Source organism: Corythoichthys intestinalis, chromosome 17 (genome assembly GCF_030265065.1).
Source record: "Corythoichthys intestinalis isolate RoL2023-P3 chromosome 17, ASM3026506v1, whole genome shotgun sequence".
Lineage (NCBI taxonomy): Eukaryota > Metazoa > Chordata > Actinopteri > Syngnathiformes > Syngnathidae > Corythoichthys > Corythoichthys intestinalis.
In genome coordinates this window covers 43,235,682-43,307,770 of record NC_080411.1, presented here as the reverse complement: position 1 = coordinate 43,307,770, position 72,089 = coordinate 43,235,682, and the positions used below count along the sequence as shown (strand labels likewise).

General features: G+C 41.9%; 3 protein-coding genes across 3 annotated transcripts; 2 read left to right on the top strand and 1 right to left on the bottom strand.

Moving 5' to 3' along the window:
- The first annotated feature begins 34,965 nt into the window (after positions 1-34,965).
- Positions 34,966-36,757, top strand: LOC130905535 (uncharacterized). The gene is made up of 3 exons (XM_057819051.1): positions 34,966-35,282; positions 35,564-35,773; positions 35,953-36,757. Exons 1-3 carry the CDS (start codon positions 35,029-35,031, stop codon positions 36,110-36,112), a joined length of 624 nt encoding a protein of 207 aa, XP_057675034.1. The 5' UTR covers positions 34,966-35,028; the 3' UTR covers positions 36,113-36,757.
- On the bottom strand, positions 36,478-39,640 carry LOC130905529 (uncharacterized). Its single transcript, XM_057819044.1, has 7 exons — positions 39,572-39,640; positions 38,171-38,916; positions 37,904-38,078; positions 37,577-37,834; positions 37,309-37,480; positions 36,998-37,146; positions 36,478-36,767 (listed from the first exon to the last, which is right to left on the bottom strand). Exons 2-6 carry the CDS (start codon positions 38,888-38,890, stop codon positions 37,086-37,088), a joined length of 1,386 nt encoding a protein of 461 aa, XP_057675027.1. The 5' UTR covers positions 38,891-38,916; positions 39,572-39,640; the 3' UTR covers positions 36,478-36,767; positions 36,998-37,085.
- A 2,762-nt stretch (positions 39,641-42,402) lies between these two features.
- LOC130905530 (GTPase IMAP family member 8-like) lies at positions 42,403-57,965 on the top strand. Its single transcript, XM_057819045.1, has 5 exons — positions 42,403-42,460; positions 56,286-56,823; positions 56,914-57,008; positions 57,094-57,189; positions 57,251-57,965. Exons 1-5 carry the CDS (start codon positions 42,439-42,441, stop codon positions 57,877-57,879), a joined length of 1,380 nt encoding a protein of 459 aa, XP_057675028.1. The 5' UTR covers positions 42,403-42,438; the 3' UTR covers positions 57,880-57,965.
- Positions 57,966-72,089: the final 14,124 nt, after the last annotated feature.

Sequence of the window (72,089 nt, the reverse complement as noted above, 5' to 3'; positions counted from 1 at the left end):
AGAGGTGGATGCCTCGGATTCAGGAGTGGGGGCGGTTCTGTCACAGCGTTCCCCAGTCGACCAGAGGGTTCACCCCTGTGCCCTCTTCTCACGTCGCCTCAATCCTGCCGAACGAAACTATGACATTGGGAACAGAGAGCTGCTAGCCATAGTTTTGGCACTACAGGTATGGAGGCACTGGCTGGAAGGGACGTCGTTGCCCTTCGAGATATTCACGGACCACAAGAACCTGGCGTACATCAGGGCAGCCCAACGCCTGAACTCACGTCAAGCCCGCTGGGCCCTGTTTCTCACCCGTTTCAACTTCACCATCACGTACCGCCCTGGGTCTCGCAATACTAAGCCGAATGCCTTGTCCAGGGTCTTCAGTCCAGTCCACTACGAATCCGTTCCGGAACCCATTGTGCCTGCGGTCCGTGTGGTGGGCGCTCTTCAATGGGAGGCAGAAAGGAAAGTCACAGACTCGTTGCAAGATGGGGTCATACCAGTCGGGTGCCCCAAGGACAGACTGTTTGTGACTCAAGACCTCAGGTCGGAGGTACTACAATGGGGACACGCCTCCAGAGTGGCCTGTCACCCAGGGGTCTCTCGGACACAGTTCCTGATCTCCCAGAAGTTTTGGTGGCCTGGGATGAACATGGACATCCGAGCGTTTGTTCTCGCCTGCTCTCTCTGTGCCCACAGCAAGGCGTCCCATCGTGCTCCCTCCGGCCTCCTTGGTCCCACATCGCCTTGGATTTCGTCTCTGGGCTCCCTGTGTTTCGGGGAAAGACGGTGGTGCTGACAGTTGTTGACCGGTTCTCGAAGATGGCCCACTTCATTCCTCTTCCCAAGCTGCCTTCTTCACTACAGACTGCGAACTTACACGTGAATCACATGTTCAGAATCCATGGCATTCCCACTGACTTGGTATCCGACAGGGGCCCTCAGTTCGTGTCACGAGTGTGGAAGGCCTTCTGCAAAGCAATTGGGGCTACTACAAGCCTGTTGTCAGGATACCATCCTCAAACTAACGGCCAGACTGAGCGGGCAAACCAAGACCTCACCGCTGCTCTTCGGTGCGTCTGCCACCAGCACCCGTCCTCCTGGTCCACCCATATCCCTTGGGTGGAGTACGCGCACAACACGCTCGTCAGCACTGCCACAGGTATGTCGCCTTTCAAGACCGCATACGGCTACCCTGTGTTCCCTACCCAGGAGTCAAGCGTCTCCATACCCTCGGTGCAGCACCACCTGCGACGAGCCCATAGGGTCTGGCGGGATGCCCGTGCAGCGCTTTCAAGAACGGCAGAGCGCAACCAGCAGTTGGCGGATCGTCACCGACGACCAGCCCCCCAATATCAGCCGGGCCAGGAGGTCTGGCTTTCAACCAAGGACTTGAACATTGCTGGGGTCTCAAAGAAGCTGGGTCCCCGCTTCATCGGACCGTATAAGGTTGATAAGGTTGTCAGTCCGGTGGCTGTGAGACTCGCGCTGCCTCCATCCCTCAGGGTCCATCCCGTTTTCCACGTCTCCCTGCTGAAGCCGGTCTCCTCCAGCCCGCTTTGCCCTCCGGAACCACCACCTCCGCGTCTGCTCGATGGTGACCCTGTTTACACTGTGAGGTCAATTTTAGACTCCAGGAGGAGGGGCAGGGGTGTTCAATATCTGGTCGATTGGGAGGGCTACGGTCCTGAAGAACGCCAATGGGTTCCCCGCTCCTGGATCCCTCGGTCATCTGTGATTTTCACACGCGCTGTCCCGGGAAGCCAGGTGGGTCGCCAGGGGGCTCCCTTTGAGGGGGGGGTACTGTGACGTTCTGCTGCTGGTTAGATTGTTTTGTTACAGAGCTCATTGTGGGGGGCGTTCCTGACGTCGGACCTGCACTCAATGCTGGCTCATCAACACAGCATTTAAGCACGGCTGATCCCGAAGAAAGCTGCCGAGATATTGCTTGCTGATCGCCATTGCATTCTCGCACTATAGCCTCGCTACTCTCGCGTATTCCCTGCCTAGGATTTTGTTTGTTGTGCTGCCCTTCGGTGAATCTCTACCTTGTGCAGGTATTTGAGTATTTGTATTTTACCGGCTATCTGCCTATTGTCTCAGTTACCCTCGAGTTAGCATTATTGAGCCCCGTCGACCTACTGTCACGGACCCTTTTTGTTTTTCTGCCTTTCCGCAATCGCGTGTTGTTTTTCGTTACCGCTTAATAAACCCTTGTATTACTGAGCCCCGTCGACCTACTTTCACGGACCCTTTTTGTTTGTTCTACCTTTCCGCAATCGCATGTTGTTTTTTCGTTTATTATTAATAAACCCTTGAACGCCATCCTCACTTGTTGTCTGCTGATAGGTCCAACCTTATTTCCGTATTCGCGGACGTAACAGTAAATGAGGCAAAATATTAAGGATTTCCTGATTATAAAACCGATTCTAAAACACTGTGAACACCGAGGGGGCAACGCGCTACATAAAGTACATAGTTGCCTATTCAGCTGCACTAGCCCTACTCAAAAATACCATTTTTATTCTCGTAATAATAATTCCACAAATATTCTCTTAGTAATAGTTCGACTTTTTTCCCTCGTGCTATTACTACGCGAATAAAAGTCGTTCTTATCATGTAGAGCTAATGTTTCTTAATAAGCAGCTACTTTCTTTACGTTGCTCATTGCCGCCTCTGTTAAAATCCAGAGTCCAACTCACACAAATCGGGTACAAGGACAACCTGTATATATCGTTTCATCGTTAATCAAAAATATTTGCATATTGTAGCTGTACAAGGGGGAAACAGAACAGTGCTGTTCTTGTTTAATTTGGGAGTATGCATTTCTTGTCATGCTTCTGGATTTGTGTTCGCACGCAGGTGCATTTCCCCATGGCATTCCAATTGTTCCTGGGCTTTGTTCATTTATTTTTTGACAGCGTGACTTTTCTTTGGCAATGACAAAAGTGAAACTTCGTGATCAGGTCAAGGAGTACATTTCAGTTCCTAAAATTACTGTAAAACTTTATAGTTGTATTTTTTTTGCCCATCTATCACATGTGAAACCGGAAACCAAGTTAATACATTTTAATCTGCTGGTTTCATAAAATGTTTGCTTTGTAATTTTTCAAAGTGAACCCAGATGCATACCAGAACACATAGATCAAATAAGGTTAAGTTTGGTAATTAAAAAAAAAAAAAATCAAATATGAGAAAACGTGTTCATTATTATCAATACATTTACTGTATATAAAGTTATGTTTTTTCCCCAAAGTATTTAACTTTATTGCATGCCATTGCTGGCAATAGATGTCATGTTAATCTAAAGCAGAGAGATTGGCAGTGAATGCTCATGTTTCAGTGCCATTGACGGTGCTAGATATCCAGTGAGTTACATACTGTAAGTGCCATGTAAGGGTTAAAAAACAAACAAGTACATTATAATTGGAGCATGAAAGGGTTAAATAAAGCTACTGCGCAAGTCCGAATGTAATCATTATATCAGATCACAGGACTCAATCGGGTTAACAATTTCAATTCAGTTTTACCTGTATAGCCCTATATCACAACAGATTTGTCTCAAAGGGCTTTACAGAGTCATTTTAATACACAGTCAAATAAAGTAGATGAATAAAATGAGTCCATATCCTGAGCATCCCCCATCGGTAGACCCTCCATGGCCCCAAGGAAAAAACTCCAAAAACCCTTGGGGAAAAAAGAGAAACCTTGGGGAGAACCACAATCAGGAGAGATCCACTCCCAGGACAGACAGGCTATAGATCCACCAGGACTGATGATAGGTAGTTGCAGAAATAGTTCCAGTTTGTAGAGATGCCATGGAGTAACGGAGCAAGAAGAGGTCCATCTTGCCAGGTGAGATGGGGGGGGGGGGGGGGGTCAGTGAGGACGTCCATCCGGCCAGGGGTCAGGATAGTCAGGCGGCTGCGGCTGAAAAAGTAGTCCCTCCCCAGAGGGGAGGGCGGAAAGGGGACATCGGGTGACTAGTGATTAAAAGACTATTCAACTAAATAATAGAATTAGTAAAGAGAAATAAAGTAAAGACAAGTGGTAAGTAGAGTGAAAAACAGAGGACAGGACTCAGTGGCGGTACCTCCCCCGGCATTATAGCTTCTAGTGCAGCTTAGACTGAACTGTGAGTCCAGTCTGTTTTCAACAAGCCTGACCGTAAACTTTGTCAAATAGGAACGTTTTAGTCTAATCCTAAATTTACAGACTGTGTCGGCCTCTTTAATATTAGCTGGAAGCTGATTCCATAAGACAGGAGCTTGGTAACTAAAGGCTCCAGCTCCTAGCGTACTTTTAGAGACCCTGGGAACTACCAGCATTCTGAGAACAAAGTGTTCTATTGGAGTGATATGGAACCAGACCATCTGTGAGATAACATGGCCTCAAACAATGAATGGTCTTAAATGTATGAAGGAGGATTTTAAATTTACTTCTGAACTCGACTGGAAGCTAGTGAAGGGCTTGGAGCACAGGAGTGATGTGCTCTCTTCAATTAGTTTCTGTAAAAAGTCTTGCTGCTGCATTCTGGACTAGCTGATGATCTTTTAAGGAACTTTTAGGACAAGCTGCGAGTAAGGAATTACAGTAATCCAATCTAGATGTAATGAACGTGTGAATTAATTTTTCTGCACAGTTTTTCGACAGAATTTTTCTAATTTTGGCTATGTTGCGTAGGTGAAAAAAGGCTGTTCTGCAGGTTTGTTTAATACAGTGCTTCTCAATTATTTTCTGTTACGCCCCCCCCCCCCAAGGAAGACATAAATGTTTCGCGCCCCCCCAAACTCTGCCGCCACTGTAAATAGTATTATTTGTCCATAATATTACTATTATAAGTACGCCTCTGCCTCACATTGTCATTTTTTTCTATGACAGAAAATAACAGAGATCAACTTATAAAGAATAACTTGCATTGTTTTGTTTGTAACAGAAAAGACTGAACGCGCATCAATTTGCCTGAATTGAAAAAAAAAAAAAAAAAAAGTCACATCCAAACTGTAAAAATACACTCAAGGTACTTTTTTAACATTTGATACTGAAAAATAAAATCAGTAAATAATAACAAATTCAAATTGATTAGAAACATTAACTCATGAGGACAATATGCCAAAAAACTTGACCGAAAAAACAAAACTGAATCGAGGGGGGGGGTCTTTGGACAGTTTTTATTTTTCGCTGCTTGCAGTATCACCTCTAGTTTGCAATAGTGTGGGGTTATTTTCCACTGAGCATGCTAACAGTGCTCACTGGTTTACTTATATAACACTGACAAAGCGGGACGATTATTGGCAATATTCGGCACATTTTCGCTGAAAAACAACCAAGCGGCTTATCAATAAGATTGGGGTCTAATGTCTTTTTAAGTGACGTCTTAATTGATTTGGCTTCCGGCTGTCCGCTATAATCATTTTTAGACACAGTAAACAGTGGGCTTTCCTCACCTACCACTGTATTAAATGTCAAAGCCAAAAGGCAAACAGCCCGAAAAAAGCGCGTTCTCGGCGGCCGAGGGAGAACCGTAGGTGACGGCGGTCGTCGTGACGATCCCAAGCCGAAAATGGTACGTCTCGGGCGGACACGTGAGAACCGGAGAAGACAGTGGGTCGCTGCGTGTGTTCGGGCGGAAAACGGCTTTCGAAAACGGCGCACAGCTTGTCATTACCCGGGTAATGACACTGCTCTTCATATCTCTCGTCTGTGTGCTCTTGCTTACTTCAAAAATACTGCGCGCACTTTGAAAATGAGAGCGCCACTGCCACCCACTGAGTGGATGCGCAAGTACACTTTATTCTAGTATGGTATGTTCATGGTTGTCTATGTTTGGTTGAGAGTATAGTTCTCTGTAGTAATTTTGAAAGCATAGTTTGATTTTCTTTTGTTCAAATTCTATTTGGTTACTTAAAGGGTTTCTAATTTTGTATATCGTCCCCTCTGCTTGTTGTTTCCGTAATTTATAAGAAAGAAATTTCAAAGACCTTCCACCAGCTTCGTAATGTTGCTGTTTTGCAAATCTAATTTTCTTTTGTACATTCGCAGTGTTAATATCATCTATTTCCTTTTTCAAGTTTTGTATTTCAATCTTTGTTTCAGTTTTCAATGATCCAAAATGCTCTTGTTGGAGTTTTAACAATTTTTCCTCTAAGGCTGCTAATTTGTAGTTTTATTTTTCTTCTGGTAAGTAGATAGTGCTATAATTTTGCCTCTTATAACTGCTTTAAGTGCATCCCATAAGGTACCAGGTGAGAGCTCATCATTATCATTAAATTCAAGGAATTCTTTAATTTATTCCATTAATTTATCTTTGCAATTTGAGCAATTCAAGATGTTATTGTTCATTCTCCAGAGAGTAAATCTTTTCTCACTTTTATGACAGACAATAACAGACACTGGGTAATGGTCTGAAATTGTGGAGGTTCCAATTTCACAACTTTTCACTAGTGTTAAATCTTTTTTAAACATACAAATATAGTCTAATCGGGAGTATACTTTATGAGGGTGGGAGAAGTGGGTATATTCCATTTTTCGTGGGTTATTCTCTCTCCATACGTCTAATACACCTATCTCCTGCATGAGGAGTGCCATCTTCCTTATAATCATTTTATGGTCACGTTTGCCATTTGAAGTGTCAAGTGAAGTGTTTAACACAATGTTAAAATCTCCATCACATATTAATGTACCTTGACTTTTTCTCATTTTTAACTCTAGAGTATATTTGTAGAAAGTCCAATCACTGCGGGGATGGATGTACACATTGAATAATGTTATCAGGTTACCTTCAACTTTCCCAATTATCATTACATATCTGCCTTCTCTATCTTTATACTCTGATATATGTTCATAATTTAAAGCCCCAGATATCAGGGTCGAAACACCTCTCCTTCGTCCTGACCTATGTGAGGAGTAAAAAATATGTCTAAAACCCATTTTGTTCAGCTTTAAATGTTCCTCGTCTGCAGTGTTGTTAATCTTACTGAAAAAAAGTAATTAATTATAGTTACAAATTACTTCTCCCAAAAAGTAATTGCGTTAGTAACTCAATTACCTGAATGTAAGAGTAATTAGTTACTTGGCAAAGTAATTGGTGATAATTACTTCTTTTTTTTTCCCTCAAAAAAAAAAAAAAAACATTGGCCACACTATGTGAAGTTTTTTGTGGAGGTTTTTGGTACAATTGGCCCGAGCCCAATTCTTTACCCTAATTCACCCTTTACCCTGAATCAACTGTTAAAAGTTGTTAAAATTGCTCCCATTATTGCATTAGTTCCCTTCTCTCTACTTTAAAACCGTTTCATTATTTAAAGATAGATTCAAGTCAAGATTTTGCCGATTTAGACGTATTTTAGATAAAAAGTTACTTAGGTTCGCTAGGAAGGTTCTCTACAACAGAGCGCTCCTAAAAAGCCTACTGCTTTAAGATGGCGGCTGTCTACTAACGCATTTAGTGCCATGTCTGTCATTTTGCATCTAGTTATATCTATATACAGTACATGTGTTATCTACCATGTCTACCATATCTACCATAACATGCGGGCGTAGTTTGTCGGCTATCGGCTACAACATGTATTATTGGAGCTACCTAGCATCGCGTTTGCTCGGCGTCACAACTTTCTTCCCTCCTCCCCGCTCCTGCTCTGCTCTGTCTCGGTGAGTCCGTCTCCCTCAGACTTTTCGACCAATATAGTAACGCATAGTAACGCATGCCTTTCCGTCCTCAGTAACGGTAACGGCGTTGCCAAGATGAGAAAAGTAATTAATTAGATTACCCACTACTGAAAAAAATAACGCCGTTAGTAACGCCGTTATATTGTAACGCCGTTATTAACAACACTGCTCGTCTGTCAGGTGTGTTTCTTGTATAAAAGCTATTTCCGCTTTATCTTTTTTCAGTTTAGATAGTGTTTTCCACCTTTTTACTGGACTATGTAAACCATTGATATTAATAGAGACATGTTTCAGATGTTTGGCATACATATTTTCACGTATACAATAACGCTTATAGGTTCCCTGCTCCTCAAAATCGACAACAAACTCGGAACACACGACAAAATTAACATTCGAAAATAACAAAAAATGAAACAGACATACCATATCAAGGGTGACTTCCAAACGGGTGAGTATTGATACACCGTTAAGTTGGGGGGGGAGTCCCTCTCTTTCAAGGGGGGCCCCTGCGGTCCGTATTCACTTGTCAGAGCCAGTCCGACTGTAGTGGCATGTGCAAAAGGGGAAAAACGAGCGGAACATCCCAGGTGGGGAAATATAAAAAATTACTCAAACAACAGAAGGAAAAACTTGTTTAGCCATTCTCGGTTCAGCACATGCTGGTGCCTCGGAAGGTGTGGGGGTGGGTTAGATTACATCGGTGCGCCGAAATTCCTTCAGCCTCTCTTTGGTCCCCGGCTCCGTCGTGGCGCGGTGCACCTACTTTCTCCCACGCAGATTGTGTCATCCTTTTTGTAGAGGAGGTCGATGGTCCCGCGTTGATCACTCCTCTTTTTTTCAGATCAGTGATGGCCTCCCGAGGATCTCCGTAGGTCACATGACCAGTGTCGAGGTGAACGCGAAGCCGCGCCGGGTGAAGAGTCTGGAAGTGTGTGTTCTTTTCCTTCAGAGCTTTTCTTACTGGCGTGAAGGCCTTTCTCTTCGCCAGTATGTCGGCAGTAAAGTCCTGTTCAAAGAAGATGCGCCTTCCTTTATAGCGGATATCGTTTTTGTTCCATGCGGACCAGAGCACAAGCTCTTTCATCCTGAACTCCAGAAAGCAAAGTACCACCGATCTCGGGTTGGCCTCCTGTGATGGTTTTGGGCCAAGTGAACGGTGGCATCGCTGTAGCCCCAATGGCATGTCCGGGAGATCAAGTTCGGTCTTAATGAAACAGTCGATTAATTCCATGATGTCATCGCCTTCCGAACCTTCCATCATGCCATGAATTCGAATATTATTCCTCCTCATACGTGCCTCCAAATCGTTGACCCGGTCCTGAAACCGCTCTTGTTGCTCCAGAGTGTGGGTGAGTGCTTCTCTCAACTCCCCGCCGAGGGCCTCCATTTCCGAAACTCAGTTCGGCGTCCTCAATCCTGTTACTCACGTCTTTCAGGTCAGTGTTAAGAGTACAGAGTTTCTCGTTGATCTCTTCTCTGAAGTCGGCGAGATCTTACGTAATTTTTCCGGTGGCTTCATTGATGTTTTCCGACATCGGCGCGAATCTCTTTGATTTCGGCAATTATGCTAATCTTCATAGCCTCCATGCTTGCCGTCTGGGTTAGCTCGGTAGCTTCTGCAGCGTGTTCGTCGCCCTCACATGAGGATAAAACATCCTCTTCAGCGTTCGCATGAGGTCTTCCTCTTCTCTTCTTCATTATTTCCCCCTTAGAACTGTATTAAACACTTAAATCAACCTTCGCGGTGTTTCTTTTTAAGGGGGGATTAGACCACCTGGGAGCTGCTGTTTTATGCTGCCGCTCGCTTGTCCGCCATACCGGAAGTTTTGGATTTCAAAAGGTTTAACAGATTATAAATCATTTACCCACGAGGGGACACTTGAATCATTTGAAGATTTAAAACAATGATGACTTTTTCAGGTATTTACAGGTCAGGCACTACATAAATCAAAACATTAAAAAAAAAATTTGCTAAAGGTTTTTTACAAACATTTATAACTCTAACGAAATCACCTCACCCAACAAGAATACTTTCTAAATTATACAACAGTGTACTGGTGAGTAAAGTGGGGAGCACACACAATGTGAAGGAGAAATGGGAAAAAGAAGGGAGGATTATAATTACAGAAGAAGAATGGACTGATACATGTAAAACACAATGGATTACGACTAGGTCAAACAGCTGGCATGAATTTTGTTGGAAGAACACAATGAGGTTTTTTGTTACACCGGTCCAGAAAAACTATCAAGGAAGGGGAGATGCATGTTGGAGATGTAGAAGCAGAAGAGCAAACCATTTCCATATATTCTGGGAATGTGTTGTTATACAAAAATACTGGTTGGACATTCAATATCATCTACAAAAGATTTTTAATTTTGACATCCCCATGTCCTTTGTTACCATGTACTTATGTAAAATAAATGTGCAACAAATTAGCTGTAATGAAAAGAAACTCATCCACATTCTATTGGCTGCAAGCAAAAAAGCATTGACAAGAAAGTGGCTTAAACCTGAACGACCAACAACAGAGGACTGGATTGTCGTAGTTCGAGAGGTTTTCATTATGGAGAGGATCTCCTACGCACTAAAATTACAACTGGACATGTTTTACTTGATGTGGACAAAATGGACAGAATATGTTAAGCCTGTAAGAAATGATTTTGGTTAATACAGTGGGGAGAACAAGTATTTGATACACTGTCAATGGCTTTTCCCATTGGCAATGTATCAAATACTTGTTCTCCCCACTGCATATGCTTATACATAACAATTTCTTTCATGTAAAAAATATGGCGAAGTAATAGGTTCCCTGCTCCTCGGCTTTTGTTTGTACTTTATTATTTATTTTTGTAAAACTTTGTTTTGTTTAAAAAAAAAACAATTTTTTTAAAAAAGCAGAACTAAAAAAAAAAAAAAAAGTTTTCGTCTGGTGTGTTGAAAGAACAAATGGTTTTTCGATAAAAAAACAATGAATGTGAAAAAAAAAAAGCTGCACTCAGGTCCAACAGAACCAGGATCGAGACTAATCCATCGTCAGCAGCTAGTAACAAGTCATTGGTTACTTTGACTAATGCAGTTTCAGTGCTATGATTAGCTCGAAAGCCAGACTGGAAATGTTCAAATAAACTATTGTCCCCCATCCTTGAGTCATCACCTTATCGTGGTGGAGGAGTTTGCGTGTCCCAATGATCCTATGTTGTCTGGGAGCTTTAAGCCCCTGGGAGGGTCACCCATGGCAAAGAGGTACTAGGTGGCTCACAAGACCCCTTATGATTAAAAATATTACAGGATTCAAGTTTCCCTTGCCCGGGCGCGGGTTACCGGGGCCCCCCTCTGGAGCCAGGCCTGGGGGTGGGGCTCGAAGGCGAGCGTCTGGTGGCCTGGCCTTTTCCCATGGGGGCCGGCCGGGCACATCCCGAAAAGGTAACGTGGGTCCGCCTTCCCATGGGCTCACCACCTGTGGGAAGGGCCAAAGGGTCTGGTGCGTAGCGATTTGGGCGGCAGCCAAAGACGGGGGCCTTGGCGGGGCTACTGGCTACAGAACCTAACTTTTGGAACATGGAATGTCACGTCTCTGGTGGAGAAGGAGCCCTAGCTGGTGTGTGAGGCAGAGAAGTTCCAACTAAATATAGTTGGACTCTCCTCCACACACAGTTCGGGTTCTGGTGCCAGTCCTCTCAAGAGGGGTTGGACCCTCTTCCACTCTGGAGTTGCCCACAGTGAGAGGCGCCGAGCAGGTGTGGGCATACTTATTGCCCCCCGGCTTGGTGCCTGTACGCTGGTGTTCACCCCAGTAGACGTGAGGGTAGCCTCCCTCCGCCTTCGGGTGGGGGGACGGGTCCTGACTGTTGTTTGTGCTTATGCACCAAACAGCAGTTCAGAGTACCCACCCTTTTTGGAGGCTGTGCTGGAGAGCGCCCCCTCTGGGGGGACTCCCTCGTTCTGCTGGGGGACTTCAACGCTCGTGTGGGTAATGACAGTGAGACCTGGAGGGGCATGATTGGGAGGAACGGCCCCCCCGATCAGAACCCGAGTGGTGTTCTGTTATTGGACTTCTGTGGTCGCCACGGATTGTCCATAACGAACACTATGTTCAAACATAAGGGTGTTGGCACCAGGACACCCTAGGCCGCAGTTCGATGACTGACTTTGTAATCATGTCATCGGACTTGCGGCCGCATGTTTTGGACACTCGGGTGAAGAGAGGGGCGGAGCTGTCAACTGATCATCACCTGGTGGTGTGTTGGCTCCGATGGCGGGGGAAGATGCTGGTTAGACCTGGCAGGCCCAAACGTATTGAGAGGGTCTGCTGGGAACGTCTGGCAGAATCCCCTGTCAGAAAGAGCTTCAACACTCACCTCCGGCAGAACTTCTCCCTTGTCCTGGGGGAGGTGGGGATATTGAGTCCTAGTGGACCATGTTCCGCACCTCCATTGTTGAGGCGGCCGATCGGAGCTGTGGCCGTAAGGTGGTTGGTGCCTGTCGTGGCGGCAATCCCCGCCGTCAAGCTGAAGAAGGAGGCCTATCGGGCCTTTTTGGCCTGTGGGACTCCGGAGGCAGCTGACAGGTACTGGCTGACCAAGTGGACTGCAGCTACGGCAGTCGCCAAGGCAAAAACTTGGACATGGGAGGAGTTTGGCGAGGCTATGGAAAACGACTTCCGGATCGCTTCGAGGAAATTCTGGTCCACCATCCAGCGTCTGCGGGGAGGAAAGCAGTGCACCATTAACGCTGTATATAGTGAAGATGGGGTACTGCTGAACTCGACTCGGGACGTCATGAGTCGGTGGGGAGAATACGTCGAAGACCTCCTCAATTCCACCGACACGCCTTCCTTTGAGGAAGCAGGGTCTGGGGACTACGAGGTGGGCTCTCCGATCTCTGGGGTTGAAGTCACTGAGGTGGTTGGAAAGCTCCTCGGTGGCAAGGCCCCAGGGGTCGATGAGATCCGCCCAGAGTTCCTAAAGGCTCTGGATGTTTTGGGGCTGTCATGGCTGACATGCCTCTACAACATTGCGTGGACATCGGACAGTGCCTCTGGATTGGCAGACCAGGGTGGTGTTCCCCCTTTTTAAGAAGGGGGACCGGAGAGTGTGTTCAAATTATAGAGGGATCACACTCCTCAGCCTCCCCGGTAAAGTCTATTCGGGGGTGCTGGCGAGGAGGGTCCATCAGGAAGTCGAATCTCTGATTCAGGAGGTGCAGTGTGGTTTTCGTCCCGGCCATGAAACAGTGGACACCCTTGGCAGGATCTTCGAGGGGGCATGGGAGTTCGCTCAACCAGTCTACATGTGTTTTGTGGATTTGGAGAAGGCGTTTGACCGTGCGCCTAGGGGAGTCCTGTGGAGGGTGCTCCGGGAGTACGGGGTACCGAGCCCCTTGGTAAGGGCTATTTGGTCCCGGTACGACCGGTGTCAGAGTTTGGGCCGCCTTGCCGGCAGTAAATCGAATTCAATTCCAGTGAGGATTGGACTCCGCCAAGACTGCCCTTTGTCACCGATTCTGTTCATAATTTTTATGGACAGAATTTCTAGGCGCAGCCGAAGCGTTGAGGGTGTCCGGTTTGGTGGCCTCAGCATTGCATCTCTGCTTTTTGCAGATGATGTGGTGCTGTTGGCTTCATCAAGCCGTGACCTCCAACTCTCACTGGGGCGATTCACAGCCAAGTGTGAAGCGGTTGGGATGAAGATCAGCATCTCCAAATCCGAGACCATGGTCCTCAGCGGGAAAAGGGTGGCATGCCCTCTCCGGGTCGGGGATGAGATTCTGCCCCAAGTGGAAGAGTTCAAGTATCTTGGGGTTTTGCTCACGAGTGAGGGCAAGAGGGATCAGGAGATTGACAGGCGGATCGGTGCAGCGTCTGCAGTGATGCGGACTCTGCACCGGTCGGTTGTGGTGAAGAAGGAGCTGAGCCAAAAGGCGAAGCTCTCGATTTACCGGTCGATCTACGTTCCTGCCCTCACCTATGGTCACGAGCTGTGGGTTGTGACCGAAAGAACAAGATCCCGGATACAAGCGGCCGAAATGAGTTTCCTCCGCATGGTGTCCGAGCTCTCCCTTAGAGATAGGGTGAGAAGCCTGGTCATCCGGGAGGGGCTCGGTGTCGAGCTGCTACTACTCCGCGTTGAGAGGAGCCAGTTGAGGTGGCTCGGGCATCTGGTTCGGATGCCTCCTGGACGCCTCCCTGGAGAGGTGTTCCGGGCCGGCGGGAGGCCCCGGGGACGACCCAGGACACGCTGGAGAGACTATGTCGCTCGGCTGGCCTGGGAACGCCTTGGAATCCCACCGGAGGAGCTGGCTGAAGTGGCTGGGGAGAGGGAAGTCTGGGCTTCCCTGCTAAAGCTGCTAGCACTGCGACCCGACCCCGGACTAAGCGGAAGATAATGGATGGATGTATGGAAACTATTGTCCTGTAGGTGCTGACATTGTTGTTTAACTACCACTCTTTCAAGGACTTTGGAGGGGAAGGGTAAATTAAAGATAGGTCTGTAATTAGCCAAAATATCAGGATCTAGAGTAGGTTTTTTCAACAGAGGTTTAATAACTGCATATTTAAAGGACTGTGCCATGTGGCCAGTAACTAATGAAGTATTTATTATATTTAGGATAATATCAATAGTTAGAGGCAGGGTCTCTTTAAAAAGTTGTGTTGGGATTGGGTCTATGAGGCACGTTGATGATTTGGATGACATAATGATTGCGGTTACATCGATTAGGTCTACAGTGGCAAAGTTATTTAATATTCTATTATATATTATAGTATATATATATATATATATATATATATATATATATATATACTATAATATATTATTTTATATTATTCAATTTCTTTTAAAGTTCAGTCTAGCGTCAATTCTCAGATAAGCATCAAAACTCACAGAAATCGTCAGTTAAGATAAAGATGAGGTAAAATGATGTAATCTGAACCGATGCAGAGTACAGCGAAAGGAGAGAGTAATGTTGTAGAGGCACAGGCTAAGATCATAATCGTAAGATATCATTTTCTCAACATGGCGTTAAAAAAAAAAGACACAAAAACAAACAAAACATCAGTTAATGAAGCCCGGTGTACAATAGAACATTGTTCAGCCATATTTGCCCATGAATTTAAAAGGTGAGAGGGGCACCTGTAACAGTACAATGAGATATGCACTATGTCATCATCAATTATCACAAATGTTTTTGTACACAAATTTACATATTGTAGCTGTACAAAGGGGAAACAGAACAGTGTTGTTCTTGTTTAATTTGGGACTATACATTTCTTCTTGTGTTTCCGAATTTGTGTTCGCACGCAGGTGCATTTACCCGTAGGCATTCCAATTGTTCCTGGGCTTTGTTTTTTTTTTTTTTTTTGTCAGCGTGACTTCTTTCTTTGGCAATGACAAAAGTGAAACTTCGTGATCAGGTCAAGGAGTACATTTCAGTTAGTAAAATTACTGTAAAACTTTTCAGTTATATTTTTTTTGCCCATCAATCACACGTGAAACCGGACAACCAAGTTAATATTTTTTAATCTGCTTGTTTCATAAAATGTTTGCTCTGTAATTCTTTAAAGTGGACCCCGATGCATACCAGAACACATAGATCAGATAAGGTTAAGTTTGGTCATTTAAAAAAAAAAAAAAAAATCTGAGAAAACGTGTTCATTATTATCAATAAATTTACTGTTTATAAAGTTATGTTTTTTTCCCCCAAAGTATTTAACTTTGCATGCCATTGCCGGCGATAGATGTCCAGTTAATTTAAAGCAGGAAGATTGGCTGTGAATGCTCATGTTTCAATTCCATTGACGGTGCTAGACATCCAATGAGTTATATACTGTAAGTGTAAGGGTTAAAGGGTATTACAACACCTGGGGAAATGCTGATATTCCATCATTTATCCATAAACGCATGCCTTTTGGATTCCTATCATGCCACTTCGAGTAATTACACACATCGCAACACCAAGAAAATGATAGAAATTTGGATCGATTGTGAAGCTAAAAGGACCCGCCCCCGAGATCCCGCAAATCTAGCATATTGTGTGCGTGACGTCACTACAAGGAAACAACCGGCTCAGTGCTTAGTACTGAATGGCGGCGATGATGGCGGACAATTTTGTTTCTAGTTGCAGCTACGAATCCGACGTAACGAACATTCTTCTAATGGTGACGAGGAGAGTTATGAACCTTTCTTTGGTGTTTTGGGTTATCAATTTGAGCCCAAACGAAAGCCAATGCAGCCTAATGAAAGGATTATTGAGGGGAGCAATCACACTGATGCAACATATCGTGTGGGAAACACCGAATGGTTTGTTTTGCATTTCTTTTTGTGAAGCTGATACACCGTGACCGCAAAATAATGCATAGAATAATTTGCATTTATTGTGCTATCATAGGTTTTCGCGCTGCCAACAGACACAAATATGAATGGGATTAGAGAATTTGTTCTATATATTTTACGAGCGATAATTTATCCATGTGTCCAGTCCTATATCCAATGCGTGATATTTTTTTTATTATAAAAGAGTACTCACTCTGGCCATTTCGAGCTTGGTTGCTCCGCTCCTTTGGTTAGCCTGGGGTGGTCTCATCAGAGCCAGTCATCGTCCTCTTTATTGATATCTCGGGACATTTAGGTGGCTGCGCGTATATGGTAGGCACCGCATCTGCTTTCATCAGCAATTTCTTAGCAAGGCCTGATTTCATTTGTCGATAGTTTGAATAGCTTTCAAGTGTAAAATGTGCACCACACAAAGCCGTGGCGGAGGCTGGGTCTGCAAAATTAGCCCTCTTAGCACGGACGAACTATACTCATTGTCTGCGTAGTCCAGCTCTTTTTCTCGCGTTCGGGAACTCATGGTTACTACATTGCAACAAATGGCTATTTGTACACCACATAGTATACAGGTTTGAACCATTTTAGCGATTTTTTGAGAAAACACGAACGCAACTCTCTCGTCAATAAACAACAATGGCACCTGCCTCGACCTTTTGTTTCCTTGTCGTGACGTCTTCGCCCCATTCGGTTGTTTCCGGAATACTTTCGGTAATGTTCGTAATTTTCTATCTATTTTCGATAATTGCTCATGAATGTGATTTATTTTTTTGTTAACTTTATTAATATTTGTTATCTTGCCACATAACGGTTCTATTGATATCTCACAGCCCCTTAGTATTATAATACCCTTTAAAAAACAAACAAATAACATAATCTGAGCATGAAAGGGTTAAATAAAGTTACTGCGCAAGTCCGAATGCAATCATTATATCAGATCAGAGGACTGAGGGGCCGTTTACATGGTGACCCTCCCAGAATACGAAAAATTTAAAATTTTGCATTTACATGGTTCCGTCTCCATTCGAACAATGTCGCAATTCCACATGAAAATGATGTAGTATTCATGCCAGGCCCTAGGGGGCAGTGCAGATTTACAAGGCGACAGCGAATGATGCACTTGACCCCACCAAGCTCCTCAGCCCGGAAAAAACATGCCCGCTACCTCTAAGCAATGGCAGTGTTTTTTTTTTTTTGCTCCAAAAGGCACAAAAAAATAGAAACATTCAACATATTTAAATTTAAAAATATTATTGAAATAGTAAATTAAAGCTGACGTTCCGCCATTTGCTGTTATTAATGTTTAACAGCACCGCTGCGAGTGTGCAAGTCACCCCTGTGCGAGTGCTACGTCATCGAAGCGAAGGCGGTTTCCATTCGTATGAATGCGCGGCGACCCCCGTAATCGAATTCTTCCACCTTGGAGGCAGGATTCAGAATTTTTCGTCTTCGCCTTCCGTCTTCGCCAACACCATATGCACGCGAGGCCATTCCACTACTCAGTCATTGCGTCTTCGTCTCGCAGAGTCGCCATGTAAACTGCCCCTAAATCAAGTTAACACTTTCTTTTAAAGGGCAGTCTACGGTCAATTCTCAAATAAGTATCAAAACTCCCAGAAATCGTCAGTTAAGATAAGGGTCAGGTCGTAATCTGATCCGATGCAGAGGACTGCGAAAGGAGCGAGTAATGTTTCAGAGGCACAAGCTAAGATCATAATCGTAAGATATCATTTTCCCAACATGGCATTGAAAAAAAAGACACAAAAACAAACAAAACATCAGTTAATAAAGGCCGGTGCACAACAGAACATTGTTCTGCCATAATTGCCCATGACTTTAAAAGGTGAGAGGGGCACATTTAACAGTACAATAAGATATGAACTATGTCATCATCAATTATCACTAGAACTACCAAGGAGGCATATATTGTTCTAAATCACTTTCAAAACCATAGAAGGATCATTTGATCCTAATCAGCATATCTTTTATGAGGACTATGGTCCTCATTAGTCATTCCAATTCCCACTCGCAAAACCACAGGGTTGGATTGCTCCAAGGAAGAGTCCAGGAAGACCCCACTTCTGACCCAGAGACATAAAAAAGCCAGGCTGGAGTTTGCCAAAACTTACCTGAGAAAGCCAAAAACGTTTTGGAAGAATGTTCTCTGGTCAGATGAGACAATAGTATAGTTTTTTGGGGAAGCAGCAACATAGAGTTTACAGGGAATATAACGAGGCCTTCAAAGAAAAGAACATGGTCCCCACAGTCAAACATGGCGGGGGTTCCATGATGTTTTGGGGTTGCTTTGCTGCCCCTGGCACTGGACTGCTTGACCGTGTGCATGGCATGATGAACTCTGAAGACTACCAACAAATTTTGCAGCATAATGCAGGGCCCAGTGTGAGAAAGGTGGGTCTCCCTCAGAAGTCATGGTTCTTCCAGCAGGACAATGACCCAAAACACACTTCAAACGCACTAGAAAATGGTTTGAGAGAAAGCACTGGAGGCTTCTAAAGTGGCCAGCATTGAGTCCAGACCTGAATCCCATAGAACAGTGTTTTTCAGCCTTTTTTTGACTCACGGCACGTTTTTACATTGGAAAAAAATCTCGCGGCACACCACAAGCCAAAATGTTCCCAAATTATTTTCTGTACAGTATATTTAATTATAAAAATAATTTCTCAGTATGTGTACTTACTCAGTGTGAAATTTGAGTCTGTTCAGATGAACACAAAGTCAATATCCTTATTCTTCAACAGATCTCAGTCTTTCTCTGTTTTTATTTTTGTTTTATAGCAGTTAGGCTTGAAAAAGCTCAATATTATCAGACAGGGGGACTTGAGCAATGTCTTTAACCACATCAGGGTCGAGCATCTCGCAGACAATGTCTTTGCAAGCAGGTAGTATTAGTCTCTGTCATGTCACGGTGTGGGACTTTTTGGATTTAGCGGCAAGGTAACTAACTGGCCTTGAGTGCTTTCTCATTTACCTTCTTAGTTTTTATCAAAAAAGTTGCCTGTTTCTCTGTGTTTTCACAAAGGCGAACAAAATAGTCCATCAAGTAGTTTTGAAGTGATGAGTGTTAAGTTTGGAGATGACGTTTAGGAAAGCTGCTCGTGTCGCGTTCAAGAACTGCTCAGATTTCTAGCCGTCAGCCATTTAGCTGTCCTTGAAAATGTGTTGGAATAAAACACAGGGGGAGGATTGACGGTCGTCACATACGGTTAAAATAGAAAGGACACTTTCGAGTATATCGACACATGACGACTCTAACCAAATAATGTGCAGTAGATGTGCTGGAGTCCACATTGTCGCGAACAGCAAGGTCGTTGATGGCGAGAAATCCGAGCAGTTTTTAAACGCGACATGAGCAATACTGCGCTTATCTGCACACGACCGAGAACTTTCTACCTACTCCTCCCTACCTTCCTACTGCAACTCCGCCCGACAACATAGGAAAAAAATATTATAATAGTCCCGAATGGGGAAATGGAAAGGAGAGGAGTCGGTGATGACTTTCCCACTTTTTTTGTGGCAACAATGGAAAATAATAAACAAAATAACAGCAGCATCCGCAACATGCGACCGCTAACCTCGCTCTCACGCCGTTCTCCCTCCCTCCTTGCTTGCTTCCCGCTACGTCACCACTCTGCAGTCTGATGGCCCCTTCAAGGGTCCGCACAGTTACGGACATTGCAATATATATATATATATATATATATATATATATATATATATATATATATATATATATATATATATATATATATACATATATATATATATATATATAGGACATTAGATAATTTCTCGCGGCACACCTGACGATCTCTCATTAGTGTGCCGTGGCACACCGGTTAAAAAACACTGCCATGGAACACCTGTGGAGAAGTGTTGGCAGTTTGGAGAAGGCACCCTTCAAATCTCAGAGACCTGGAGCAGTTGGCCAAAGAAGAATGGTCTAAAATTCTAGCAGAGTATTGTAAGAAACTCACTGATGGATACCGGAAGCGGTTATTCACAGTTATTTTGTGTAAAGGTTGTGCAACCAAGTATTAGGCTGAGCGTGCCAATACTTTTTTCTGGCCCATTTTTTGAGTTTCGTGTAAAATGATTATGATTTGATTTATTTTTTTCATTCTCTTTTGTGGTTTTTCATTGCAAGCAAAATAAATGATGATTTTACTACCAAAGCATTTGTAATTGCAGTCGGTTTCTGGGAGAAATTGAGTATTATCTGACAGAATTGCAGGGGTGCTAATACTTTTGGCCAGCACTGTTGGTGTTTTAGGTTGGTGTTTTAGGCTGTTGCTGAAGCAATGCTTCTTTCTGCGCCTTATTTGCGCCCACATGAGAGTGAGCCAATTCTTTTGCAAGACTCACCACGGAGTGGTCTATTGTTGGACAAAGCCAAGGAAGCCCTGGATTTGCAAATATTCACGATGCTAATTGCAGCTATCCGGAGTGAAACTCCCACTTCACGCCAAGGCAGCGACGACAGAGGAGTGTGTAGGGGAAGGGGGCCTGCTTAATTGCTTGTTTGAGTGGTCTATTGTTTGACAAAGCCCAGTAGTCAGTTTGGTATCAGGACCATTTTAAAGCCATTCTGGTATTTCTACATGGCACAAAAAAACTGGTAGTTCCAGTGTCATAAAGTCTTGAAAAGCAGCATGCCATTCCGCTTTCATCATAATCATCAGACACAATCAGGCTTCACATGCAACGAAAGATGAAACTTGTTCAAAATGCTTTCAGTTTTTACGTTGCTTTTTCCAGTCATATGATTGCATCATTTGAATTCAAAAGGGATAAAGAAATGTTTTGCCTTTGAATGGATTCTTTTCAGTAACATTTGCTCTGTGGTTGTTTGCAGTTGATAATGTAGGCTATTGCTTTGTTTTGTTTGTGAAATTAACCAATGTTTTTTAAACTCATTATGATACATTTATTTTTTTTTATCTTTATTTACTGAACTTGTTCAACAGCCATTGACACTGATAGACTAACCCTATAAGGCAGAGGTAGGGAGCCTATGTCTCGCGAGCCATATCTGGTTCTATAGATGAGTGCATCTGGCTCTCCGCCAACCCGTAATTTCAAATGTGGAACAGGCCGGCTCATTTGACATGAACGAGCTGTGATGAGCTGATGGTCCATTCACACGTTTTTCTTGGGCCTTAAAACATACGTCACAATAATATGCTTCAATTCAGTGCCCATTGGTGGTCCTCCCGTCACAGGCTGCATGGAGCTGGGCGTAAGTACAGAGCTTGTCTTGCGGCTTAAATCTCTGGTCAGCCAGAAGCAGCGCTGGCCCCTCCCAACTCAATGGCGAGTGATCTGGAGTATATAAAAATATGTAGGGGAAAACTAAACCACGAAAGTGAACTGCCTGGTACCCCAAGTCATAGAGGTGCGCAATCAGTTGACTTTTCGCCTGTCAAAATTGTCGAGTTCCCTGGTTGTGCTTTTACACTACCAGGAAATATATGCAGTGCCACACCATCATTCTATTTGTTATTTTCCAAGTGGTGAGTGCGCAACGATCGTAACATACCAAGTAACGATGTCAGGCTTTCGTTGTTGTTTTCTAAAGATTTATTTTAATCACAACCCAGCGACTGCTCGTAGAAGCCATGCATGACCTTACTCTCCCGTATGACGGGTTCCAATGCGCTCACGAAAAAACAAAAAAAAAATCACAAAGCCGACTCGGACAAGCTGGCAACAGAATATGTAAAATATATATATATATATATATGTGTGAAAATCATTGTCTCGCCCACCCGGGCGGTATGGGCTCCCCTTTCAAGCTCGGGTCCTCTACCAGAGGCCTGGGCGCTAGAGGGTTCTGCTCAGGATCTTAGCTGTCCCTAGGATTGCGCTTTTCTGAACAGAGATGTCGGACGTTGTTCCTGGTATCTGTTGGAGCCATGCACCCAGCTTGGGGGTTACTGCCCCTAGTGTCCCGATCACTACTGGCACCACTGTTGCCTTCACTCCCCACATTTTCTCCAACTCTTCCTTCAACCCTTGATATTTCTCCAGCTTTTCGTGTTCTTTTTTCCTGATGTTGCTATTGCTCGGGATTGCCACAGCTATCACTACTGCTGTCTTTTGATGTTTATCCACCACCACTATGTCCGGCGGCTGGTTGGCCATCACCAGTTTGTCTGTCTGGATCTGGAAGTCCCACAGGATCTTGGCTCGGTTGTTCTCGGCACAGATGTTCCTGTACACTATGCCTGCTACCTGGTTATGTCGTTACATGTATGCCTTGCCTGCCAGCATCTTACACCCTGCAGTGATGTGCTGGATTGTCTCAGCGGCCTCTTTGCATAGCCTGCACCTGGGGTCCTGTCTGGTGTGATAGACCCCTGCCTCTATTGATCATGTGTTTAGGGCCTGTTCTTGTGCTGCCATGATCGGTGCCTCCGTGCTGTCTTTCAGTCTGGCCTTTTCCAGCCACTGGTAAGTTTTTCCCATGTCAGCTACCCCCTCAATTTGTCGGTGGTACATACCATGCAAGGGCTTGTCCTTCCATGATATCTCCTCAGGGTCCTCCTCCTTACTGGGCTTCTGTTGCCTGAGGCATTTACCGAGCAGGTCATCACTGGGGGCCATCTTCATGATGTGCTCTTGGAGGGATGTAGTTTCCTCCTGGATAGTGGCTCTGATGCTCACTAGTCCTCGACCTTCCTCTTTCCGCTTTGTGTAGAGCCTCAGGATGCTGGACTTAGGGTGAAACCCACCGTGCGTTGTAAGGAGCTTCCTTGTCTTGATGTCGGTAGCCTGCATCTCTTCCAGTGGCCAGGATACGATGCCAGCAGGGTATCTTATTACTGGTAGGGCATAGCTGTTAATGGCCTGGATCTTACTCTTGCCATTCAGCTGACTCTTGAGGACCTGCCTCACCCTCTGGAAGTATTTGGTTGTGGCAGACCTCCTAGTTGCTTCCTCATGGTTCCTATTTGCCTGTGGGATCCCCAGGTATTTGTAGCTGTCCTGCACATCATTTATGTTGCCTTCAGGTAGTTCAGCCCCTTCAGTTGAGATCACCTTCCCTCTTCTGGATACCATTTGCCGACACTGCCAATGGGAAAACCCATTGGCAGTGTATCAAATACTTGTTCTCCCCACTGTATCTAGTCCAAATGACATCCCGATGTCATTGCTGTATATTCTCGTGAGGTGAATCAGCGAGTCGATGTCCAGCTCGTTCTTGGCATACAGCTTGATAACATCCATGTAGAGGAGGTGACTGATGGTTGTTCCACTTCGGAACCGGTACCCGAAACCACTTGATGCGGGAAAATATTACATTATGCTTTTGTAATGTATGATTGCTTCTGTGACAGATTGTAACAACTTCTATTGTTTTTCACCTTGTTCCCATAGTTAGAGGAGACGCGCTTGAGAATCTCATGAGATAACTTGTTTTCCACCATAGTATTGTTTTGCTACACGCCTGGGTCCCATAGTTACACGCCTGGGTCCCATAGAGATAACTTGTTTTGCACCTATAATATTTACCACTTGTTGGCATCTGTTGCAGCACAGCTCATTTGTCCCATGTGAAATGCCCTTTTTCAAGGGGGCTGAACCAAAAGTAGCTTAAATGTTTGTAATTGGACGGGGCCGCGCCGCTCGGGTGCGGAAGTTGGCCTCTCCGCCACTGGGGGGTGCGTCCCTATAAAAGCCGAACATTTCCGGGCGACCAGCGAGGTCTACCAGCGGGTCACGTACGGATCGCCCGGCTTTTGTCCTTTTGCCGCTTTACTTGAGTGTTGTTGCCTTCCCACTCTTTTGTCATGGTAAGCGATTTTCATTTCTAAGGGACACTCTGATGTGCTGTAACAGTAACGCGGGGGTGTGAGGTTGGCAAACTCAGACTTAGCATGAGGTTACTACTTGCTGTGCTTGTTTTTGATACCTGTTTGCTTGCTCTTTTGGGATTCAATAAATAACATATATTCTGCAATTGTCATAAATAAACATTGTCTATTGGGCAAAAGTGTGCCCGTTACTGATTCACCGCGAACCTGAAATTTCATACAACACCACTCTTGGTGATGATCTGGCTGAGGGGGTTTAGGCCTATGCAGAACAGCAGGGGTGACAGAGCATCTCCTTGGTAGATACCGCATTTGATGCTCACATGTGCAATTGGCTTTGAGTTTGCTTCTAGAGTTGTCTTCCACAGCCCCACTGAGTTCTGGAGGAAGGTAGTTAGTGTCCTATTGATGTTATACAGCTTCAAGCATTCCAGTATCCATGTGTGTGGCATTGAGTCATAGGCCGTAGTGTACTTAATGAAAGATATCGTATGTTACAGTACGGTTCGAGCGTTAGTGTATGTGTACAGTGTAGGCATGTGCCGGTATGATATTTTGACGGTACGATAACCGTGAGCAAAAATACAGCGGTTTCACGTTATCACGGTATTGCAATAGCTCCAAAATGTGGTATTTTGAGATGTATGAGTTAAAAAAATAACTTTTTTCCATTGAACAGGATTTTTTTTTTCAGAACATAGTTGCAAAATGGAACATGAATATATCGTTAAAATAAATAAATTATCAATTAAAAAAATATATATATACAGTGCCTTGCAAAAGTATTCGGCCCCCTTGAATCTTGCATCCTTTCGCCACATTTCAGGCTTCAAACATAAAGATATGAAATTTAATTTTTTGTCAAGAATCAACAACAAGTGGGACACAATCGTGAAGCGGAACAGCATTTATTGGATAATTTAAACTTTTTTAACAAATAAAAAACTGAAAAGTGGGGCGTGCAATATTATTCGGCCCCTTTACTTTCAGTGCAGCAAACTCACTCCAGAAGTTCAGTGAAGATCTCGCAATGATCCAATGGTGTCCTAAATGACCGATGATGATAAATCGAATCCACCTGTGTGTAATCAAGTCTCCGTATAAATGCACCTGCTCTGTGATAGTCTCAGGGTTCTGTTTAAAGTGCAGAGAGCATTATGAAAACCAAGGAACACACCAGGCAGGTCCGAGATACTGTTGTGGAGAAGTTTAAAGCCGGATTTGGATACAAAAAGATTTCCCAAGCTTTAAACATCTCAAGGAGCACTGTGCAAGCCATCATATTGAAATGGAAGGAGCATCAGACCACTGCAAATCTACCAAGACCCGGCCGTCCTTCCAAACTTTCTTCTCAAACAAGGAGAAAACTGATCAGAGATGCAGCCAAGAGGCCCATGATCACTCTGGATGAACTGCAGAGATCTACAGCTGAGGTGGGAGAGTCTGTCCATAGGACAACAATCAGTCGTACACTGCACAAATCTGGCCTTTATGGAAGAGTGGCAAGAAGAAAGCCATTTCTCAAAGATATCCATAAAAAGTCTCGTTTAAAGTTTGCCACAAGCCACCTGGGAGACACACCAAACATGTGGAAAAAGGTGCTCTGGTCAGATGAAACCAAAATTGAACTTTTTGGCCACAATGCAAAACGATATGTTTGGCGTAAAAGCAACACAGCTCATCACCCTGAACACACCATCCCCACTGTCAAACATGGTGGTGGCAGCATCATGGTTTGGGCCTGCTTTTCTTCAGCAGGGACAGGGAAGATGGTTAAAATTGACGGGAAGATGGATGCAGCCAAATTCAGGAACATTCTGGAAGAAAACCTGTTGGTATCTGCACAAGACCTGAGACTGGGACGGAGATTTATCTTCCAACAGGACAATGATCCAAAACATAAAGCCAAATCTACAATGGAATGGTTCAAAAATAAACGTATCGGATGTCCGGCATGAATCGCTGCCACAGCATCTTAATGGGGTTCAAGTCTGGACTTTGACTTGGCCACTCAAAGAACGTGTATTTTGTTCTTCAGAAAAGTTGATTCATTTCGGTGTTTTTGGATCATTGTCTTGTTGCAACATCCATCCTCTTTTTAGCTTCAACTGTCTGACAGGACGGCCTCAGGTTTTCCTGCAAAACATTCTGATAAACTTTTGAATTCATTCTTCCATTAATGTTTGCAAGTTGTCCATGCCCTGAGGTAGCAAAACAGCCTCAAATCATAATGCTCCCTCCACCATGCTTCACGATGGGGATGAGGTGTTGATTTTGGTGAACTGTTCCATTTTTCGTCCACACATGACGTTGTGTGTTACTCCAAAACAAATCAACTTTGGTTTCATCAGTCCACAAAATATTTTGCCAAAATTTCTGTGGAGTGTCCAAGTGCCTTTTTGCAAACATTAAACGAGCAACAATGTATTTTTTAGACAGCAGTACTCCGTAGAGTCCTCCGATGAACACCATTGTTGGCCATAGTTTTACAGATACAGTAGTTGATGTGTGCACAGAGATATTGAACTGTGCCAGTGATTTCTGTAAGTCTTTAGCAGACACTATAGGGTTCTTATTTTACCTCTCTGAATATTCTGTGCTGAACTTTTGGCGTCATCTTTGGTGGACGGCCACTCCTTGGGAGAGAAGCAAAAGTGCCAAACTTTCACCATTTGTAGACAACTTCTCTGACTGTCGATTGATGAACATCGAGACGTTCAGAGATGGTTTTGCATCCTTTCCCAGCTGTATACAAATCAGCAATCCTTGATCACAGGTCTTCAGACAGCTCTTTTGACCGAGCCATGATGCACATCAGACAATGCTTCTCATCATGACAAGCTTACCAGGTGTGTGTTTTATAGTGGGCAGGGCAGCTTTAAACAACTCATCAGTGATTGGGCTCATACCTGACTTAAATTGATAGGTAAAAATTGGTTTCAGATGCTCTTTAAGTCTCCTTAGGCAGAGGGTTCACTAACTTATTGTTCCCCCTTCTGTCATTGCTTGCATGCTATCCTCATTAAAATATGAAAACCTCTAAATGTTTGGGTGGTTTTAGTTAAAGCAGACACTTTTTTCATCTGTGTGATTTTGACAAAGATCAGATAACATTTGATGGTGATTTTATGCAGAAATGTCAGAAATTCCAAAAGGTTCAGATACTTTTTCGTACCACTGTATAAATACACAGTATATAAACACACACACTGTATGGGTCTCGTGGAATAAATTTTAAAATATGTTGGGTTTTTTGGCTCTCTTGGTCATAAAGGCTCCTGTTGAGAGAAATGGTGGAGGAAATGTTTTGTATTCATAAATGTGTCCTCAGTTGATGTTGAAATAATCTTCCTATTGCTTGTTATTATTGACATAATATCTTTTCACCACAAGATGGCAGGATGGGACTTAATTGTCTAAAGTACTACTTTTATTACTTCTTTGTGTTTGACTTTGATGACTTTGATTTGTGGGATTGCCTGTGAAGACAGCAATGAGAGAGGATGTATCCGCATGTCAATGGAAATTAAATACGCCGAGTTTTGGCGAAAAGACAACTTATTCTCGTCAATTCTTCTACGAATGCAACGTTGAGCTGCAACCACCTCAACAGGTTATGGGCTCAGGAGTCATTCGAAGGTAAAGTCAGTTTCCACCGTGTAGAAGGTCGCGAAGGACAGCGTGCTCACGGACTGCTGATTAACGGAAAAAGCTAACAGGCAACATGGATCCACGAGGAACAAGTAGGTTACCTCGACTGGCATTTGACGGAGATGAAGCTAAATATGAACTCTGGGAAACTAAAATGTTGGGACATTTTCATCTAATCGGGCTAAAGAAGACAGTGCTGGTAGGACCAACCACTGAAGCAGAGAGAGAAAATGATGAAATGAAAAATGCGGACGCGTATGCTGAAATGATACAACTTCTTGATGATGAAAGCCTTTCATTAATAATGAGAGATGCGCCAAATGACGGAAGAAAAGCTCTGAAAATATTAAGAGAATATTATGCTGGGAAGGGAAAACCCAGGATTATAAATTTGTACACCATGCTAACATCTCTTCAAAAGGGAACCGATGAAAGCATAGTGGACTACATAATAAGAGCTGAGACCGCCATCACAGCATTGCGAAATGCGGGTGAAACAATGGGAGATGGTCTACTTATTGCAATGGTCTTGAAGGGGCTGCCAGAAAGTTACAAGCCATTTACAATTCATGTGGCGCATACCGATGAGAACATGACATTTGCAGAATTCAAAACCAAACTCTGAAGTTTTGAAGAAACGGAAAAATTAAATGCAGCAGAATCAAGTGACAGAGTGTTGAAGACTCAAGCAAGAGCTTCAAAGCAAGCCACAAATGCAAACGCTCGTGACCGGATCAAAGACGACAGAGTTGGTGTGCTTCAAATGTGGGATCAAAGGCCACCGTGCAAAATCGTGTCGACAAAAGACATGGTGTAGTCGGTGCAAAACGGACACGCACAAAGACACCACTTGCAGACGCAAGGAAAGACCGGACGGAGCGAGAAAAATTGCTGAAGATGGAGATCCTGACTTCGCGTTCAAGGTGAGAGATGAACAGCCCGACACCAGGCGGCAGGATACACACAGCATCCGGGAACGAGGCCTGGTGGTGGACACGGGAGCGACATCTCATACCCGGTGCAGTGGAGTCGCACTAAAAAGAGAAGAAGGAGTCGCACTCAAAAGAGGAGATGCGAAGTGCTACCTGATTGACAACGGATGACATGATAGCTGATATCATGACAAAACCTGTAACAAAGTTAAAATTGAAGAAGTTTGACAGTGTTATTTTTGGAATTTGAAATTTAAAAGTTCATTTGGTTGTTAAAAAGGCCATTGACATGAGAACAAGTGGGGGTGTTGAGAGAAATGGTGAAGGAAATGTTTTGTATTCATAAATGTGTCCTCAGCTGATGTTGAAATAATGTTCCTATTGCTTGTTATTATTGACATAATATCTTTTCACCACAAGATGGCAGGATGGGACTTAATTGTCTAAAGTACTACTTTTATTACTTCTTTGTGTTTGACTTTGATGACTTTGATTTGTGGGATTGCCTGTGAAGACAGCAATGAGAGAGGATGTATCCGCATGTCAATGGAAATGAAATACGCCGAGTTTTGACTAAAAGACAACTTATTCTCCGTCAATTCATCCTACGAATGCAACGTTGAGCTGCAACCACCTCAACAGTTCCCGACCCCTGCCTGCTATAAGGCTTGTGCCTATTTTGGCTATGTCTTTGATGTTGCCTTTATATTTCAACCAAAAAAAAAATGTTCACAATGGCCTGTCTGGGTCCCTTTTTTCAGGACACCATAACCTGAAAAATCCCACCATCCCAAAAATAGATCTGATTAGTTGGTCTATCAGCGCAATTGACAAGATTTTTTCAACAAGACACAGTGCACCAGGAGAGCCTGCTTGCCCAGACGGGACACACGCCGCTGGTTACGTGAGAGATTCATGGGATCACTGGAAACCAGCGTGCCTTTCTGTCCTGTCTGTGGAAGATATCGAGGATATTTGGCTGATTGGCGTGATGGTTGTGGGGTTCCTTCTGCTTGGCTTAGGAGGCGCCCTGCTCTACCGGAAAGTTTCCAAGACGGCAGCTTTCAAGGAAATCGACAAATTGACCACGGATCAAGTGGAGCGTTTCAAGGCCTTGGAAGGTCATGTGGAGGCTCGGACCGAGAACTGGCTCCGCGGACTCGCGGTTCGGTCCGATGACGGGTGGAAGAAGATTGATATTATCTTGCGCCAGGTGACGGAACTGTCGGGGCAGATGGATGAACTGTCGAGGCAGACCGCGGCTAATGGCAATGACTCAAGGGACCTGAGACCTCGCCTAGGCCATGATGAGCGCGATTTTGTCTGAAGACCAACGGCATTGGAGCATTCTAAATTACTTATTCGGCTTGATTGATTAAAATTTTCCTTCCCCTACCGATTGTCCCCCGCCCCTTTCTCCTGGAGGAGCCGCGCAGTTGTTGTTAACTTTTTGTCCTTGATGTCTTCCCAAGGCCGGTCGCAGGGCTCTGCGACTCTTATTTTGTCTACAGACGCGCACAAATACTGATACACTGGCGCACTCACAAACTCACACACAACCTCACCCCCCTCCAATCCGCCTTCGCCTTTTCCTTGCTATCACTCCCCCCCCCCCCCCCCCCCCTCCGGCCATGACTGGTAATCTTCCTCTTGTTGTATAGAAAAAATCCCTGCACGTGACCTGTGCGTCGTGTCATATCCTCTGCAATGTTGTATGATATATTTGTGCCTACTTGTAACTTGCTATGCAATTTCTGAAGAAGAGAGAGAAGTGGCGGCGCGGAACAAGTCTGCAGCGGCCCGATGCTCACTCATCGAACGGAATTTCTTTGCATCTGTTGTCATTTCTATGAGCTGATGTCAATGACAAATAAATCTCTGAATCTGAATCTGAATCTTCATTACCAATTTGTTGTTTTCTTCACTGACCAATTATGATCAACATTTTGGACCCAAATAGACAAAAAATATTTTGTTAAAAATGAATGAATGAATTCGGAAGGTTGATGTCCCATTGACAACCAAATATGCTCAACTAACTGTTTTGATGCTTGATAATATTTATTAAACTTGTTAAGATAAACATCCAACAGAAAAAAAGACACTGAATAGTTGTATATTTGATAATTCAACACAAATAGCATGTACGTATGTTCATTGGTATTTTTTGTCCATTCTACATACTATGGTCTAAACAGGTTGTATACAGAAGACCAACAGTGCAAAATAGTGAAAATATATATTTATATATATTCATACACCATTTAACACATGGGTTTGGAGGATATCTTCTTGCGAGTTTAGGTATTGTACCCATCACCTTATCAAAGCATTATACATATAATCAAGTTTTTCGAACACATACATCCATACAGGTAGTCCCCTGGATACGACGTACTCGACTTGTGTGAATTTGACCTTACGGCGCCAAAGTTTTTAGTCGCGTAAACAGTATCTTATTGTACCTCACAGTATCTTATTTTCTACTTGTTTTTATCAATATGACACGTTCCCGTCAGATGACCCCGATACCAAACTGACTACTTGGCTTTGTCAAACAGTAGACCACTCAAACAAGCAATCAAGCAGATCACCCCCCAACACACTCCTGTGGAGTCGCTGCCTAGGTGTGAAGGGGGGGTCACTCTGGATAGCTGCAATTAGCATCTCGAATATTTGCAAATCCAGGGCTCCTTTGGCTTTCTCAAACAAGGAGGAACAGGGAGATGGCCAGTCACCGTGTTCTACATTATTATTGACATGGCAGCACTGACAGCATATGTGTTGTATCAGACATGCACCGGAAGGCAGGAGAGACAGGTGGCCTTCTTGGTGGGTCTTGCAAAGGAATTGTCTCACTCTCACGTGGGCGCAGAAGGAAAAATTGCTTCGGCAACAACTCCAACACCTAACCCTGGGAAAAGGGCGATGTGTCATATGTCACCACATAAAAATATTTTGTTTTGTTTTTTATTACACCATCCCTTGTATATTGTTTATTTTGTTGTCTTTTTCACTTACATTTTTTCATTGAATAAAAAGTTTTTTGAGCAAAAAATGACTTGTGTTCTGCATCCTCAGCCATCCATCATCAGCAATATGACAATTGTAGCTCCATACATACAAGAAACAGTGCAACTAAATATTTAGAGGGATTGAGACAGCTGTTCTTTCTCAATGCTGTGATTTCAGACAGTCCTCCACAACAAATCCCCAGCAAAAAAAAAAAAAGTGCTCTGATATCTTCCGAATTATGTCAACTCGTGCACAATTCGATCACATTGGAACACCACACTGAGCAGTTACCAAACACTAAAATATACTGTAAAAAGGTTGTCCGCCCAATTGCCTGCCTGAGCGGTCCACTGTCCGACAATGCCAATGCAGCCCTGCCCTGCAAACACCTAAGATGCTAATTGGAGCAATCCCACCCTGTGGTTTTGCGAATGTGAATGGGAATGACTAGTGAGGTGCTGTAACTGCTCAAAAAAGATATGCTGATTAGAGTCAGGTGACCCTTTTCTGGGTATAAAAATGATTTGTATCAACTGATCCGCCCTTGGTAGTTGTAGTGTTTAAACATGAAGTTGTTCAGCTTGACAGACAGCAAACAAGGCAATTGTGGTTTTTTAAGCTTTTGACTTCTTTCTCTTTTGACAATTTGTAAAGCTGTAACACACATAAAGTGGGGCAAATAAGTATTTAGTCAGCCACTAATTGTGCAAGTTCTCCCACTTGAAAATATTAGAGAGGCCTGTAATTGTCAACATGGGTAAACCTCAACCATGAGAGACAGAATGTGGAAAAAAAAACAGAAAATCACATTGTTTGATTTTTAAAGAATGTATTTGCAAATCATGGTGGAAAAGAAGTATTTGGTCAATACCAAAAGTTCATCTCGATACTTTGTTATGTACCCTTTGTTGGCAATAACGGAGGCCAAACGTTTTCTGTAACTCTTCACAACCTTTTCACACACTGTTGCTGGTATTTTGGCCCATTCCTCCATGCAGATCTCCTCTAGAGCAGTGATGTTTTGGGGCTGTCGTTAGGCAACACGGATTTTCAACTTCCTCCACAGATTTTCTATGGGGTTGAGATCTGGAGACTGGCTATGCCACTCCAGGACCTTGAAATGCTTCTTACGAAGCCACTCCTTTGTTGCCCTCGCTGTGTGTTTGGGATCATTGTCATGCTGAAAAACCCAGCCACGTCTCATCTTCAATGCCCTTGCTGATGGAAGGAGATTTTCACTCAAAATCTCTCGATACATGGCCCCATTCTTTCTTTCGTTTACACAGATCAGTCATCCTGGTCCCTTTCCAGAAAAACATCCCCAAAGATTGATGTTTCCACCCCCATGCTTCACAGTGTGTATGGTGTTCCTCGGATGCAATTCAGTATTCTTTCTCCTCCAAACACCAGAACCTGTGTTTCTACCAAAAAGTTCTATTTTGGTTTCATCTGACCATAACACATTCTCCCAGTCCTCTTCTAGATCATCCAAATGCTCTCTAACGAACTGCAGACGGACCTGGACGTGTACTGGCTTCAGCAGGGGGACATGTCTGGCAGTGCAGGATTTGAGTCCCTGGCGGCGCATTGTGTTACTGATAGTTGCCTTTGTTACTGTGGTCCCAGCTCACTGTAGGTCATTCACTAGGTCCCCCCGTGTTGGTCTGGGATTTTTGCTCACCGTTCTTGTTATTATTTTGACGCCACGGGGTGAGATCTTGCATGGATCCCCAGATCGAGGGAGATTATCAGTGGTGTTGTATGTCTTCCATTTTCTAGTAATTGCTCCCACAGTTGATTTCTTTACACCAAGCGTTTTACCTATTGCAGATTCAGTCTCCCCAGCCTGGTGCAGGTCTACAATTTTGGCTCTGGTGTCCTTCGACAGCTCTTTGGTCTTGGCCATAGTGGCGTTTGGAGTGTGACTGACTGAGTTGTCGACAGGTGTCTTATATACCGATAATGAGTTAAAACAGGTGCCATTAATACAGGTAACGAGTGGAGCCTCGTTAGACCTCGTTAGAAGAAGTATGACCTCTTTGACAGCCAGAAATCTTGCTTGTTTGTAGGTGACCAAATTTTTTTTCCCACTCTAATTTGGAAATTACCTGTAATTCTTTAAAAATCAAACAATGTGATTTTCTGTTTTTTTTTTTTTCACATTCTGTCTCTCATGGTTGAGGTTTACCCATGTTGACAATTACAGGCCTCTCTAATCTTTTCAAGTAGGAGAACTTGCACAATTGGTGGTTGACTAAATACTTATTTGCCCCACTGTATGTACACTTATCTTCAAAATGACACACATTTTAACAATAAAACACTTGACGCAAATACAATTGGTGTTCAAATGTCCATCTTGTCCAGGGGTCGGCAACCCAAAATGTTGAGAGAGCCATATTCGACCAAAAAAAAAAAAAATATATATATATATATATGTCTGGAGCCGCAAAAAATTAAAAGCCTTAAATAAGCCTAATAATCATAGGAAGGCAGCACATGCTGTATGTATCTTTATTGTGTATATCTGTATATTAGCCTACTATCAAAATGACTAAGTTGGCTAAAAACACATTAGGAGCCTTGATGATTTAAAGTTTATTTTCCCTGGAGTGCATCCAATGAACCACTTGACTACTCTGTTGTTAACTTCATTACAAAATTAATGAATTGTTTCATTGCTTTTATGAAATTAAAGAAATGCAAAAAAAAAGAAATCCAATTTTTGATTTGATTTTTATTTTGAGGTTTCGAAAAACAACAAAATGGAACGTGCATAACATGCCCACTATCCGGGCATGTTTTTGATTTTCTTTATTATCTCGGTTTTGTTTTTGAAGTCTGCAAATAGGTGTTCTGATATGTTGATGAATGTCTCCTTAATGTACTCACCATCTGTGAACGGCTTTCCACGTTTTGTTATCTCCCGGGTTGCAAAAAAACTTGCAGCAGTAGTGGAGTTTGGTGATGCAATCCTCTTCTTAATCTATTTTTGGGGTCCTCTAAGTTCTTCAGAAGTAATGCAATCACATTTTTTTCTCTTGCTCCCAACTGGGGACTCGGCTTCAAATGTATCACGCCTTCTCTTTCCGTCTTTTCACATGACTCTTTTTGTTACTTCACAACTTCTCGCAGAGCGTAAACATTCAGGCAATCCTTCTGCATTGGCAATGAATCAGTCCAACGTTGAATCCTCTGTTCTTAGTTATTTTTCTCTTTTTTCCTTTCGAATCTATGGCCCATCACACAGCGCCGGTTTGTTTACAATAGCACCCTGCCTGCATCCAACCCTGCTGATAGAAACGTGTGTCGGAGGCTATGATGAAAATGCTCCGGGGAGCCACTAGGGCAGCGCTAAAGAGCCGCATGCGACTCTCATAACACGGTTTGCCGCCCAACGATCTAGTCTGACCAATATGTAAATTTAGTAGATTAAAGAGCATATGACACGAGAAAAAAAGTCTTAAATAGCATTATTGTGTGAATTAGAATCATATTTTGAGACGATTCGACTATATACAGCAAATTTGCAAAGCACAGATAACTAGAAATTAGACTTTTAATGTGCTGTTAGGCCCCTCCTCCTGTTAAAGCCCGCTGGCGCCGCCATCTTGCTGATGACGTCAGCGGTAGAACGATTTCAGGCAGCTTTAGCATTGAGCCCAATGGAGGAGGAAACATTTTCCAGCGATTCTGGTTCAAGTTTGGAATTTTCAAACATAATTGGCGATCCAGAGGAAGTATGTGCCATACAGCCATATAGGTTTGAGCCATATTTGGAGGAAAAAGATATGGAATCAGAAAGCAGCGACACAGACGAGACTGAGCCAAACTCCCAGGATGACCACAGCAGACTGGGCAACACTGCATGGTGAGTGGCTGAAAATTAAAACGGTTTTGGTATATTCTGTTTTATTCACATACACAGTGGGGAGAACAAGTATTTGAGTCACTGCTAATAGGAAAACCCATTGGCAGTGTCTCAAATACTTGTTCTCCCCACTGTATTTGTTCATTTTTTTATAGTGACATTTTCATTGTTATTAGTTTTAATTTGTGGAGACCTGAGAAAATACATTTTTCTTGCAAGGAGTCTTTCACTACAATCCATGTTCTGCATTTAGATTTAAAATTTCATTAATTTTTCTGAAGGTGTTCATGTGAATGCTGTGCAGTGATGCCCACAGTAGGTGAGTGCGTTTGCTGTGGTGAACAGGAGCGAGTCAGGGAGAAGATGGAGGGGGCTGGGGTCCAATGTATTACCCAGCACCCTGGATTTCAGCCCGTGTGCCTGAACGTAGACGTCCTTCAGACAGCCTATTATGCCTACAGGCAAAATTATGAGGACCAGTCAGGAAACAAGTATGTGTCATATATATGCACTGATCAGAATTTCATAAACCAACCTTTTTTGTGATCGGCAGTGACTTAGGCTAGTTAGCATTGTCTCACAAATTACAATGTAAAATAACGGTTTGCATTACTGTGTTGGTTTTCAAATGGAAAAGGAAATGAATGACCCCATCCTATTGTGCTTTCAGCTGGAAACGTTACACGGCGTATCGCCAGTTTGTGCGCTGGGTGTACGAGTTCCTGGGGCGGAGGATCAGGGTTCCTCTACCAGCCTGTGTGGTCGCGCAGATCAGGACAAGCTTCCCATCACCGGAGTTTGTTGGATACCAACCTTGTAATCCTCCCTAAAACTCCAAGTTGAATAAAATATTGTAATCGTTTCATTATACAGTCATCCTGATGTGATTTTTAAAAGAATATCTCTACTTCAATATTTTTGCAAGCCTCAGTGGTTAGTCTTATTACATATTTGCTAAGTGCAATACAAAAATTATATTTCCATGACAAAGTATTGTACTGAATGGAATATGGAAATATGACAAATGCAAGGACGTTATAAGATACTTATTTCTGACATGCTGATACAAGTAAAAAACAATTGCTACTGTATCAAGCTCAAGACAATGATTTGGAAAAAAACACAAAATGGTTTTATTCACCGGAATTTAAGTGTGCCATTATATTTTATATATACCAACATATTTACCCAGGGCTCGAACCGATGATACCTTATAAATTCAAAAAACTAGCTCACATTTTCAAAAGATGACAACGAAAGAACTGGGGAACACAATTATACAAAATTAAAGGTTCAATCATGGCACATTAAAACGTGTGACATGATCCCGGACCGCCTGTTCTTTGTCAGGTCGCTGAAAGCTGCTGCTGAGGGATAACCTCCCGGCCTCGGGCACAGCCGGTATCGCCTCCAATTCATCCGGCTCTACATCACTCGCGTCCTGCACAAGCCTCTCCACCGCCGACATCAGCTCGCTAACATAATCTGATAACAAGGGAAGCAAACGGTACTGACAAATGCACAGAGATAATTCCACATGAAATCCATTCCATTTATCTTGCAAATATTAAGCAAAAATTGGACAGATTCTAAAAACACAATGAACACTTGACACTGTATCCAGTAATAAAGTGTCCAAAGGTTTGTACATTACGATGACACCCAATAATTTACACCAATGAGTTCAATTGACAGGATTAGTAATGCGTACTTACCAAATGTAGGGTTCTCCAAAACTTTGCGCACAACATGGCCGCCTTGTTTTGATTTTGGAAAGTGGATGCTATAAATCCCCACTCCGTCTCAGGTTAAGCTGTGGGCTCGATGGGCATTTTCATTGAAGTGAAGAGCAGCCACAATCGTCCTAAAAAAAAAAAAAAAAAAAAACATGGATGGAATAGTATTTCCATATTAATATTCATATTGAAAATGTCTTTTAATCGATCAGATTGTGATTGGGACAACAAAAAACAAAGACATGAGATAATATACTGGATAAATCAGCAGAAAATGGTTACAATAATACCTGCTGAGCATCCCCTCGTAAGAAAAGGCGAACATTTTGGGTGTAAAATGGTTCACCAGACTGTGGAAGGCTTCCAGGTGGGAAGTCTGGTAGACTGGAGACAGCCGGCGAATGTCAGCCAACAGTTTGGAGCCACAGATCAGCTTCTCCAGCTCATTGGTCAACTTGGTGTCTGCAAAATACCAGACAGAATCAAATTTGTACTTGAACAGAGAAGCATTTTGCGAAATAGTATAAGTGTGCTTATTGTAATGGAATGCAAACTTACGAGGCGTGAGCCAAGGCTTTTTCCGTTCCCGACCTTCCAAAGGACCATGGCTGCACCTGGGGAAACTGCCTTTGAAGCCCGAGTGATCATTCTGAACATGGCTCAGTACTGACTCCCACTTGTCGAGGACGAGTCTGGGGTCCCCAGGTCGCGTTGACGCCACGGACCAATATAAATGGTTGATGATACTGCCAATCCAGGGTTTTAGGGCTTCACATCCACGCAGCTTAGAGAGGTTCTGCAACTTTTTCTTCAAACCTTGGAAAGACAATTATGTAGGTGTGTAAAATATGCTATAAACAAAGCTGTGATAATGAATCTTATTACCTTTGCCAATATGCCAGATGTCAAAAAGATGCTCAATGTGTGGGAACTGTTCTCGGACGAGCTTGTTGACAGTCACATGTCGATCTGTCACCAGAGTTCCCAACTCCTCGTGCACACGCAGTGACCGAACCAGTCCTTCGGGCTCCATGTGGTAGCTACCTCCTACCTCGTTACTCTGACATTTGGGAAAAAACAAAGCAACATACAGTATGATATATAAAGAATTAGGCTTATATCGAACATCTTTTGTTCACAAGTTTAATTTACCTGCACAATCTGCACATCCAAGATGGTTAGCTTCCGCAGTTCCATCATCGTGTAAGTCTCGTATTTTGCACTGTGACCGGGTGAGTCAGCTCGTCCGTCGCCACCACAAACAATTTCCTCTCCCTCAGCTTGTAGATGGCTCAACAGCCAGATTTGCCGCTCTCGCCACACGCTTTTGATGGCTTGGTGAAGGTAGCGTTCTTGATGGCGAAAGTACGACCGAGTGGAGTAAACAGCTACACCCATGTGAGATAACACACGCAGAACTTTGCCCACAGTTGCACCAGCAAATAAAATGGCTGCAGAAAGAAATATGTTTCCAGCAGCAATTCTGCCGACATATGGTTGGGAGTTCCATGTTCCGGTGTGACCACATCCAGGCTCAGCGCACTTCAAGGCCAGCACCAACATGGTACCGACCTCAGAAGGGACCCAGTTGACCGTCTTGCAGGCACACGCAGGACAACTGACCCACTGGCTAATGAGCTGAATGAGGGCGACCCAGTAGATTAGATATACCCGGCTGGGAACTGGCGCAGGGTCGGCCGCAGCCATATCAGGACAATCGGACTCGCTGGACTCGCAGTCAGAAGGTGCGGTGGGTAGGTCATACTCAGAATCAGCCTCGCACACCAACATTTCTTCATCCGAGTCCCAGCTGTCGATGGTAACATTCAGCTCTGAGTGAACAACGCAGGTTTGGGTACCCACAGTCATCATGAGGGGCCCGGATGTTGTCTGGACACCTGAAAGATACACACAATAGATCACAATCTTCTTCCCCCTATTGCTATAACATGTTGATGATTGTGTGAGAAACCCAATAAAAATTTTCATTTTAACCGCAGTAGAGTTTAGATTTTATGTAAGCGTGTCAAACAAATGAGTTAGAAAACAATCAGACTTGAAAAATAAATTATTTTTTATTTTATATTACAAAAAATAAAATAAAATAAAATAATCAGAGAAAAGGGTGGCTACTTTGAAGATACTAGAATATTATATGTTTTAGTTATATTTCACATTTTTTGGCTGAGTACATAATTGCACATAGTTTTATTACCTTTAGTGAGAATTTACAATGTAAATAGTGACAAAAATAAAGAAAACGCACTAATGAGAGACGGTGTGTCCAAACGTTTGGCCTGTGATGTATTTTGGAAGGCAGCTATGACAATGAAAAACTTACACTGGATAAGTTAATCATTTAAACATTATAATGATAGTAAACACTTTGCCCTTACTCGGTGTTTTATATATATATATTTTTTTAAAAGTTTCTTTAATCTGTATTATATTAATTCAACAAGCACAAGTCAAATGGATGTTTTGAAAGTTTGTTAATAGCAACGATAGGTAATTTCTTAAATTAGAAGCAACTGAAAATGTACTTCGAATTACCTTTATGTCGTCTTTGAGGTTGCAAAGCAGCACTAACAGCAACAGTCTGACTTGTTGGCAAAAGACAAACCTGACAGGACTCGTCGACGTATGGGTACACAGACAACATCAAGTTTATAGTTATTCATTAGCCTCAAATGTATTGACTATGTAATCATATTTTGATAACTAGATGGCAAAATAAGAATTCTCCCCAAAACCAAAGACAGAAAGGTTTAGGGAATGTTATTATGGCACATACACCAGGTGTCAAAAGTCATATTTTGAGTGGAAATGTTTTACAACATTTTGTAAAACACATTACACGTACCGATTTAGGAGCTGGCCCAGCGGCAAATTCTTCCAACTCAGGATTATCCGCGTCTGGATTAACACTTTCGCACTGTGTCTTTGAATGGGCCTGGTATTCTTGTATCATCGACTGAAAAGAAAAGGACACAATTCAATCACTCGAATAAACGCCGCGCGATTACAATTGTAGGAGAACAGCTATCGCTAGCAGCCAGCAGCCCCCAGCCAGCAGCCCGCAGCTAGCGCTAGCAGCCCGCAAAATTCACAAAACGTGATGAGAGAAATCATTTAAAGCATGAAATGAGGTACCATAACCACTAGCCTCTGAGGTCAACAAGACGAATTGTTTGATAGTAAAGCGCGAATAATTCAGCAAATAATTACAGCAGCAACAAATGTGATTTTTTTGTTTGATGGTTTTTAATTAAAGCTAATTTATTGGCAGCACACTGAAATAGGTTTACAGTATTTTACATTATATAAAACACAACGCTTACTTACTTCAACTGCAGCCTTTTTCGTCCGCTTATCAATGGCAGCGGACTTCCTCTTCAGAGATTTGTGAGCGCTTTGCCCACTGCCGCTAGCTCCATGTTGAGGACGGGGGGAAATTGTTGGCACAGCTGTGTCAAGTAGGGTTCTGGTATGTTGCACTGAAAGTCCCATCTCAACTTTCCGCAGAGGAACAGGGTCGAAACAGTCTTAAGTAAAATGATCCGAACACAACGCTGAGGATTTGGATGGTGACCAATTGTCCCTCGTTCGTTGTACTTGCTTTACCCATGCTTCCCGGCGAACGGGATCTTTTGGGAACTGAAAAAGGCTCACATCACTCCCCGTGACGTTGGAACAAAAGCCTGCAACGCATCGTTTCGGCATGGTGCGAAAAATAAAAGAAATACTCTGCTAAAATTAGACGAATCCGCAGTCCTTCTCACACAACAGCACGGGTAGCTAGCGAAGAGGTCTTCTACCGTACACGTCACATCCGCCTTCTTCCTAAATCCGAGACCACAGCCGGAAGTCTGTCATTTTCGTAGCGCGGGATTCAAAAAACTGAATAAATATAACGATCGCTTCCACACACATCCAAGCGGTCTGTTTCATTCAGGAGCATAAAATACCGCGGAAAGTATGAAATAAACATGCTTTTTGGTGTCACAGGCACTTTAAATTAGCCTGATTTGCCTCACAAAAATCCGCTAGTTTAAATGCTACAAATGGTAACGTATTTACAGTTCTCATAGCAAATCGCTCGCACACAACTCCACAAACTGGAGCTCTACACTTAATTACAAATGCATACACAAACATATATTACCTGAAACAACTTATGTGGCCTTGTGTGCCCGCCTGTCTCATCAGACCATAGGACATGGTTCCAGTAATCCATGTGCTTCGTTGACATGTCTTCAGCAAACTGTTTGGGGGCTTTCTTGTGTACCGTCTCCAGAAGAGGCTTCCTCCTGGGGTGACAGCCATGCACACCAATTTGATGTAGAGTGCAGCGTATAGTCTGAGCACTAACAGGCTGACCCCCCACCTCTTCAATCTCTGCAGCAATGCTGACAGCACTCCTGAAACGAGTCACATGACATTTTGGAGGGAAAAGGACAAGCAGTACTCAATTTTCACATTTAGGGATGTACGTTTTTTTCAAAGGGGTGCACTCACTTTTGTTGCAAGGGGTTTAGATATTAATGGCTTATTTTGAGGGGAAAATAAATGAACTATGTTATATAAGCTCCAGACAGACTACTTTTCATTGTGTCAAAGTGTCATTTTGTCAGTGTTGTCCCATGAAAAGATACACTTAAATATCTGCAGAAATGCAAGGGTTGTACTCACTTTTGTGATACATTGTACACCTCATGTCAACACAGGCTGTACAGATTGTTAGAATTTTCTCCACGGACGATCAACAAAGTTATAAGAACAAACACACTGCACAGAAAGTCCCAGGGCCTCATCTAAGTCGTGCTGAATCCATTTTGGGAGATTCCGTGGGTTCCACTTGTTTGATTTTGCAGTTTTAACTTTGTCTACACACTGCTTACTTCAACTGCATTTCGTGTTGTTCTGTCTAAACCGGAAGTCCGTAGGAGAAGATGTCAAAGACTCCCTCAATCTTCGCCTTTGAGTATCCTGCTTTATTTACCTGGCTGTGGATCCCCATGATTCCTCTGCCTATAAATTTCCTTATAGTTTTAGGATGTTTTTAAATGTTTCTACAATCAGCACTATTTTCGACTCAACAGTTTCCAATCATCACAATTCCCATGGGATCCTCCGCTGACAGACTGAAAGAAATACTTGAATCTATTCACCTTTAAGAAAAACCTATACAGAGAAAAGGACAGAAAGTCCTGAGACAGTTTGACTTTAGCCGATTGAATAATGGGGATTTATCCTAATCTAATTCTCTGGGACCGAAATACAGCAGGCTCGCTTTCGGTTTTGTTGCATATCTTTGTGCTGCACTCCACCCCATGGGTGTGTCACTGTATATGAGAAAGCTTCACTCTATTATTTTTCCATAACCTGCTGCACCAATATTTCCTCACCCGACAGCGACAATGAATGATAGAAAACCACCATGTAAGTATAAACGTGCTATATACATAGATTTATATTTAGGAGGGAAATGTTATCTAATTTCTCATAATTTCAAAATGTACTTTTTTGGGGGGGAAATCACAACTAAATCGTTTTTAGTTTCAATTTCTTCTCTTCACCAAAATAATTTTAGTAAAATGCTGTCTTTGCTATTGTAAGTTTGTCTCCATGTTTGAAATGTTTTAATTGTTAATCCCTCAACCTTGAATAGTCCTGGCATGCCATTTCATCAAATTAAAACTGCAATCAGTGAAAACAATAATAATGATTCCAAAATGTTCTAGCGCTTGTCCAAATCTATTATGTCTTGTTTTGAAAGCATGTGAAAAAAGAGATGAGTAATTTCACCTATTTGCCATTTGTATCCCTTGTCAACTTGGTGTTAATTTAATAAAATGAAGTGACAGGAGGAGCTTCTGGCAGACACTCTGACTAGTAGAAAAGCGATGACTTGCCACCATCTAGTGGCATATTTAGGCAATTATAAACAGTTTTCAAGAGAATATTAATTGCTCGTAGGTTTTTCATACTTGCAACTAGGCTAAGTATGCCGATTATAAAGCAGCACAAATTTTAAAAAGTACGACAACATTTTTCTCACATTCAGCGATACACAGTGTTTAAAATGCGGTGGGAAATTTTTAGTCACTTTTTTTTTGTACATTTACAACATTGTTTAGCAACTTAAATATTAAGTTAAAATAATAAGTATTGGACCTGAATGTTTGAATCCAAAACTTAATATTTCATTTAGATCCTAAATATATATCTTAAATTTATATCCTAAATATATATCTTAAATATAAATGTCCAATTTATATCCTAACTGTAAATCCTAAATATATATTTAAATACCAAATTTAAATGTTAAATCTGGAAACAGTTGAAACTAAATATTTATCTTAATATGCAAATTCACATGACTGGAGACCAGCAGTAAGTACTCAGCGATGGCAGTCGGCTCTTGGACAGGAATCATTGTGATAATAACTAGAGATGTCCCGATCGATTGGGTCCGATCACGTCATTTTCAAAGTATCGGAATCAGCAAAAAAATATCGGCCATGCCTTTTTTTAATATATATATGTAACGGGTACACGCAAGTCCATGTGGGAGCGTGGAAACCTCCCTGCCGATTCCTTCATGTAAGGACGCTAGCGGCTGTGCCGTTAGCTCGAGCTTATTGGTGCAGTGGTTACCGATCTTCCCTGCTGAGTGGAAGCGTCGTTGGCGCGCGGGTTCGCGTCCCGGCCTAGTCAGAGGTGGGAGCGGAACGCGGGGCGGCGCTGACACAGGGGTTACATATATATATTTTAATTAAATCGTTTTCTAATTGTATTTAACATTACAGACATAATATGTTACACTTATCCAGAATCTTTAGTTTAGGCTTAAGGTGGGGTTATCAAATTTATCCCAATAATGGCAGTAATTAATTTAAAAAAAAAAATGTTTCGCGTTAAAATATTTAACGCAATTAATGCATGCGCTGCACGACCCACTCACGCATCGTCGCGCTCCATCTGTAATTGCGCCGTTTTGCCTATATAGAGAGCTAAAAGGCAGCGTAAAATGAGTAGAGTGAATTTTGGCAGCCTTTGGAGCCTTATTTTAATTGGCTAAAGCCTTACAATCCCTCTCCCTTTGATTAGAAATATCATGGGAAGCAATGTGGGGAAGCATGGTAGCAATTGATCTTTTTCTTAACACCTTATGTTATTTCCCAACGCAAAGAAGATATATAAATTGGTAGCAATACGCACAGTCATGGTTCCACTTCCCATCATGCATTTGGGCATGGCCTTCTGTATCATTTACTGAAAGCTCAACAAATGCACTAGATGGCAATATTTAGTCACAATATACAAAGTCACAAGTCTTTCTATCGGTGGATCCCTCTCACAGAAAGAATGTTAATATAATGCAAATGCCATCTTGAGGATTTATTGTCATAATAAACAAATACAGTACTTATGTAATTGATCTTTTTCTTAACACCTTATGTTATTTCCCAATGCAAAGAAGATATATCAATTGGTACCACTACGCACAGTCATGGTTGCACTTCCCATCATGCCTTTGGGCAGAAGTTAAATGGCTACAGTATCATTTATCCTTTTATTTATCTTTTTTTTATTTTTTTATTTTTTATTTTTTTTATTTATTTTTTAAACCTGTCCTGTTCAGCTGTTTGACACAGAGAATGGAAGTCTAAGTGCCCGGATTCTGAACAGTTTTAATGTTTCACATTGAGAGTCTGACATACTCCCATTGTGATCATTCAAAATACCTTTTTATTATGACAAAGCAGCGAACAGGAAGGGATTATGGGGGGACAGAAGAAAAGAAATACAAGAGAAGAAAGAAAAGAAACACATACACAAACAACAACAAGAAATACATTGAACATCTAAACTAGTTACTAATATGCTGGTGCTATCGTCAGCGAGCTGTATTTCCGGTTTACACCATGTGGGGGCCTATTGGCCAGTGAAAGAGGAGAATGGGGGTGGGGGTGTCTATAAGACTATAAGCTAAGTGATTGAAAGGGGTAGAGTGTTCACAAATCAGTTCTGTGATCTAGAACCCAGTAATCGTGTGAATCTCTTATGAGTGTAAGCCCGTTGGCGACCAACCCTACGCCGCCGCATCGCCAATCCCGGCACCGGGACCTCCAACCCGAGCATGCCCTACCACATCCAGCAGCACACAAGCCCCACTGGGCGCGCGACAGCCACGCAGACGGGCGGAGAAGCCGCGCGGGCGCCAACCCAGGGCCACGGCCCCCACCCAGGCAGCCCGGGGAGGGAGGGTGGGCGAGGAGGTGGGGGGGGCATGCGCAGCCCATCCCTCCTCGCGCAGCCCAGCAAAGGAGCCATCGCCCCCCCCCGGGACCCAGGGTGGTCCCCCGGGCCACCCGCGCACCCATCAACCGGCCTTCAGGGATGGCAGGAGGGGACGCATCACCAACCCCACGCCTAGACCCACCCCCGCCCGCCCACCCGGGCCACGAGCCACAGCCCCCCAACCGGCACGGCACGCCGCGGGACCTTCAGCGGTCCACCAAGCCCCAGGCAAGGCAGGGTCCCCCGCCGGCGCAGGTGACACCCCGCTGATACACCGGCGCCCAGCCAGCGACCCGCGACGGAGCGCAGGGCGGATGCCCAGCCAGAGAAGAGAGGGGAAGGCGGAGGCAGGAGAACGCCCAGGAACTGCCACGGGGCGATGCAAGATCGGAGACCCGACCCCCCAACCCACTCCCGCGGCCGGCAGCCGAGGCAGAGGGGAGGCCACACCCCAGGAGCCACGCCATATAGAAAAAGTGTGGGACCCACCTACCACCCTATTACTGTGGCTGCCAGGTTCCCGACTGGCAGCCATCACCCAGCACCGTGATGGGGGTGTGAGGGGAGGGTAGTGCAATGTATGCATTAAAATAGGAGAGCTTGGCTTGGGGCAGTGGGACCGCAGCATGGAGTTTCTACCCAGCCGCCCGTCCCACCGCCCTTTGCCGGAGCTCTCCTGTGGAGTATGATGTGTGTTGTGCATTTAAAAAAGGTGCAGGGATGGCGGGGCCTGTGGTGAGGAGGCAGCCGTGAGATACCCCCCCCCCAACAGGTCCCAACCATCCCACAACCTTGGTGTGTGGTGCATTAAAAACAGGGGGGAGTCGGGCTGGGACTGTAAAGCCCCGTCCCAACTCTCCCCAGATGAAATGTATGAGCATGTAAGTGCCAGGGTGAAAAATATTTACAGTGCCGAAGTGAGAAGTGCGTGAGTTAAGAGGCAGGCTCCCGCGGGCGTGGCCCCGTCCACCAGAACCACCGGCCGCAGGGCGGAAGAAGCGTCAGGGCCCCGATCAATCCCCGCCCCAGACCACCCACGGCGCCTCCGCGACCGCCCCCCCCCCCCACCAACCCACCGAGCACCCACCCCGCACTCCGAGCAGGCGCCACACCAAGCGCCGGCGACCAGGGGACGTCCACCCCACCGGCAAGGGACAGCAAGCCTCACCCTAGGCCCTGCGGGCCCCAAGAGGCCCCGTCAACGACCCTGCCGGCCGGGGGGCAGCGGCAGCCGCTGCGGCCCAGGGAGGCGGACAGGGCCGGAAACAGACCAAGGGGAGGGAAGCGCACCCCCCACAACCCACCCCCGGGCCAGGAAGGGCGCGCAGTATGACACCAGAGGGCACCTCCCCGGCACCCGGTACAGGGAGACGCGGCTCCGGCCGGGCGGACCTGGGAGGGAACCATGGCTGCCGCATACACCCCCCGGCCCCCACCCCAACTCTACCCCACCCCGGCCGGCCGGGGAAGGGCCGCGGCCCCGGGCCGGCACCCGCTTGGCACCCCCACCCGCCCACGACACCAGCGCGTGCCCGACGGGACCCCCGCACAGCCAGACGCAACCAGACAAGCCCCGGCCGAAAATCCCGGGGGCCAAGACCGGCGGTGGGACGGCCCAGGGCAGGACGCCAACAAACTCCACCTGTAAAGCTGACAGAAGAAGAGGTTTATCAAACACAATTAGATGTATGCCAAAGACCGGTGAAGTGTATTATTTACGCATAGTTCCTTAATTGTTCCAAGTCTGATAAGTAATATATAGGGTGTTCCAAAAAAAGTTGCATATGTTCCCCAGTAGCTGGAAACCAAACTGTCTATGAGTATCCTTGTAAAATAAGCCCATTGACCGACTAAACTGTGAAGGAAGAAAAATTATTTATTACATGCTGTTGGGAGTGTATAAAACAGTTCGGATTTAAACATGTCCAGTTTCCAGCTGCAGAAGGATGCATACAACTTCCCTGGACACCCTGCATACATCAATTTATGTATACATTTTTATTATTTTTGTGGCATTCCTTCGCAGGTGAGAGAGAATCCTTATTCTATGTTCATCATTCTTGCGACCGTTTCCCACTGTTGTTCGTATTTGTCCATTTTATTTGTCTGTTTGGCAGATATTTTCTCTAATGTTATATATTCAATGATTAGATTTAGCCATTGGTTAATGCTAATGTTTTGTTTGTTTTTCCAATTCAGCAATATTGTTTTTATGGCTATCGTTAGACTTGCTAGTAGTGGACGGGTTTGATGGATACAGATATTCACTGTATTCAGATCGCCAAGCAGACAAAGAGTTGGAGACAATGGAATCCTGCAGTTCAATAGGAAAGAGAGTTTCTTCGTTACCTGTGCCCAGAAATCTTGTATTGGTTTACATTGCCAAAGAGCATGAAAGTATGTATCTGAAGTATCTTCGTTGCAGCTTGTACATTTATCGGATTGGGAGAACCCCATTTTGTGCATTTTAGTTTGAGTAATATGCCATCTGTGCAGTATTTTGAACTGTATAAGCTGAAGGTTCTTATTCTTTGTCATTATAAATGTATTTTTACAGATGTTGGACCAATAGTTATTATCTAATGTTACCGAAAGTTCGTTATTCCATTTTTCGATTGGTAGGCAAGTAGAGTTGTTACATGAGAGGGCTTTATATACTTTTGAAAGTATTTTTTTTTTGTTGAGGATGTATATTTATTATTTTATTTACGAAAGGTGGTGGGTCTAAGGTACCCGTTAGTGATGGAAATTTGCTTCTGATGGCTGCCCTGATTTTATTGTATTGAAGGAAATTGACCCCTTTGATCTGGAAATCTTGTAATATTCCCGTATCATCCCATGTGCTGAAATAAATAGGAATTTTATTAACTCCAAAGTCTGGGTTGTGCCAGATTGGTGAGAATTTACACGGGGCTTGTTGTGATTGCGTAATTTCCATACCTCTCCACCAGGCTTTCAAGGTACATGCTATCATTGGGTTTTTGAAGCAGCTATGGTGCTTAATACTAGAACTAATAAAGGGGAGGTTTGCCAATTGTATTTGGTTGCAGTCTGTTTGCTCTAATTCTAGCCATGACTGTTGTTCAGTGTTAAGATATAACCACCAAATAAGATATTGTATTTGATTTGCTATATAATAGTGTTGGAAATTAGGGGCCTCTAGACCCCCCTCTGGTTTATTTCTTTGTAATTTGGCAAGGCTAATTCTGTTTTTCTTGTTTTTAAAGTAGAATTTTGTGACGGCTGAGTCTAGGTCTTGAAACCATTTTTGAGTGGGTTTAAAGGGGATCATTGAGAACAAATAGTTTATTTGTGGTAATACTTTCATTTTGACTGTTGCTATCCGGCCCAAAAGTGAGATGGGTAGATTATTCCAGTGTGTCAAATCTTCACATATTTTTGCTAAGAGGGGTGTATGGTTTAGTTTAGTTAATTCTGTAAGTTTTGGTGAAATGTTGATTCCAAGATACTTTATATTCCCTATTGGAATATTGTGATTTTGATTTGCAGGATTCCATGAGTTTGTTGATAAGGGCATTATAATTGATTTTGACCAATTTATAGCATAATCTGATATTTGTGAAAATGTCTTTATTAGTTCAAAAGTCTCATGTCGGGAGGATTCTGGTTTTTCTAGATATAATAGTATATCATCTGCGTATAAGTTAATTTTGTGTTCCGATGTGTGCGAGCAGATCCCTTTGATATTAGCGTTTTGTCTTATTGCAATTGCTAATGGTTCAATAAATAGAGCGAATAATAGGGGTGAGAGTGGACAGCCTTGTCGAGTTCCCCTTTGAAGACAGAAACTTTGTGAAATGACCCCGTTTGTGTTTACAGTGGCTTTTGGGGCGTTGTAGAATATTTTTATCCAGCGGATAAATGGCTCACCGAAGCCAAATTTTTCCAAAACTTTGAAGAGAAAAATCCAGTTGACTTTGTCAAATGCTTTTTCTGCGCCCAAAGAGAGGATAATTGCTTTCTGTTTATAATTCTGTGCAATATTAATAAGATTTAACAAGCGTCTTATATTGTTTGTAGAGTTACGTCCTTTAATAAAGCCGGTCTGGTCTTTATGAATTATAGTGGGAAGAGTTTGTTCTAATCTAGTAGCTAAAGCCTTTGCAATAATTTTAATATCTGTATTCATTAAGGATATTGGTCTATAGTTTGCTGGTTGGGTTAGGTCTTTCCCTTCTTTTGGCAGTAGTTTGATTACTGCAGTGTTCATATTGTCTCTAATTTGACTCTTAGCACTGATTTCTTGAACCATTCTGTAGAAAAGTGGTGCCAGCATATTCCAAAAGTGTTTAAAATATGATGTCGAGAACCCGTCGGGCCCCGGTGCGCGACCTGTTGGCATGTCCTTTACGGCATTACATAATTCAGCGAGGGTAAGTGGGGTATCTAGCAATTGTTGGCTTTCTAAAGTTATTTGGGGGATGTCAAGATTATTAACGAATAGGTCAATGTCTTCATTATGATCGTTTGTCATCGAGTATAAGTTTTTGTAGTAGCTATAGAAAGTTTCGTTAATTTTTTCTGGTGATTGTGTTATTATGCCTGCTGAATCTTGTATTGTTGTAATTAATGTTTTTTCTTTGTTACGTTCGAGTTGGTTTGCTAAATATTTCCCGGATTTGTTATTATGCTCAAAGTTGGTATATCGTAGTTGTTGTAACAGAAACTGAGTTTTTTTTTAGACAGAATACTATTGAGCTGTTCTTTGGCGCTGAAAAGTTCTTTTGTGGTATTGTCTGTGGGATTATTGGCGAATTCCTCCGTCAGTTGTTTGATTTTTATTTCTAATTCGTTTTCCAACTTCTGTTCTTGTTTTTTTTAATATGATGAATATGAGATAATCTTGCCTCGAATTACGCATTTTCCTGTTTCCCAAAGCAATGATGGTGAGATGTTTGGGGAATCGTTAAGTTCCATAAAGTCTTTCCATTCTTTCTTAACGAATGTATCAAATGCTGGGTCATCTAATAAGGAATCATTACAGCGCCAGGTTGCGTGGGGTATCGTGCGGGAGTCAATTTTAAGGGCTAAAGAAATTGGTGCATGATCACTGATGATTATTGGATGTATTCTTGGCGAAATATTATTAATAGCGGAATTATTCGCTAGAAAAAAATCGATTCTTGAACACGAACCATGGGCTAGGGATTGAAAGGTATATTCCCTTTTTGTTAAATGTTTTGCTCTCCAGACGTCACTTAAGCCGAAATCGTCCATATATTTCCTAATGGTTCTTGCAGTTTGTGACTGTTTAGTGAGTTTATAATTGGAGCTATCTATACTTGGATCAAGTGTAGTGTTAAAGTCCCCTCCTATAATAATTGTTGAGTTCACTGACATGTCACTCAGTTTACCAAAGATATTGTGGAAGAACTGTGTATCCTCGTTGTTTGGGGCATATATGTTCACTAATGTGAACAGTTTATTACTTATGGTAGCTTGTACTATTATGAATCTACCTTCCGGGTCTGCAATTGCACTATTTAATGTGTATGAGATTCTTTTATTTTTTAATATTGATACTCCTCTTTGTCTGCTGTTATAGCTGGCTGAATACATCAAGTTAAAATTTGAGTGTTTAAGATATTTCTCTTCGGATTTGGCTAGATGTGATTCTTGCATGAAGAAGAGGTCTGCCTTTAATTTGGTGATGTATTCCATAATTTTAGTTCTCTTTGCCTGCGATCGGAAGCCATTCACATTAAATGAAACAAAATTTATATATGTCAAATGTGGATATTTCTAAGTATCTTAAGGAAAGTAATGATCTCAGGATGTGTGTTATAATATTTGGTCCTGAGTGTCATCAACCATTCACATTCATTAGAAGCCATACGAGTATGTAATAAATCAAATTCTAATAGAAATGAATGCAATTTTTTGTAAACCGCTTGGCATAATTCACACCACATTAAGACGTGATTAGATTAGAAGGATTAAATACATGGGTAGCATCATCACTAAACATTACAATTTTAAAGCGTGTACTTAGTGTGTGTTTGAAAACAGCGGTGTGGAAAAGGTGAGACAAATAACCCAGAAAAAGAAAAGATATGAGCGCCAGTACAGAAATGTGTAGTGTGAGACATGCGTGACTCTTATAGACTAAGTGATTATCATGCAACCCTGATCTGTACGTGTGCATTGTTGAAATAAAATCGACTTAATACGGCATTGTGTACATATTGGAAGTGTTTAGGAAGTACAGACAAAGTGATTATCATGCAATCCTAATCTAACATTTGCTCAAAACAAAAAACCACTTAATTCAGCATTATATACGAACTGGAAGTGTTTCGAAGGTACAGACAAAATAGTTATCATGCAGCCCTAATCTACATATGTGCCTTAATCAACCCAAAGCAATTTAATTTAGCATTATATGCTTACTGGAAGTGTTTAGGAATAGCAAACTAAGTATTAAGCATCCCTAATCTATACATATGTCTTGCTTAAATCAAGACAGCTACATTCTATTTATACATTTTATTTATCATTTATCCTTTAAGAATTACAAGTCTTTCTATCCGTGAATCCCTCTTACAGAATGTTAATAATGTAAATGTTAATGTGAATGTTAATAATGTAAATGCCATCTTGAGGATTTATTGTCATAATAAACAAATACAGTACTTATGTACTGTATGTTGAATGTATATATTCGTCCGAGTTTTATTCATTTTTTTCATAATGCATTTCCAAAATGTATATGATCGGGAAAAATTATCAGGAATGATTTGAATTGAATCGGGAGCAAAAAAAAGCAATCGGATCGGGAAATATCGGGATCGGCAGATACTCAAACTAAAACGATTGGGATCGGATCGGGAGCAAAAAAACACGATCGGAACAACCCTAATAATAACAATATCTGGGTAAAATAAAATACACATTCAGGAGAAACTATATAATTTAAAGAGTATTTTGTGTTTTTTGTGTCAGTTTTATGTACGAGTCCAGTAAAGTTATAATGAATAGCCACGAGGGGTCGCTACTGGACTGGACAGCAATGTTGACTTCTCTAACTTCAACTGCAAAGCAAAGATCCCTTTTTTCTCACACTCGGCCAAGGTGGGCTGAAAGAAAATATGTCGGACGAGTCCAATTTAGATGAGGGTAACAGCAGAGCCATTCTGACAGCCATAGAAAATTTTCCCACAGTGACCGCAGCTTCCACTTTACGATCCACTTCGGTAAGTGTATTGTGACTGTTGTCTAAATCGCTTTTATTACCGTTGGATTCTCAACTAGGCTAATTTACCAGAACTGTGGTTTGGAGAGCTGGCCCATTTACGCTGTTGTAGCTAGCATACCTGTCAACCCGAGGCCGTTGGCAATCTTACAAATAGTGATGTATGCCCTTTACAAATTGGTGACTAATCATACAACGTTTTATATAGGGTGCAATATGAAAAAAAAGAAAACTGGATTTTTAAAATAATATGAATTTATTGGTAATATTGTAACATATCATCTGGAGCAATCAAAGAACAATTAATATCTACAGCTACATCATGATTACTAAAAAAGTGACTTTTGTTATAATTGTATGTAGCACTAAGCCTGAACGATATATCGTTTAAACATCGCCATCGCGATGTGTGCGTGCGCGATAGTCCCATCGCAAGGACGTGCGATAGTTTTTATGTTTTTTAATCCACATACGCCCTGCTTTCTGCTCTGCCACAGCCTCACACCCTCCCTCTCCCAGCTCTTTGAACCTCACAGTCACTGCTGCACTTGCTTATTAAAGTTAACGATGCTGGTATCTTTGATCTTGCCAAAGAAGCGGACATCACAGCGCAGCAGCTGTCAATCATCGTTTAACTTAAAAACAGTTTCTGCAAGGAAGCCGCTTTGGAATAAATGTGTGTGTGTGTGTGTGTGTGTGTGTGTGTGTGTGTGTGTGTGTGTGTGTGTGTGTGTGTGTGTGTGTGTGTGTGTGTGTGTGTGTGTGTGTGTGTGTGTGTGCGTGTGTGTGTGGAGACGTTTGAGACATATAAATTAAATGCCAGAAGTGATCATGAGGAGTTTGTAATTTCTACATGTCCACCAAGAGTCACAGCTAAGGTAGATAAAGGTATTTGATAAAGCCAATACTTTGATAAAGTCAAGCATTCTTGTTCAAAAATGATTTGGTTGGACAGTTATGTTTAAAACTGATCATAATTAATACATATGAAGTGCTTAAAACCATTTATTTATATCTATCTATCTATCTATCTATCTATCTATCTATCTATCTATCTATCTATCTATCTATCTATCTATCTATCTATCTATCTATCTATCTATCTATCTATCTATCTATCTATCTATCTATATACACATTTTTTAAAATCATACTTTGGGTGAAAAGTGAGAAAAAAACATGCCTTATATGTATCTCTTTCCAATGCTAAATCTGAATAAATACATTGAGCACAAACACAAAAAAAATAAAAATTTGGGGGGCGGGGTGCGCAACTTCGCGGTTTTTCACTTATCGCGGCGGGTTCTGGTCCCCATTAACCGTGAAAAACGAGGGATCACTGTACACTGGTCATTGTGAGTCATCCAAAGTCTTTCCAAACAGCTTTTCAAGTCATCTAGTGAAAATTTCTTTGGGAAAAAAAAAAAATCTTTTTTTAATATCGCAATATAATATCGCAACCCCCCCCAAAAAAATCGCAGCAATAGTTTTTTCCAATGTCCTTCAGGCCTATGTAGCACTTTTGGCAATTTCCATCATGTCTTGATGGCTGCACTTCATGGCACTTCAGCTCGCAATTCAGTTTGACTTGAAGGTAGTTTGTTAGTGTGTCCAAATATAAATTAAAAAGGTCAATTGATAAAATTAACTCACTGATGCAATTTTTGAGTCAGGGAACATTTCTTTTGCTAATTCTGAGAAGTGATCAGCAATAGTTGCAGGCAAATTGTGTTCGGCAACAAATTGGCGAATAAAATCTCCGCTTTCGTCACTTTTCATTCTGCAGACTTCATCTTTATGACCAGTGTTGTTAATCTTACTTTTAAAAAGTAAGTAATTAGTTGTAAATTACTTCTCCCAAAAAGTAATTGAGTTAGTAACTCAGTTACCTGAATGTAAGAGTAATTAATTACTAGTGTTACCGTTCATGTTTTTTTTTTTTTTTTTTTAATTTAAAAAAAAAAAAAAAAAAAAAAAAAAACATTCTAACCTTTGCTATGTTTGGAAGTCATTTATTTATTATTTCATTTCGACGTGAAAGTTTTAAAACTATTTCATCATTTAAAGATAGATTCAAGTCAAGATTTTGCCGATTTAGGAGTATTTTAGATTAAAAGTTACTTAGGTTTGCTAGTAAAGTTCACTACAACAGAGCCTTTCTGAGAAGTGTACTGCTCTAAAATGGCGGCTGTTTACTAACGCCACCGAGTGTCATTTTGCATGTAGTTCTATATGCATGAGATATCTAGGCGTAGATTGTAGTCTGTTGGCAACAGTCAGGAAATATTGGAGCCACTTAGCCTAGCATCGCGTTTGCAACAGCGTCACAACAAACACTTCGCTCTCAGTGTCTCTGACTTTTCTCGCATCATTCAACCAACGTAGTAACGCATAGTAACGTACATTGTCTCATTGCCGAAACGGTGACAAAATCCGGACGGAGATAAAAAAACATAATGCACGAAAAACGTACAGATTTTGAACGTACGGCGTACACATTTAAAAATCAGTGCTCACTTGTACAAATTACGCCGAAACCGTACAACTTGACAGGTATGAGCTAGTGGGAGCTTACAATATCAAATGACAATATAAAAAAATAGCATCAAGACAGATTCATGTACATACAAACATAAAATGTATTCTTGGAGCATCATCATCTAAATTGCCCCTTAGTTTGACTGCTTCTATTATAGCGGGAAAGGTTCTACTTATAAAATGCACTGTACTGGCATTTGTTAGCTAAATTAGCCTAGCTGAGAATCCAACGCTAATAAAAGCGATCTAGACAACAGTAATAATACACTTACCGAGGTGGATCGTAAAGTGGAAGCTGCGGTCGCTCTGAGAAAATTTTGTATAGCTGTCAGAATGACTCTGCCGATAGTCTCCGCTATATTACACTCGCCGACATACTTTCTTTCAGACCACCTTGGCCGACTGTGAGAAAAAAAGGGATCTTTGCTTTGCAGTTGAAGTTAGAAAAGGTAACATTGCTGTCCATTCCAGTCCAACAGCGACTCCTCTTGGCTATTCATTGTAACTTTACTGGGCTCATGTACGTAAAAGTGACACAATAAACAAAAAATACTCTTTAAATAGTTTCTTCCATGTCCAAGAGCCGACTGCCACCATTGAGAAGGTTTTATACATTTTGAAGCAATGTATAAAAACAGCCTGAGCTGCTCCAGCTTTTATTTTGTTACTTCCGGTCCCCAGTCATGTGAATTTGCATATTAGGCTAAATATTTAGTTTCAACCGTTTCCAGACCTAACATTTATATTTAGTATTTAGATATACATTTCAGATTTACATTTAGGATCTAAATTTAACATTTAAATTTAAGATCTATTTTTAGGATATAAATTTAAGATTTACATTTCATACTTAAATCAAATATTTAGTTCTGGATTTAAACATTCAGGTCCAATACTTATTATTTTAAAATAAATATTTATGTTGCTAAACAGTCATAAATGTGCAAAAAAAAAAAAATTGACTCTAAAAATTTCACACCACATTTTAAACACTGTATGGCGCTAAATGTGGGAAAATGTTGTCGTAATTTTTGGCATGTGCTGCTTTACAAACGGCGCCCCATTATGTCGTAGGTAATAATATTGCCAGACTGTATATGCGAATGGACAGGCAGGCAGGCAGCCATTGATGACAGTAGAAATGTACTACAAAGGGTTGCTTACCAGTATTTATTTGAAATGGTGGTTTTGCTCTTTTTGTTTCAACAGCGTATCCAGAACCTAAAACAGTTGCTCTTTTTGGAAAGCAAATCTTTTTAAACAAACGCATTGGAAAATTGATCTTTGCAAATGACGACGTTTATGAAAGGATCTCAAATTACTGCAGTGTGGAAGAAAATGGTTCTTTCAGGGTTATCAGCACCCTAAAGTTCTTTGAAGACTGCTCCAATCCAGACCAGAAGATCATTGACGTCATGGCTTCGGCCCACCCGGGTCCTGAATTGTTCCTCCTGGCTGTTGATTCTGAAACCTCAAGCTCTGAAGATGTTTTGACTCAAATTAATAAACTTGAGGAAATCTTTGGAAACTCAATCAGAAAACATTTAATTCTCATTTTTAACCAACACAAATTGTACGAGTCACTTCTTTATCTGAAAGATAACAACATTCAATTAGAAATGCTCAATGATAACCTGGCCAGTGACTGCCAGAAATGGGGTGCGACTCGTTCATCATTTCTGTACAACTATAAAGACTACAGTGAGCAAGTTGTACGGCGAAGAAAGAACGAACTACAGATGAGAAGGTAAAATGTTTTTCATCTTTTTAGTTGTTATAAAAAGAGCATTCTGTTCCTTGAGATACAAATGAGATGACATTTTGACTTTTTGGCAAGCTCTTTGGAAGCGGAGACCGAGACAAGACCAAGATCAAGAATAAGGTTCAATGAGAGATACAACAAATATGGTCGGACGACACACTTTACTGCATGTATGTTTCTGGTCTTGACGCGTTGTGCAGTTTGCATGTATTTCAAATAAATACCAATTGATGATTATGTTTTGCATCCTGACAGCATCTGACGCAACGGATATAGACAAAGCCAGTCAAGGAGATCAAATCAACCCACAGGAAAATGTCTCACCTCCAGGAAGAGCTGCAGATCCTAGACGTATGCTTTACCCTGACAGCGATTATTACATGTAGTTGATGAATAAAATTGTCCCTTTCAGGTGGAATGAAAAATGGAATGCCCGTAAGTGATTTCAACATTATACTAATGGGACGCTCTGGATGTGGAAAGAGTGCATCTGCAAATACCATCTTGCAGACTGCTGAAGCGTATAAAAATAAACTCTTCGAATCTAAAGCCAGCTCTCAAGGAGTCACAACCTCGATTCAAGTGAGACATGTTTCGAAAATGTTTGGAAGGCCAGTGAATGTGATCGATACTCCAGACTTCTTCAGAGACAATTTAACTAATGTTGAGGAGGTGGTAGAGTTGTGTAAACAATACATTACTGAGAATTGTGTGATATTACTTGTGTATCAGCTAGGTCGCATTACAGATCATGATTATGGTTTCATAGAGAAGCTGGAGAGCACGTTTGGTACTACAAATATCAGAGAAAAGGCAACTGTCCTTTTTACCCATGGAGATGACATGAATAGAGATCTTAAAGAACACATCAACCAAAATCCCATTCTCTCAGATATTGTTCAGAAGTGTGGTAACCGTTATCACCTCTTCAACAACAAGACCAAGGATCCAAAACAAGTAAAAGAACTGACCAAAATAATTCCTCGATTCGAAACAGCCTCCAAGACAAATAAGGCTTCCTGTTCCTTGTCAATAATGTAGCGTGATATTGAAATTAATCGACTTTACAGAGAGCTCAACAGGAAAATGCAAAACTGAGCATGTTTACACTACAGTAGGGCAAATAAGTATTTAGTCAACCACCAATTGTGCAAGTTCTCCTACTTGAAAAGATTAGAGAGGCCTGTAATTGTCAACATGGGTAAACCTCAACCATGACAGACAGAATGTGGGGGAAAAAAACAGAAAATCACATTGTTTTATTTTTAAAGAATTTATTTCCAAATTAGAGTGGAAAATAAGTATTTGGTCACCTACAAACAAGCAAGATTTCTGGCTGCCAAAGAGGTCTAACTTCTTCTAATGAGGTCTAACGAGGCTCCACTCGTTACCTGTATTAATGGCACCTGTTTTAACTCATTATCGGTATAAAAGACACCTGTCCACAAGCTCAGTCAGTCACACTCCAAACTCCACTATGGCCAAGACCAAAGAGCTGTTGAAGGACACCAGAGACAAAACTGTAGACCTGCACCAGGCTGGGAAGACTGAATCTGCAATAGGTAAAACGCTTGGTGTAGAGAAATAAACTGTGCGAACAATTATTAGAAAATGGAAGACATACAAGACCACTGATAATCTCCCTCGATCTGGGCCTCCATGCAAGATCTCAGTGATCTTGAGCAAAAATCCCAGAACCACACAGGGGGACCAAGTGAATGACCTACAGAGAGCTGGGACCACAGTAACAAAGGCTACTATCAGTAACACAATGCGCCGCCAGGGACTCAAATCCTGCACTGCCAAACATGTCCCCCACTGAAGCCAGTACACGTCCAGGCCCATCTGCGGTTCGCTAGAGAGCATTTGGATGATCCAGAAGAGGACTGGGAGAATGTGCTATGCTCAGATGAAACTAAAATAGAACTTTTTGGTAGAAACACAGGTTCTCGTGTTTGGAGGAGAAAGAATACTGAATTGCATCTGAAGAACACCATACCCACTGTGAAGCATGGGGGTGGAAACATCATGCTTTGGGGCTGTTTTTCTGCAAAGGGACCAGGACGACTGATCTGTGTAAAGGAAAGAATGAATGGGGCCATGTATCGAGAGATTTTGAGTGAAAATCTCCTTCCATCAGCAAGGGCATTGAAGATGAGGCGTGGCTGGGTCTTTCAGCATGACAATGATCCCAAACACACAGCCAGGGAAACAAAGGACTGGCTTCGTAAGAAGCATTTCAAGGTCCTGGAGTGGCCTAGCCAGTCTCCAGATCTCAACCCCATAGAAAATCTGTGGAGGGAGTTGAAAGTCCATGTTGCCCAATGACAGCCCCAAAACATCACTGCTCTGGAGGAGATCTACATGGAGGAATGGGCCAAAATGCCAGGAACAGTGTGTGAAAAGCTTGTGAAGAGTTACAGAAAACGTTTGACCTCCGTTAATGCCAACAAAGGGTACATAACAAAGTATTGAGATGAACTTTTGGTATTGACCAAATACTTATTTTCCACCATGATTTGCAAATAAATTCTTTAAAAATCAAACAAAGTGATTTTCAGTTTTTTTTTCCACATTCTGTCTCTCATGGTTTAGGTTTACCCATGTTGACAATTACAGGCCTCTCTAATATTTTCAAGTGGGAGAACTTGCACAATTAGTGGTTGACTAAATACTTATTTGCCCCACTGTATGTATAATGACTACAGTGATCCCTCATTTTTCGCGGTTTATGTGTACCGCACCTCCCGTGAAAATCAAAAAGTAGAACCGGAGCTTATTTACATTTTTAAAAATTGTGGGGGTGGGGAGGTGTTTTTATTCAGATTTAACAGCATTGGAAAGAGATATTTTAATGTTTCCCCCTTTTTTCCCCAAAGTATAATTTAAAAAAAAAAAGTGTATTTTAAAAAATGTTTTTTAAGCCATGCAAATGTAATAATTATGATATAAATGTGATATATCGCGGTAAACACAGACAAGACTGAAAAAGCAGTTTCTGCTCTTGCACTCCTCTTTAAAAGAAACTGCTGTATTTTAAGCCAAAACAACTGTTGTGTTTGATAGAACAATATGTCTATATGCTGCCATAGCAGATTCATGGTGCATTAAGCCCCCGAACTATTTTTAATTTGTCCGTTTTACCCTGGTAACGCCCGTTTATAGACATCGCGCAACCGCTTTTGTTTCAACTCAGCCATAGAACGAAGGTAATTAATTATATTATTCAAAATGTCTGTCATTTTTACCTTTGAATCATTAATTGATGTCTAAAAAAAAAGACGACTTTGAAAATTATTCACTCGCAAATTTTAAACCTTTAAACACAATAAAGTTCTTTACTCTCTGTAATGCAATTAAAAAAACAAAAATGTCATACATTCTGGATTCATTACACATCAACTGAACTATTTCAAGCCTTTTATTATTTGAATATTGCTGATTTTGGCTTACAGCTTAAGAAACCTCAAAAATCCTATATCAAAAAATTAGAATACTTCCTCAGACCAAGTAAAAAAATAATTTTATAACAGCAAAACTAAATCAAACATTTGAAAATGTCCATTGATGCACTCAGTACTTGGTTGGGAATCCTTTTGCACGGATTACTGGATCAATCCGGCGTGGCATGGAGGCAATCAGCCTGTGGCATTGCTGAGGTGTTATTGATGCCCCGGTTGCTTCGATAGCGGCCTTCAGCTCATTTGCATTTGTAGGTCTGGTGTCTTTCATCTTCTTCTTAACTATACCCCACAAATTCTCGATGGGGTTCAGGTCAGGGGAATTAGCAGGCCAATCAAGGACAGTGATGCCATGGTCAGTGCACCAGTTACTGGTGGTTTTGGCACTGTGGGCAGGTGCCAGATCATGCTGGAAAATGAAATCCTCATCTCCATAGAGCTTTTCAGCAGATGGAAGCATGTAGTGCTCTAAAATCTCTTGGTACACAGTTGCATTTACTCTGGACTTGATGAAACACAGTGGACCAACACCAGCAGCTGACATGGCTCCCCAAACCATTGCTGACTGTGGGAACTTCACACTGGATTTCAAGCAACTTGGATTTTGCTCCTCTCCAGCCTTTCTCCAGACACTGGCGCCTTGACTTCCAAATGAAATGCAAAACTTGCTTTCGTCTGAAAAGAGGACTTTGGACCACTCTGCAACTGTCCAGTGCTTCTTCTCCATAGCCCAAGTCAGACGCTTCTTCCGTTGTCTTGAGTTCAGAAGTGGCTTGACCATGGGAATACGGCTATTGTAGCCCATTTCCCGGACACGTCTGTGAACTGTGGCTTTTGATACCTGGACTCCAGCTTCAGCCCACTGTCTTTGAAGCTCCCCCAAATTCTGGAAGCGGCTCTTCTTCACAATTTTGTTAAGGCTGCGGTCATCTCTCTTGGTTGTGCAGTGTTTCCGGCCACATTTTTCCCTTCCAACAGACTTTTTGTGGATATGCTTTGAAACTGCACTCTGTGAACAGCCTGCTCTTTGAGAAATTTCTTTTTGTGTCTTACCCTCCTGATGGAGGGTATCAATGATGGTCCTCTGGACAGCAGTCAGATCAGCAGTCTTCCCCATACTTGTGATTTAGTTTACTGAACCAAGCTGAGTGTTTTTAAGGCTCAGGAAACCCTCGCAGGTGTTTCGAGTTAATTAGATGATTCAGGTGATTAGTTGAATAGCCTACTTGTATATTTTTTCATGATATTCTAATATTTTGAGATAGGATTTTTGAGTTTTCTTAAGCTGTAAGCCAAATTCAGCAATATTAAAATAATAAAAGGCTTGAAATAGTTCAGTTGATGTGTAATGAATCCAGAATGTATGACATTTTTGTTTTTTTAATTGCATTACAGAAAGTAAAGAACTTTATCACAATATTCTAATTATCTGAGACAGTCCTGTCTACCTCATAACTATCGCTTAAATGTATTGTTTTTGTTACTGTCGCATTTTCTCCGATATGTTGGATGATAAGTAATCGATCCAAACAAAAAAAATTGGAAAAAAAAAAAACGTTTAAAAGGGTAAATATATGAAAAATAAAATCTTGACCACTCCTTGATGTCTGCGATTTCTGCATCGTGACCGTTGTTATATTACCATGTTTCACCCATAAAATCCCCCAAAAATCCAGCTGCGGCCATTCACAGCTGTGTCTTGACACTCAGTGATACATGCTACATGGAGTTTTTGGATCGAAACAAGGTAAGTACGCGATAATATGTCGTTAAAGTCATGGCGTCTGTAATTCGGCTCTTGCGTGCTCTCACCTCCAGATAGGGTTTTGCTGTTTTAAAAAAATGCCCTCCTGTTTAAATTTTTTCTTCCCCCAGAACATTGAGATTTTAAACTTTCCAATGATGTATCATACATGCATATCGGACAATATTGACATTTGGCCAAATTGGGGGTCTCAGAGCGGAACTTCAAGTCACCTGAGTGTTTTCCGCCATATATTAAAGTAAACAATGATTTGAACATGTACACATGTATCTTAACATTTTTAAATAAAATACTGTATTTTTATTTTTTGAAATTGAAAAAAAATCTGCGATTAACTGAGGGCGCAAAATTTGAAGCGCGATTTTGGGGATCACTGTACTATTGTTCTTACTGTACAACGGCATTCATCCTTTTTCTTTTCTGGGGCTATCCCAGTCAAGAGGACAGAGGCAACCATTTAGACTCACAATTAATATATCATTGATCAAGCATATTTACCACCCAAACTTGTCAGTTCTGTTGTGGTAGTCAACAATAAAGACATGAAAATAAAAATTGCATGCTATTGACAGAACAAAGTGAGGTTTAAATGCAGTCATTGTTGAATAATACTTTGGCAGTATTGTGATGACGCTTTTTTTTGTTCATTGCCCCAGGAATCCAAGTTCCTTCCAATAATACTACAAAAACCGCCGTAAAAGTTTTATCACCTTGTTCAGGATGTTTTGATGCAGTAGTTGAATGTGCAAGACTTTGTTTTCAATACAGGTACTCCCCAGCTTACGATGTACGCGACTTTCGTGATTTGAGTTTCGTGCTCACAGTATCTTATGTTTTACTTTATTTTATGAATATGATTGTTCTGTCCTTTGGCGAAATGTGCATTTGATTATAATGTTGACTTTTCTTTTGTGAGGCATGCGTTTATTTTGGTGCAGGAAGCATAGAGCAGGTAGTACTTCCGCACACGAGTAAGAGCGCATGTACATACGAAGAAGAACATATTTGCGCACACGAAAAAAAGGGCACGCGCACACACAAGCAAGAGCACATTTGCTCACCATAAAGAAGTGGCACGGCCGAATGAGACGGGGGGGGGGGGGGTTACAGCTTAGCTTGCTGCTAGATAGGATTTAGCTCCAAAGTCTTGGCGAGGACAGTATATTCACGTGTAATATTTGTTTTGGATAGTTATTTTGAGATTTAGTGGTTACCTAAAAGGTTACAGTACTTCTGATTTATGTGGATATTCGGGTTACATCGCCAGCATAGGAACATTACTCGTTCATAACCTGGGGATTACTTGTACTTGGAATATTTCCTAATAGGTTATGTATGGTTATTATTGTAATGGGAACGAGAATATTCTCGTTAGGATCATGTGGATACACTTTCTATTGTTAATTTATGAGGGTAAATACTAATACACTTAAGTTGTTGTTTTTTTGTGAACTTCTTTTGGGGCAAAAATGGTGAAAATGAACTTACTTATCATGTATTGTTATTAAACGTGTTGAAGATTTTTTAGTGTTGAAGAAGCATATTTTAGGCATTCACAAGCTCAAACTTTGTTTCATCAATGTTTTTTCTGTAAGTGTAAATGTAATGAAAATCACTCATACAAATAAAATTTTCAAGTCTCGAACTAATTTCGGCCTAACCTGTATGTCTTTTTTTTTTTTTTTTTTTTGACTGCTTGGACTTGAAAATTTGACTTGAAATGATTGAAGACCATCTTAAACTGATTCTCTTGGACTGAAAAATATCAGGTTCACTTTCGTTTTTTTGCATAACCCTGCTCCACATTCCATCCCCTAGGTGTGTCACTGTATTTAAGAAAGCTTCATTCCATTTATTTTATTTCCATAACTTTCTACACCAATGCTTCCTGACACAGTGAATGAAAAAACTCCATCATGTAAGTATAAATCTGAAATATATATTTAACCATTATGTATTTATAAAACAATTACAGAATTAATAATAATTATCTAATGTACTTTTACAGTAAATGGCAGCTAAATTGTCTTTATTTTCGCTTTCTCCTCTTCACTGATAATTATTTCGTAAATAGTTGCCTATGCTATTGTGTGTTTCCAAGTTTGTAATGTTTTCATGGTTACCTCTTCAATCAGGAACTGTCAAGGGATACCATTTCATCAAATTAAAAAACAATATTAACGATTCCGAAATGTTCTAGTGCTAGAAGCCCATTCCCGCCACAAAAAAGAAAGTATGAAACCTTAGGTATGAAACCTTTTTTTTGTTTTCCCCAACAAAACAAGAAGCCCATTTCTGCCAGTAGAAAAAAAAAGGTGTTTTTTTTTTTTTTTTTACTTGCTGGTGCCCGTTTCCGCCACTGGAAAAAAAAAAAAAATTTTTGGGAGTCCTTACACACAAGCTAAGCTAGCCTACTTGTAGGCTCCAGCCGATGATGCATATGTTGCACTCAACGGCAACCTTATCGGTGACTTTGTGAAGGTATCGTATACTTTTTCTCCACAAAATGAAGTAAGTGATGTGTATGATATTGTAGTTTTATTCACCCAACCATTGTGTACAGGTGCCGTGTCGCACTTCTGGTCGCAAAATCAAACCAGAGGAACCCACGGAATCTCCAAATGGATTCAGGACTACGTAGATGAAGCTCTGGGACTTTCTGTGCTGTGCGGCGTTGTGTCAACTGGAAGCAGCTATATATATGGTTGGAAGTGGAATGTTTTGATCACCGACCAGCTACGAAGTGCCAGTGTGGATGTACCCCGCCATACGCCTTAAATCGAAACAAGCAGGAGAAAATAAGTTAATTTATGTGGCTCTCTGCTTTAGTTTCCAGCTAAAAGATTGTCTATGTTCTTATCACTTCGCTGATCATTCGTGGACGAAACTCTAAAAATGTGTGCAGCCTGTGTTAATATAAGGTGTAGATTGTGTTAGGTTTTGTGTTGGTTTTCTCCTAGTGGGACTTGCCCCTGTGATTGCCCATTGATTTCACCGGTTGAGCCTTCTCCTAGTGTATCCTCCAATCTGCATCCTCCTGTGTTACCCAGCTGTTCCTCGTTGTCTCGTTACCCCTTGTCTGCGTGTGTGTATATAAGCACCCAGTTTCTTGTCACTCTTTTTTGCGTCATTGTCAATGTAGATGTCGAAGTCCTGTGCAAGCCCTCGTGTATTAGTCCCGCCGATAAAGTAAGTTTTGTTTGAACCTTGCCTTTTTGATCCCCAGTCCTTTTGGTTGTACTTTGTGCTTTTTGTTAGTTATGATTAAAACCATTTTTGAGTTCTCTGCCACTTGCATTATTGTTTCCCTGCATTTGGGTCCACACAACCTGCCTGCCCGCGCATTTCCTGACAGATTGATACGCCAGCCACAGGTGTTGTGCCGAAAAATAGCCGCCCCGCGTGAAATGTCCCCCCTGACGGGGACGCTGATTTATAACGCTTTATTGAGGTGAAAACATCAAATGTTTTCATGGACGCATTACAGTAATGGATTTACAACTGTAAAATCATTTTTAAATAAATTACACAAAATACTAGTACTGTAATTTAGTAACAAATCGTGGACTGGGCCACATAACCATCTTTGAGCAGAAATGTATTAGTCTAGTTTTCACGACCATATCCCAATGACAATAACACAGGTATGAAATTTATTAGTTCAAGCAGAGTAAAATAATACATATTCACGGTACAAGAAATTCTTTTCCATGTCCATCGATTGGTAAGAAAAAGCTGTTTGTACAAGTGACGTGTGGGCGCTCGGCACAACACCGGCCACGTGCGTGACCAAAATGAGGCGAAATTACAAATAATGTGGCAGTTACCGAATGCAGAAGTGCTGCAACGGATTTTGTTGTAACAAATACTCCAAGGTATTTTTCACCTGGTTATAGTTAGAGTATTATAAGCTCGTCATCCATGTCCAATGTAAACACAAGTCGTATGTTTTTTTTTTTTTTTATTGCAGATATTGATCACAATAAAACTTTTAGACAACATGATTCCATCGTTTTATTTACTGTATAAAAATTGGTGCATGTGCAAAACGGGTCTATAAATCACAATTTATAAAGTTATTAGAAAAACATTCACGAAGGTGGAGCATAACTGGAGCATTCCATCATTAAAGTCATCCACAACTTCAGGCAACGTGTAAAAAGTAAAATGCACGTAGTCTCGATATACAGTATGTCAATCGACGTACATTCAGTGTGGTTGTGGGCACATCAAGTTGTCTTCGCTTGCCTAACAGTGTTTTCCACCTGCAAACACACAAAAAACTTGTAACATTTGCACGTATGTATTTATATTTAGGGGAAGAAGCTAGTGTTTGACTTGTAGAGTGTTTTCCATTCCTTTATTGTTGGATAACTACATTTCGCGAAGTTAATGCTGTCTCAGCTGTGATGCAAAACACATCATTGGGTAGTCAAATTGTACATAATTGTACTATCCTACACAAACAGACGTACTGAGTACTACGAGCCTAGTAGTTAGCATGTGTTGTAGCAACATAATCATGAATATAATAAATTATTTCGTCTCCACAATTTGTTCTTCAGCATTCTCTCCAGGGAGGCTCATTTTCATATTGTGAGATTCCACTAAAACAACTATAATTTGACGGTTAGTGACTCACTTCTATGATGTCCATTGCCCCCTTCCAACCGTAGTGCGACGCGGCACCTGTACACAATGGTTGGGTGAATAAAACTACAATATCATACACATCACTTCATTTTGTCGAGAAAAAGTATATGATACCTTCAAAAAGTCACGGATAAGGTTGCCGTTGAGTGCAACATCTACATCATCTGCTGGAGCCCACAAGTAGCCGAGCTTAGCTTGTGCGTAAGGTCTCCGAGAAGTAAAAAAAATATTTCTTTACCAGTGGCAGAAACGGGCACCAGCAAGTAAAAAAAAAGAAATCTTTTTCTCTGCTGGCGGAAACATGCAACAGTAAGTAAAAAAAAAAAAAATCTACTGGCAGAAATGTGCTTCTTTTGTTGAAATTTTTTTCCCCTACTTTTAAAAAAACATTTTTTTTGTGGCGAGAATGGGCTTCCATTAAAGGCGGAGCTTATTTACATTAAAAAATTGGGGAGTGGGGGTGTTCAATTTATTTATTCAGATTCAACATGATTTTAAAGACGTACATATAAGACGTTTTCCCCAGACTATAATTTAAATAAAAAAACGAAAAAGAAAAAAAACTTACGTGGATATGTATATTGTAACAAATGGTTTTTAAGCATTGCAAATGTAATAGTTATGATATAAATGTGATACGCATTCTATTGAAGAAAACAATAATTTGTAAATGTATACATGTATATTTCTCAACACTTTTAAATAAAATACTGCATTTTTTTTTTTTTAAGGAAAAAAAAAACTACAATGGACTGAAGGCGCAAAGTTCCATGTTGCGAGGGATCACTATACGATCGTTCCCCGGGTTGCGAAAAAGTTCCGTTCCTACGCTAGCGATGAAACCCGAATTTCCGCTTAAGTTGGAATTATCCCTTTAAGTACCTCTAGATACCCCGTAAACCTAAAAATAACTATCCAAAAACATATATGTCCTGTTAATAAAATAAAGAAAAAATAACTTACTATGAGGCATGTTGTGTTAAATGCCGTTATATTCAATGGCTATTCTGGCTTTACTCGTGAGTGAGTCGCCTTGCTGAGAGAAAAGAGCGCTGTAGAAAGAGTAGGGAGGCGAGAGCGGTGGGATATCATGGAACTCAAAAAAACAGATTGGGACTCGCAAAAGTAGTCTGCGCCCGAGGAGAAGCATGAGAACAAGGAAGTGGGACCAGATGGCGGATCTCCTGGCCGAAAGGCACTGCAGGACGGCGGCAACTCTGCTGGGGGAAGAGTGGATCCTGACATGAAGAATGGAAACGGAAACTAGGTACTGTTTATGCGACAAAAGAAAACAAACAAAAAAAAAAACACTGGAGACAAAATAGAGAATGAGACTCCGGCGTCATATAGTCGAAATCACTCTTAACCTCAACCCTTTAAGTACTCCTAATTACCCTCCAAAATATCAAAATAACTGTTCAAAAACACATATTATACGTCATATTAATAAGATAAAGTAAAAGATAAGATACTGTGAGGTACATTGTGGTGAATGTCATATTATTAAATGACTATTTGGGCTTTAAAAAAAAAATAAAAATTCGGGCTTCACTCAAGAGTGAGTCGCCTTGCTGAGAGAGAAGAGCGCTGTGAAAAAAGTAATGAGTCGAGAGAGGGAGGATATCATGGCCGCTTAGGTCACCAGCGTCACCTCTCTTAATGTGAGCCCGTCGTCCAAAAGGCGGCTTGAGACTCGTAAGAGGAGTCGGCGCCGGGGGAGAAGAAGCAGCAGCATGAAAATAAGGACGTGGGAACTGACACTGTCAGGAACTGCCGGACGGTGGCGACGGTGTTGTCATATGTCTTGTACGTAACCTCCCTCAGCAGAGTGATACATAACTATAGTATGTGACCAGCATAGGTATACAGTCTAGTCTTTGTTGTGCTTTGTACCATGATAAGCTGGTGATGCCGTAAAGTGTATTCGGAATTCACAAAAGTCACATTATTGAACCCAAATAACACAACAGGGAGGAGGGGATCCTGACATGGCAAGAACTAGGTACTGTTTACGTGACAAAAAAACCAAAAACAAAACACAACCACAAAAAAAAAAACAACTGGGGACAGAATGGCGGACAAAACTCCAGTTTCGTAAAGTTGAAATCACGTAAATTGGGTACGTCGTAACCCAGGAACTACCTTTATATACATACAGTGTTGTCATGGATTACTTAAAAAAGTAATTTATTTACTGAATACTGATTACACCTCAAAAAAAGTAATCTAGTTACTTTACTGATTACTTTATTATCATATACTGTATGTGTTCAGTGATAATTTACAATACTAGTGAAAATATATAAAACGCAAAAATTATGAAGTGTGTCCAAACTTTTGACTTTTGTTTCAGAGTCTTCAACATGCTTTTCCCTCAGTCCCACAAATGTAAAACTCTGAAACTCTAACTATAAAATGTCCATAATTACACATATCATAAAGGCTGGTTACAAACTGTAGAAGTGCTGGCTGTCTCGTCACCTGTCGGCTTTGTTTCGAGTTTTTTCGCGTTGTGCTGTAATTCCAAGTGCTTCCTTGTTGAATTGGATGTCGAGTTTTTAGCGGTCGACAGTCTTTCTGAGCCAGCGCAGAGTTTGCAACGCACTGAGATATTTTTGTCATCTTTACTGGACGGATATGCGAAGTAATGGCTGTATCTCCAGTGAGAAAATGCAGCTGTATTTTGTATATCTCCGGCTCCTTTACTGTTAGCATCCTGATAGCTAGCCAGGCTATGTTGTTGATTGCCGGGGCAGACGGCGCGCACACAGCATGGTAATACACATGACCCGTTTTTTTTCCGATGAGAAAACGTGAGATGTGATGTCACTCCCAAACTCAAGAGCAGTATTTTCTATTCAAATGCTCTTCGTACATGACTACAGTATTCTTCATTCCACAAACAGTATGAGGCAACAACAAAATAGTAACGCACAGGCACAGAGAAAACTAACTTTAATCAGATTACTGGCTTGTAAAAATGAACGCGTTAGATTGCTCGTTACTGAAAGAGAGTAATGTGATTACAGTAACGTGTTACTGACAACACTGTATACATACATACAGAGATCTGGGTCATTATTCACAGAAAGAACCAGAAAATTCATTGACTGCTCAGTTTTAATTACTGCTCAGTTTTAATTAAAACTGAGCAGAATGGGGGAAAAAAATCAGACTGTGCTGTAAACAGAAGCTTAACTAGCTCAGAAACTCAAAAACTTAGTTTATTGGCAGATTGCAAGCAACTATCAGGTGCATACTGCCACCTACTGTACAAGAGTGTGGTGGTTTTATTTGGTTAATATCTTGTTCGCCTGCCAATTCTGCTTGTACTCGTGTTGCTCCCTCTAGTGCTCAGTTACGTTAAAGGGGTTATCGATTGCGCCGTAGGCATGAAAAGGAAACTATCACAATTGAACTATTCACAATGAGAAAAAAAGAAAACAAACAAACGTAACGTGTAACGCAGGCTAACATTTTGAAAAGCAGTGAAGTAAAAAGTACATACTAACCTGCTGTAAAATGAAGTGAAGTAAAAGTAAAAAAAAAAAAAAAAACCCTCTTCATATTTGTACTAAAGTAAAGTATAGATACAAAAAATGTACTTAAGTACAGTAACGAAGTACATTCCACCACTGGGGATGCCATTGGCAGTGTATCAAATACTTGTTCTCCCCACTGTAAACATCTCTGGAGTGACCATCATTGTTGACTCGATCACTAAGCCTTCATGGGTGCATCTCAACAAGTTCACTTCAGCTGTTTAGAGAGATGGAAAAGCCCTTAAGAAGTCAATTGCTGAGGGCGAGCGAGGGTGACTAAACTTTTTGAAATGAAAGCAATGTCTCCTGCGCCTCATAGTGTTGTATCGGTCGCGAACGATTCGTTCTTTTTGAACGAATTGTTTGAGTGAACGAGACCGAACTAATCACCATCTGCACTGATTCGTTCTATGAAGTTGGTGCTTGTTCGCTGCGTGGGCGGGCGTTGAGCAAGCGGCAGCGTCTTCTGACATCGCACACGACCAATCAGACGCCAGCCTCATCGCGGGCGGGGGAGGGAGCGGAAACAGAATCAGGGCGTCTGTCACTCACTTCCACGTGTGGCCAATAAGCAGCCAGCGTGCAGGCAGGGGGGCAAGACTGAGTTTTGTCACTTCCCGTTCAGTGACTCGGTCCTCCGGTTCCTGACCTAGCTTGCTGCTAACTTGACTTTCCAGTAATGACTATGCGGTGAACGAATCAAAAAATGAAAGGAAATTACTTTGTCACATATTTGTTAACGTGGAGCTTATCAAATGCTGCTCAAACAGACAAAAACACCACACAAATCTAGCGAGCATTTTTTAGTGTACTACTTTTCTCAACAAACTCGTGACTACCTATGACGACATATTATCAAATTTACAGTAATTTAAAACACGGGTAGCTACGAGGTAAGCAAAAGCTGAGCTGCGGTCACGTGACGGCAGTGAAGGGAGCAGAGAACTGTCACTATATGGAGGCTTCATGGCAGCGATATTTACTTCATATGTGCACAACGTGGAGCCTATCAAATGCTGCTCAAACAGACAAAAACACCACACAAATCTAGCGAGCATGGTATAGTGTACTACTTTTCTCAACAGACTCGGAACTACCTATGACGATATACTATCAAATTTACAGTAATTTAAAACGCGTAGCTACGAGGCAAGCAAAAGCTGAGCTGCAGTCACTTGACAGCAGTGAAGCGGGCAGAGAACTGTCACTATATGGAGGCTTCATGGTAGCGATATTTACCTCATATGTGCACAGAAAAAAATAATATTTAGTATTATCACCATAATAGTGATTTGCAATGAAACTGTATATACATGTCAATTTTTTCCGAGTGTTTTATTTATTTTTTTTCGTGTCGGGTGTCGGTTGGTTTGACAAATGATGTCAATCCGTCCATCATGTGCTACTCAAGCGCCCAAAAACATTGCACGCGGACACGGGAGATGTCGCATTATGTCTACATTTTTCTTAACAGACTAATGAGAGTAGAAAGGCGACATCGTAAAGAGCAAACAATTATTTCTCGTCAGCAGTTGACGATCTGAGATGCGGGGACGACAGGGGAGCTGACCGGATTATTTTATTTATTAATACCAGTGCAAAAATTCAATACGATCACCATAATACTGATTTGCAATGAAACTGTATATACATGTAAATTTTTTCCGAGTGTTTTATTTTTTTTTCGTGTCAGAGCGTGTCAGGTGTTGGTTGGTTTGACAAATTATGTCAATCCGTCCATCATGTGCTACTCAAGCGCCCAAAAACAAAGCACACGGATACGGGAGATGTCGCAATATGTCTACATTTTTCTTAACAGACTAATGAGAG

Bases quoted from the DNA above. Each gene is read 5' to 3' on its own strand.
- LOC130905530 (XM_057819045.1), top strand. From the start codon at position 42,439: ATGAATGATAGAAAACCACCAT. The intron at 42,461-56,285 runs GTAAGTATAAAC...TTGTTTCAACAG, and splicing joins GAATGATAGAAAACCACCAT to CGTATCCAGAACCTAAAACA. The intron at 57,009-57,093 runs GTATGTTTCTGG...GCATCCTGACAG, and splicing joins GACGACACACTTTACTGCAT to CATCTGACGCAACGGATATA.
- LOC130905529 (XM_057819044.1), bottom strand. From the start codon at position 38,890: ATGATGACTGTGGGTACCCAAACCTGCGTTGTTCACTCAGAGCTGAAT. The intron at 37,835-37,903 runs GTAATAAGATTC...TGTCTTTCCAAG, and splicing joins CATCTGGCATATTGGCAAAG to GTTTGAAGAAAAAGTTGCAG. The intron at 37,481-37,576 runs GTAAGTTTGCAT...GGTATTTTGCAG, and splicing joins AAAGCCTTGGCTCACGCCTC to ACACCAAGTTGACCAATGAG.
- LOC130905535 (XM_057819051.1), top strand. From the start codon at position 35,029: ATGACGTCAGCGGTAGAACGATTTCAGGCAGCTTTAGCATTGAGCCCA. The intron at 35,283-35,563 runs GTGAGTGGCTGA...ATTTTTCTGAAG, and splicing joins AGACTGGGCAACACTGCATG to GTGTTCATGTGAATGCTGTG. The intron at 35,774-35,952 runs GTATGTGTCATA...TTGTGCTTTCAG, and splicing joins GAGGACCAGTCAGGAAACAA to CTGGAAACGTTACACGGCGT.